Below are 72,089 nucleotides of genomic sequence, written 5' to 3'. Positions count from 1 at the left end.
CTTAGTCTTTTGTTCTTAAGCATCAAACATTTGGAACTAGGTTAAAACAAGGTTAATTAAGCAAGACACTAATATTTGACCATTTCTCTGTGGGATCGACCTCGCACTTGCAATACGCTATATTGCATAACGATTCGTGCACTTGCGAGTATAATTTAAGACACATCAAGTTTTTGGCGCCGTTGCCCGGGAAATCGGTTCAAAAATTGGTTTTTGTTTGATTGATTTTGTTTTTCTACTAGTTAGATAGATTTTTGTTTCATTTTTTTTCTGTTATTTAGTTTCTGTTCTGCATTCTAAGTTTTTCTTTTGTCTTTCCCGAATCTGTTCTGCAGCTTCTGCAACTTTCTGGATACCCTGGAGAATCGATCGATCGAATTTATTTTCGATCGATCGAAACTCGATCGAGCGAGTTTTCATCTGCCTTAAAGTGGATCGATCGAACATATATTCGATCGATCGAAATATACTTCGATCGAGCGAATTTTCCTACACAACAGCAGCTCGGAACAAGGTAGGTATCTTTATTCCGGTATTTTTTTTTTTTTTTTTTAGTCCATTTTGTTCATACTTTGTTTCTGTTTAAAGGTATTTCGTTGTTTGCTTAATTTTCTTTTGGTTCATTATAATTTAGTTCAAATTCTGTGTAGTATGTGTTTCATATTATTTTCAATTTGTTTTATTTTGTTCTAAAAAATAAAAAAAAAATAAAAACAAAAAAATAAAAAAAAAAAAACTTTGCTAGTGTGGTCTACGGCACTATCCAAGTGTCTAGGCAAGTTTTGGCTAGGAAAGTCTTGGGATTTAAGTGTGTCCGGTGTGACCCCCCTCACTTTCCTGGGAACGAACCTGGGCTCTTAGAGAATTCTGTCTGCCCCACTTGCAGCAAAAAAAATTGGTTCATATCTTTGGTGGGATATCTTCTTGCTATAGGGTGTAAGTGAAACATGGATTCTTACTTTGATAATTATTGTGATTCTTCTGCACAACATGTTTCACCTAGTGGTAGGACACTTGCTCCAACCAACTACCCTTACAGTTTCAACCCACATGAACCATGTTCATATTGCTCTGACCCTTATCATAGTGCTAGTAATTGTCCCTCCTGGGGACAATTCTATAATTTTTCACCTGAGCAATTGAACACAAACTCCTCCAGCCCGGGATTCGATTCAAATCCCAATTTTTACAACCCGGACTGGAGCGACCATCCTGATTTCTCGTGGCAAGCTCAAGCCATGGGAAATTGTGCTCCCCAATTTCAGGAACTGCACTATCCTGATTATCCACAGTTTGATAACCAATCTTCCCATCCTTCATCCTACGTTTATCCAGCCTCTTCTTCACAGTCCACTTTAGAAGACACTCTCAAGGCCTTCATGCAGTTTTCAAGCCAAACCATTAAGGAAATGAAGAATGCCACATTGGTTAACACCCAATCTATTAATGAAGTGAAGCAGGCTATTAGTGACATGAAGAATGCTACTACGGAAAACACTCAAGCAATTGCTAGGATAGAAGGACAGATGGAATATCTGGTTGCTGAAATCACTAGAATAGAGGAAGAAGAGCTTCAAAGTCAGTCGATGGTTGCAGGGCACTACATGATTGATGAGGATGATGCTAGTCATTCTTGTCATGAGCATGTCCCCACCATCACCATGTTTGAGACTGAGGAAATTGTGGATAGCAATGAGGAAGAAAAGGAGGAGCACCTGGAGCAAGCAGCGCCCCCGCCAAATCCAAATAGTCCCAATGACAAGGAAATGAGTACTGAAGCTCATTCCTTCATCACCATCCCTCTTGAGACATTTCATGAGCCCCAAGATTTAATTCTTAAATGTCTCAAAGAGCCATCTTATGCCAAATCCGTCAAGGATCTATGCACACAACCGCGCAAATCTAGGAACCATCGTCCTAGGAAGATCCTTCGAAGCAAGCAAGTTGGCTACATAAGATGGCGAAACATTCCTCCCGAGGGACATAAATTCTTAAAGAAGAAAGGGTGGAAGGGATTGGTTGGACATCCGCATGATCGGGGAAGGCGCTGTAAAATTTCTCTTACCTTTTTGTACAGTTGATTTCTTTCATTTTTATTTCTTTTCATTTTATTTTCGTTTCTAACAGCAACTAACCTTTTGATGTTCATTTCTATGAGAAATGTTGCTGTTAGTTTTTTGTTGACAGGTGTTTTGGAGTTTAAGTTTGGGGGACGCCTTGACCTTTCACACCTCGATGTTTCCGTATTTCTGGTAATGTATTTCTACACTACACATTACAGACAATGTGTAATTCAAGTTTGGGGGTATGGAAAAGCACTCTGTCCATTTGTTTGTTTGTTTATTTCATTTGTTTGTTTGTTTAAATTTTCTGTTTGTTTAAGTTTCCATTTGTGTGTTTGTTTGATTTTTCTAATTGTTTTAAGTTATTTTTAGTTGCCTTTTTGTTCTTAAAATGTTTTAATTAAAAAAAAAAAAAAAAAAAAAAAATTATTGTTAGTTGAGCATGGTTACATTTTACTATGGTTTGCACCTCATTGGTTTGATTAACATGTTGAATTTTGCATATCATTAAAATCTGAGATCCTTTGACTCATCTTTGGATTAAAAGAGACTTGACATGTTTAATTTATTTAGCACAAGCACATTAGCATTGTTTCTGTGAGGTATGAGGTTTGAATTGAAATTTATATGTCTTGAGATTTGCAGGATAACTTGTTGATGAAACCTTGGATAGTTGAAAAAAAAAAAAAAAAAAATTATAATAATAATATCACCAATTTGACTTCTCATTGAGTAACCGGGCCCCTTGCCTCATTAAGCATTGGGTGTTCGCGTAAAAATAGGAGAATTTCAGCTTGGATGATTGTTTGGCTAGTCTGACTTCGTAGCCTTTTTGACTTGAGTAATTAAGCCTTTAGGGATGTTTTACATCTAGTGCCCTAAGACCATCTGGTTTGGGAGCCACTGGCCCAACACTCGTTACATGGGTCAATTAGAAAGCTTAAAGGAGTCAAACATTGCACAGCCGACACAAAAAAATAATAGTAAATAGTAATGAATGTAAAATAAAGCCTTGGTTATTTGACGGGAGTCCTGCGAATTTTTGGATATATGTGCTTTAAGGAAAATCGAAACCCCATGACTCTATGCTATTCACACTTTACACTTTTGAACATGTGTTGTCTCAATTTTTCCATCCATGAGTTGATCGATTTTTGATAATATGACAATGCGACATTCATTTTGTTAAACATGCTCATGATGTGTGAACCACGTGTTTGAATGATGATTTTCGCTCAATTGATAATACGGCATTTCAATGTTTGTGGGTATCATTTCTGGCAAACCCTCACGAGACTTCACTCGTCCACTAGGGAATCCTAGGGGTTTAAAAGGCTTGTTGCATATGCTAAATGCAATCGTGTCTCCCACGAAAGAGGATTTATGTTTCATGCTTTGATTTTGTTTTTCATTTTGTTTTGCTAAGGGACTAGCAAAATGTAAGTTTGGGGGTATTTGATGAGTACCAAATATTGTGTATTTGGACCCCTTAATTTACATTAGTTAAACATTTAGCTTTGTTATTTTCTAATGCTTTGGTTAGTTTTAGTGTTTTTATATTTTGTAGGACAATAAGAGAGAAATGATACAATTCAAGCAAAATACAAGGAAATTCGGATGCAGCAGACCACTACATTTAGACTGATCATAACAGGACCAAACGATATCCGTTTTGGAAGTTTCTTAGGTCTAAATTGAAGTTCAAGATGTCAGCTTTCCAACGCAACAAGTTTCAGCCAATTTAGAGATGCGTAGAAAAAGATATGGCTGTTTGAATTTCAGTCGTCGGATCATCCCGAAAATCCGGAACCATCTCTCTTATTTTTTTTTTTTTGCTTCATTCCTTGTCTCCCCAAAGCTAGAGCCAATACACGTTTTTCTCCACATTCTCAGCCACTTAATCACCTTTTTTCCCCCACTCAACATAAAGTAGCATCTTTCCATAAAACACTCACCACTCATTCCATAAAACACTCATCACTCATCTCTCCACTCATACATAAAATAACACCCACTCACCCATTCCACACAAGACCAACCGGCCATCCTCTTGGCTATAAAAGGAGACCAAGGCTGAAAATCAAGAGAGCAAGTAGAGTAGAGTAGCATAGACTAGAGTAGAATAGAGTAGAGTAGAAATTCTGTAATTAGGTTTAATTTCGTGCTTCTTGTAGTTTAAATCAGTAGTTTATTTTCATATATTTTCTTTTTGTAAAACTTCTTCTTTTACTTCCATGGGTGTTCATCATGTTCTTGTGGTGTTCTTAGTCATGGAGGGGTAGTAACCTCAACTAGGGTTGAGGATGAAACCTTTCCATTGATGACACTCACAATCTTGGTGCACCACTTGCTCATTTAATGATATATCTTGTTAGTTGTTCAAGTTCCATTCATTTAAAGCTTTATCTTTTGGAATGAATGTGATTATTGGTGGATAGAGGACATTTTATGTGTTTCAACCAGCTAATACATTGTTTTATCGGTTTGAATGAAGATATCCATTGTGATTGAATGATACATTGGATGTTTGGATTTCAATTGGTACTCTTTGTGATTTGTCAAAGTGTTGGATTCATTTAATGGTTCTTTGGGATGTGGTTAAGAGACTTGAATAACACCCTAAGCTTAATGTTCTTTGGATGTTCAAGTGGAAACCAAGGGTGTGAGTTGTAGGATTTGGTTTGGTTGATTCTTTAGCCTTAGTTTCTTTTATTTCATTGCACCTTTCTTTTCCTTAGTCTTTTGTTCTTAAGCATCAAACATTTGGAACTAGGTTAAAACAAGGTTAATTAAGCAAGACACTAATATTTGACCATTTCTCTGTGGGATCGACCTCGCACTTGCAATACGCTATATTGCATAACGATTCGTGCACTTGCGAGTATAATTTAAGACACATCAGGTCCAAAAAAGGCAAAAAACTGCCTCGATCCGACCTATGCCCACCCCTACTCTTAACAAGACTCTCAATTGCTACAACATGCCTTGGTGCCAGCTTGGTCACGACCAACTCTTCTTCAAATAGAAATTTTAGTCGTTGTTGTTGTCGGTGGCATGTGTTGCATCCACCAAGGCACTAGCGCCATGGATATAGATATATCTCACCATTTCTTTAAATATTGAAGTTTCCCTACTAAAAACCAGTATTGCAAAGTGGGACTAACTTACGAGCTTCAGTTATAATTGGGAAGACAACGTTATTGACAAACATCCCAATGAAGACAACGAAGAGACCATTCATAGAGTTTGTAAAGTTTAAGATAATGATTAGATAGTTGAAGAGATCTCACCTCTCATAAATTCATATGTTAGAATGTGTATAGTTAGATAGGAAATGAATAGTTGTTACCTCTCATTAATTCATATGTTAGAATATGTATAGTTAGATAGAAGATGAATAGTTGTGACCTCTTATTATTGATGTTTAAGTTGTAAGGTTGTATAGTGCTTATAAATACCAACATATGGATCCCTCAATTGATAGGGAGAAATATTTTGAATTCACATTTCTTACACGTAATGACAAAATTAAAAATTAATTTAATTTTCTACAATGTGCTAGCTTGGTTCCCATAAATTCGTCTCTAAATTAAGTAAAAATATTAGCTATTGTCGTCGGTGGCATCTACCTTCTATCGTCTTCAAATTGAACAATTTTTTCATCAAATGCGCCTATCAATCAAGCAGGGCATATTTGTCATCCTCCATACTGTCTCGTTGCTTCCCCAAAAGAGGTAGATATAGTTTCCTCCCGTACAAATTGGGTTGGATCTTTTCTTCCCATTCCCGTTGGATCACACCTATGGCCCAAGGGAATGGGGGTTGCTCGAATAGATCTACTGGAATGGAGGCCCAGCTCAAATCCCTGCATAAGGCCCAAAACACAACTTACTTGGAGTACACATTCAGAACGGTCATATATAGAAAACAATGTATAACATAAATTATAGAAAGACAACCCATTAATGGATGGCAAAATTAATAACATATTGTCTTATGAAGGCACACAACATAAATGATACTTAGCCTATAAAAGGTCAATAGGAGACTAGACCAGGTATGCTCTCATGCACTAATCTCCATATATTTTCTCATTATTATCTTTATTCTCTTACTGACTTAAACATTGAAGGTGGTGCCGCTGCCCTCCTCCCCCCTTAGCAGCGCACCACTCTGACCTTTAACTATATTGCAGGGATCTCAGATCGAGGACTAGATGTGGGTCATCATTGTTAATTTTGGCATTAAGACATAATCTTCAATATGCATCTTCTAATACTCAAAATATATGTCATTGGACTTTTTGATTCCAATCTTTCCTTCTTCTCTTGCCATTGCTCTCACTCGAACCAAAAGCTCTTATACCAATTGTTAGGGAAATATATCCTATTTCCAAGACCCGTTGAATGCGAAGAAAAAGAAAAAGAAAAAAAAATGAAATACAAACAGGCAATCACAAAAGAACACAAGATTTACGTGGTTCACTACTACGAGCTACGTACATAGAGTTGCAGTATATTCCGCTATGATAGAGAAAAGTAATACATGAGACTTTTACAATACTAAGAAGTTGATTGAACAATTTAACTCTCAAACTCATAAAACCTTTGAAGTTGATTGAAAGTCTTGTTGCCGCCAATGCAACACTAGTGCGCAACACTTCGGCTACGCAAGACATTGAGTCACCTAATGTAGTGAGGGCGAGCTCTTCAGTAGCTAATCGACCAGCTTAGCTCCCAACATGATTAACTAATTAACAAAGTGTGATTTTTTTTCATTATACGGCTCAAAATGTTAGGTGTATTGTTACTAGTTTCCAATATATATATTTAGGTGCCACGCCCTTGTCCCAGGATGATGATTCACATGATCCGCATGAGTGACAGTCATGACATACAGTATCTTGAGTCATTTTGAATGTAGGTGGAATATCGAAGTTTGTAAATGATGTAAAAAATTGTTTATATGATTTTATTAGTTGGACTTGATCGGTTTGTGAATGTACGTAACTCATATATTATGTTTCGAATTACTTTGAATGTTTTGGAGTTAGTATTATATATGTTTGGGGTTGAGTGACATTAATTATATTGATACGTGGTTTTATTTTTCGCTGTTTTGTTTTTATGGCTTGGTGTGTTCATCAAGCCATAGTGATCGTTTATGAATGTATAGAGTTCGGATTTTGAGTGTATATGATCGTTTATGAGTGTATGAATGTGTAAATAATACTCTTGCCATATCAAGTATTACAAAAAATAAAATAAAATAATGCAATTATTTGTTTTAATATTTTTTATTTGGAGTCGTTTTTAGACATAAAAATGACTCCAATTAGTTGGAGTCGTTTTAGGTCCAAAACGACTCCAACTAATTGGAATCGTTTTGGACCAAAACGACTCAAAACTGTTTTAGTCATTTTGGTTAAAATGACCCTAATTGCTATCGTTTTATTCATAAAACGACTTTAACGACATATAATTAATACGCTATATGTTGAGTCGTTTTGAAAACAGCTAAAAACAAAACGGCTCAAAACGATTTGAGCAGTTTTTAGGCCAAAAAAGGGCTAAAAAAAAAAAAAGGGCTCAAAGCGTCGGTTTTGGAAGATGGTTCGTCCAACAACCCTGTAACTATAATTATTTGTTTAATCACATTTGATGCTTTCATAAATTTCAAATTGCTCCTAAACAAAATAGTACTTATAGTTCATGTGCTTCTATATCTAAAACACAACCATCCAGGTTCAACCACTTCATTACTTAGTATAGTATTTGATAAATGCAATATTATAGTATTTGTTAGTTCATATATATCCTAAAAGTCAAGATCTCAAGCAACAAGGTGATAGTGTTCATCTAGGGCAACAAATTAGTATATAATATCTTTTTGTTAGTTAATTGCATGCTTAAAAAAGAGGCACACATTTTCATATCAAAGAAAAAAGAGAATAACTTCTATCAGGATGGACTGTAAAATCCTCTTTTTACGGCAACTAATTAAAAGAGGACAACTCATCAAAACTCACAAAATGCAATAAACACGGAATCATCTGATTCTTTTTTAAATAAATTAAAAACTCACTTGATTTAAGTGTTGCCCCATCAGCCTTTGAACAAGCCAACTACAGCTGCCTCCTCTGCCGAATGTCACCACTGCACCACCCTGCCAGCCTAAACAGAGCACTGGCACTTCAAGCTGTTCAAACGGAGGTACGACAAGTTGTGCGGGTTGCAGGAGGAAAACGAGCTCAGGTTTCCAGTGTTCAAGGTGAACTTGCGACGAGCGTGTAGGCACCAGAAGATGGACCCGTTGGTGACCCATTGAGTGACCCAGTTCTTGGACCTTACCCGATCTTGCCGACCGAAGATCTTCCGGCCGATTTTGAATGGAGAGATCATGGAGCTGTTTTCGCCTTCAAAAATCAGGTACCCATTTCTTAAAAAAAGAAAAAAGGATCTATTTTTATTTTTATTTTTGTGAGCTACTTTTGGTGTGTAAATGTTTTGATTTGATTTGTTTTTAAATTTATATTGGAAGTTGGTTTTGGTGTTTAATTTGTGGGGTAATATGTGTGTTGACGTTGATTGTGAATGAATTAATGGTTGTTTTGTTTGTTTATTTATGTGTTTTTGTTATTACTTTGAGTAGGGTTCGTGTAGATGTTGGAGTTTCAGTACAACTGGGGCTTTGGAAGGTGCTAACTTCCTTGCCACCGGGAAGCTTGTATTTATTTTGGAAATTTATTAGGACTAAACCATTTGCTCTACATATTGAGCCATGCTGACAATGTTGCTTGATGGGTACCCTTTAGTTGGACGAGATTTAGAGTTTAAATACTGCACTTGTTTTGAACAAAGAGTTCCCTTTTTTTTTCTTCACCGAAAAGAAAAAAGTATCGCAGCTATCAAATTAATGAGAATATAGTGAATTGCTTTAAGTTAATGTTGTTTTGCATTTACGTTGTTTGCATTGAACTGAGTCATTGTATGTGCTATCTATTGTAGGATCCTGAGTATTATATTCTTAAAGAAGATACCTCCCCATGCATTTTTGGTTCTATTGAGAAACAGAGATGGTCCTATGCATGTGCAAAGCAATTGATTGAGAGGCTGATTTATGGTTAACTATCTTTTCCATTGGCTGGGCTGCTTATGATTAGTACTTGTAATGTATATTCTGACTTCTTGTCTTATTGATTACAGCTGAGGGTGCAGAGAATGGTCTCGAGTTCACAATTGTAAGACCCTTTAACTAGATTGGACCCATAATGGATTTCATACCCGACATTGACGGTCCAACTGAGGGTTTTCCAAGGGTTCAGCATGCTTTAGTAATGTATGATCAATTTTTGTCATATCTTTTGTGAATTTCGAGATTTTAGATTTCTATTTTTCTCTTTTGTTTTGTATTTTTTTTTGTAATCATGTCCTTTCTTCTTCATGTTACAAAATCGCCTACGGCGTGAGCCACTCAAGCTTGTGGATGGGGGTGAATCCCAGAGAACTTTTGTTTATATAAAGGATGCAATTGAAGCTGTTTTGTTGATGATTGTGAGTTCCGATATACTCCCTTTCATTTTAAATTAATGTTGGGCATACAAAAGATGTGGCTGAGTGGTGTAATAATCCTTTTTCTTTCAGGAAAATCCTGCTAGAGCCAATGGTCATATTTTTAATGTGGGCAACCCTAACAATGAAGTTACAGTCAGGGAACTTGGTGAAATGATGACTAAGGTGAAAGGTTATGTTGGGTTTATTTATTTATTTTGGTTTAATAGAAAGCATTAGTGGCTTTTAATGGAATTTTTAGGATATGAGAATTAATATTCTTGTGTTGAATAATAAACTTAATTTTTAGTAACATTTATTTGAGTCTTTTCTTATTCTTGTAAGTTACTAATTAAGTGACTTGAAGAGGTTGTGTTTTTGAGTCTTTTCTTATTCTTGTAAGTTACTAATTAAGTGACTTGAAGAGGTTGTGTCTTTTGAGTGTTCAAGAGTTATAGGAGTTACATGGGAGTTATTTGAGATGTAAATGAATGGAGTTAATGTGAAGAAGTTAGAAGGGTCATTTGTATCCTATAAATACCCATGTAAGCAAGTTATTTTGAATCAAGTTGAATAAAAGTATACAAAGTCCTCTATCAATTTATTGTCTCTCTTCCTTTTCATTCTCTCTCTTAGTGTATGTGTGGTTTTTCAATTTCCAACAAACTGGTATCAGAGCTCAGTTTATTGATCCTAGAGAAATGGCCAATTCAACCTTTCCATTTCAATTCCCTCACCTTTCCAAAGACAATTTTGATAATTGGTGCATTCGTATGAAGGCATTGCTTGGATCGCAAGATACTTGGGAGATTGTAGAAAAAGGCTACGGTGAGCCTAGTGACGAAACTCCTTTGAGTCCTAATCAAAGAGAGGCTTTGCAGAAACTTCGAAAGAAGGATCAACAAGCTCTCACCCTTATTTATCAATGTTTGGATGAGGCTATGTTCGAGAAGGTGGCGAATGCAACCACCTCCAAGCAAGCATGGGAAATTCTCACTAACTCTCATCAAGGAGTTGATAAAGTGAAGAAAGTTCGCCTTCAAACGTTAAGAGGCGAATTTGAAGTTTTGCGAATGAAAGAATCCGAGTCGATTGCGGATTATTTTTCAAGGGTGTTGGCCATAGCAAATCAAATGAAGAGATATGGAGAAAGATTGGAGGATGTTCGTGTCATTGAAAAGATTCTTCGTTCCTTGCAACAAAGATTTGACTATATCGTTGTTGCTATTGAAGAGTCAAAAGATTTAGAAACCATGAGTATTGATCAACTCATGGGATCTCTTCAAGCCCATGAAGAAAGGCTCAACAAGAAGAAAGAAGAGCCATTGGAACAAGTTCTTGCTACAAAGATTTGTTTCAAAGATAAAGAAGAAGAACAAGAAATGAGTCAAAGGGGACAAGGTTCAGGACGTGGACATGGACGTGGACGAGGCCGTGGCCGTGGCCATGGTAGAGGAAGAGGAAGAGGCGGACGTAATAGTTTCAATTACGAAGAGAGAGATCAAGCATCAAGAGGACGAGGACGAGAAAGAGGAAATAATTTGAAGCAATATGGAAGAAGGTATGATAAATCTCAAGTTAAATGTTATATTTGCCAAAAATATGGTCATTATGCTTGGGAGTGTAGAAGCCATACTAACAATGTTGAAGAGAAAGTTAATTATGTTGAAAATGAGGAAGCGGAGCCCACTTTATTGCTAGCTTATAAAGGAGATGAAAGAGGAGAGAAGAACTCATGATATCTTGATAACGCGGCAAGCAACCATATGTGTGGAGACAAAAACAAGTTTGTGGAGCTTGATGAATCAGTGAGCGGAAATGTTACTTTTGGAGACTTGTCTAAAGTTCCAATAAAAGGGAAAGGTACAATCTTAATTCGCTTAAAAAATGGAGAACATCAATTTATTACAAATGTTTATTTTGTTTCAAGTATGAAAAGTAATATTTTGAGCTTGGGACAACTCTTAGAAAAAGACTATGAAATTCATATGAAAAATCGTAGTCTTTTACTAAGAGATGACAAGAAGAATTTGATAGCCAAAGTTCCCATGACAAGCAATAGAATGTTTTTATTAAATATTCAAACGGATGTGGCTAAATGTCTCAAGACTTGTTTGAAAGATTCATCTTGGCTTTGGCATTTGAGGTTTGGACATGAAAATTTTGGCGGATTAAAATTGTTGGCACAAAAGAAGATGGTGAATGGCTTGCCTTCCATTAATCAACCGGATCAACTTTGCGAAGGATGTCTTGTTGGTAAACAATTTCGGAAAAGCTTTTCAAAAGAATCTACTACAAGAGCAAATGAGCCGCTTCAACTTGTTCATGCGGATGTTTGTGGACCAATTAAGCCATCTTCATTCGGTAAAAACCGTTACTTCCTTCTTTTCATTGATGACTTTAGTAGAAAAACTTGGGTCTATTTTTTGAAGGAAAAGTCTCAAGTCTTTGAAGTTTTCAAAAAATTCAAAGTCTTTGTAGAAAAACAAAGTGGTTATTGTATTAAATCCTTGAGATCCGATAGAGGATGCGAATTCACATCTAATGAATTTAAAGAATTTTGTGAAGCAAATGGAATTCGTCGTCTTTTAACGGTTCCAAAATCGCCACAACAAAATGGTGTTGTTGAAAGAAAAAATAGAACAATTCTCAATATGGCTCGAAGCATGTTGAAGACAAAGAGAATGCCTAAAGAATTTTGGGCGGAAGCTGTTGATTGTGCTGTATATTTATCAAACCGTTGTCCTACAAAAAGCCTATGGAACAATACACCACAAGAAGCATGGAGCGGAAGAAAGCCAAGTGTCTCTCATTTGCGAGTTTTTGGAAGCATTGGCTATACACACGTACCGGATCAAGAGCGGTCCAAGCTTGATGATAAAAGCAAGAGGTACATTTTCATTGGCTATGACTCAAGTTCTAAAGGCTACAAGCTTTACAATCCAAATTCTGGCAAAATTGTGATTAGTAGAGATGTGGAGTTTGATGAAGAAGATTTTTGGGATTGGAGCACTCAAGAGGAAGAAAAATATGATTTCTTTCCTTTTCTTGAAGAAGAAGAAGAAGAGTCAAGAAACGAAGAGGTCACTGCACCTTCTCCATCACCAACAAATTCCAGTACGCCGTCGTCATCATCTTCGAGAGGAAGTTCTCGTGAAAGGCCACCACACATGAGAAGTCTCCAAGAACTCTATGAGGTAACAGAGAATTTAAATGATGATCTAACTCTTTATTGTCATTTTGCGGATTGTGAACCAATAGGTTTTGAAGAAGCGGTGAAAGATGAAAAATGGAGAAATGCCATGGATGAGGAAATCAAAGCAATTGAAAAGAACAACACATGGGAGTTGACGACTATTCCAAAAGAACAAAAACCCATTGGAGTGAAGTGGGTGTTCAAGGCAAAGAAGAATGCTAAAGGAGAAGTCGAGAAATACAAAGCAAGGTTGGTTGCCAAGGGTTATAGCCAACGACCCGGCATTGATTATGGTGAAGTTTTTGCTCCTGTTGCACGGTTGGAAACCATAAGGATGGTAATTTCTCTTGCGGCTCAAAATAAATGGAAGATTTATCAAATGGATGTAAAATCCGCTTTCTTGAATGGAATTCTTGAAGAAGAAATTTATATTGAACAACCTATGGGCTATGTCATCAAAGGGGATGAGGAGAAAGTCTTGAAATTGAAAAAGGCCCTATATGGCTTAAAACAAGCACCAAGGGCATGGAATAGTAGAATTGATAACTACTTTCAAAAGAATGGCTTCACCAAATGTCCTCATGAATATGGTCTTTATGCTAAGGTGTGTGAAAATGGAAATATTTTGCTTGTTTGCTTGTATGTGGATGATTTAATTTTTACAGGCAACAATCCAAGTATGTTCGAGGATTTCAAGAAAGCAATGACTCAAGAATTCGAAATGACAGATATTGGCCTCATGTCCTATTATCTTGGAATTGAAGTAAAGCAAATGGAGAAAGGAATTTTTATTTCTCAAGGAAGTTTCGCAAGGGAAATGCTCAAAAGGTTCAAGATGAACAATTGCAATGATGTTAGCATTCCGGTAGAATGTGGGATTAAATTGTCAAAGCACGAAGAAGGAGAAAGGGTGGATCCAACAATCTTCAAGAGTTTAGTTGGAAGTTTGAGATATTTGACATGCACAAGGCCGGATATTCTCTATGGAGTTGGGCTTGTTAGTCGCTATATGGAATCACCTACCACAACTCATTTCAAGGCGGCTAAAAGAATTCTTCGTTATGTCAAAGGTACAATTGATTTTGGTATACTTTATCCATCCTCTAATGAATTTAAACTTGTAGGTTACAGTGATAGTGATTGGGGTGGAGATGTAGATGATAGAAAGAGCACAACTGGATTTGTTTTTTATTTGGGGAGTTCGGCATTTACTTGGAGTTCTAAAAAGCAACCAATTGTGACACTAGCTTTCAACATGTGAAGTTGAATATGTTGCCGCTACATCAAGTGTTTGTCATGCAATTTGGTTGAGGAAATTGTTGAAAGAGCTACACATGCCACAAGAGGATGCTACAGAAATTTTTGTTGACAACAAGTCGGCAATTGCATTGGCGAAAAATCCGGTATTCCATGATCGGAGCAAACACATTGACACGAGGTATCATTTTATTAGAGAGTGTATTGCCAAGAAGGAGGTACAACTCAAGTTTGTGAAGACTCATGATCAAGTTGCGGATATTTTTACAAAGCCCCTAAAGAATGAGATTTTTAGCAAGTTACGAGCATTACTTGGAGTCACTAGAAATTAAGTTTAAAAGGGGATGTTGAATAATAAACTTAATTTTTAGTAACATTTATTTGAGTCTTTTCTTATTCTTGTAAGTTACTAATTAAGTGACTTGAAGAGGTTGTGTTTTTGAGTCTTTTCTTATTCTTGTAAGTTACTAATTAAGTGACTTGAAGAGGTTGTGTCTTTTGAGTGTTCAAGAGTTATAGGAGTTACATGGGAGTTATTTGAGATGTAAATGAATGGAGTTAATGTGAAGAAGTTAGAAGGGTCATTTGTATCCTATAAATACCCATGTAAGCAAGTTATTTTGAATCAAGTTGAATAAAAGTATACAAAGTCCTCTATCAATTTATTGTCTCTCTTCCTTTTCATTCTCTCTCTTAGTGTATGTGTGGTTTTTCAATTTCCAACACTGTGTAGGTTTATTCGAAGGTAAGTGGGGAACCTCCTCTAGAAGTACCTACTATTGATGTGAGCTCCAAAGAATTTTAGAGTGTGGGATATGATGATAGTGATAAGAGAATTCCTAACATGACCATAATCAACTGGCAGCTTGGTATTAATTCTTATCTTCTTCTTTATATATATATATATATATATATATATTCTAAAGCCTTGGGACCCCAAGACTTCACTTTGAGACTTGCTTGAATCGACATTGACCTATCAACATAGGACATACACTGAGGCTGTTAAGCAGGCCATTGCAAAACCGGTTGCCAACTAAAGCCCAAGGGGATTCTTGCTTATGTTGGTGTTGTTTAGCAATTCTTTCTAAAGAAGTCGTATAATATTTGTTACAACTGGTTGTGGTGAAGACAAAAAATGGCAAATGGAATGATTTGATTTCAAAAATGGCTGAAGTCATCACGGCCTTGTAACTTCAAAAATTTATTTCTAACATCTGATTCATGTCTCAATTCAGCTTCTATGCCAATGAATTGTAAAAAGGAAAATATATAATGTGTATAGAAACTAAAGTAAACAAAATTGTCCAATATTCAAACACAAAAAGAAATAATCACAACAACTTCAGAGAGTTCCATAGTTGTTCATCCTATCTACACCAATATTAATTGTATCTGATGAAGATATAGGATCTTGAGAGATGACAAATGTCGTTGTAGAGGGATACACCATAGTTAGCAAGGAGCATTGTAAATTATTTACAAATAAACAAAAGTTAAATAATAGATATCTTCACTATTAATCAAATAATCACATATTACCTGGGTAGAGAATATGTTGTAGTGAAAATTTGCCTTTGCTAAACTTTGTTGGTCTATCGACCCCGAGTTATCCAACCTCAAATTTGTGTTGACAATATCCCTACTGAAAAATAGCATTTTGAAAAAATATTAAGTCAAAATACATTTAATGTAAAGTATTGCAAATAAAAAAAGAAATTATAAGAATACCTTGCTTGCTTATGTGATGGACTATTGCTTCTCATATGCCCTGTTTTTTTGCAAATGCTACAAGTCCTTGTGGAGGCTTCTTTTTTTTTTTTTTTTTTTTTTTTCTTTTGGATTTTTTGTCTCAAAGATTTTGGTCGTCCTTTACAAGGAACATGTATAGGATCTTGCAATGTGAATATAATGTTTGACAATACTTGGCTGTTTAATACAAGACCATTGGCACTTCCTACATCACCATCCTCTATATCTTTATCACAATCATCATCCATTGTCAAAAGTTCATGACTAAGCTTTTGTAAACCAATGACAAGATGTTCATACTTTTTTTTTGAATGGAACCCCAATTCTACAACATCATCGAATTGCAACTTTAAGCTATTTCTCATCAAGGTGGAAGAATTTTGTCTCTAATTGTATTTCATCACTAGATATGCCATGTATAACGCGACTCTTGACATTGATCGTCCATCTCTCAAAAACATAATGTTGAGGAAGAATGTCCACAAAAGATTTCTTCAAAAAAACTTGAAGAATGTGCCTACATAGTATTCCCACAAATTCAAACATATGACAAGTACAAGTAGCTTTCTTTTTAAGAACATCAAGTGCAACTTCATAAAATGGACTTTTTCTCTCATGATGGGTCACTCTATATATCTTCTTCCCTCCTTCTTCCCGATGTTTAGATGAATTGTATTTTTGACTTTTAAATAGCTCTTCTTGAATCATCAAAAATGACTATCTTGTGTAAACCTTTGCTACCTCAACTTCCATCTTGTAACATGTTTTTAAAATTGGTCTAGAAGTTTTTGTCTTGACATCTTTTTCTTTCTCCTTCAGATAACATGCATTCAATTCCTTGTCATACTGATGGACAAAGTCACGCACCATTGTGCTTGAATGAACATAATCTTTGAAAAACTTATTCATACTCTCACTTCGTTGAGTTGTAGACATGTCGGCACAAAATTTGTTTCGTAAGTAAGCTGATACCCACTTTTGACGACGCATATATAGTTTATTCAACAAATCATTCTCTCTCAACTCATACTTGCTTACAAGAAGACTCCATTCCAACTCAAATTCTTCAATTGTGAGTGTGTCATGAATACAATGATGAAAATCTACTTGGAAAGATGGATATTTATTATATACATGAGCAAAGTCTTCTTGAACTTTTTGTAGAATTTGCCATAAACACAAATCTATTTATTATATATATAGATCTCTTCTTCTATAGCCCAAATAATTTTCAACATCTTTAGCAATACACCCAACATTGTAGTCACCACCGGATTCTTTACTCAACACCAACATTATCTTCCTTGGAGGTACAATGGACTTATTGAGCGTATCTACAAGATTTTTTTTGGCACATGTCACCACTCTATGTCCACGAAGAAAACGTGTACTTTTAGGAGTAAGGAGCACATGATTATGTTCAATTACGAACTTACTTACAATCCATCTTAAACCTACTGAAAATAATTTATTGACTTCTAATTAAAACCAAGTGTGTGTTTGTGTGCAAACAAATATTTTAGATGGGAAATTTAAATGAGACAAGATATTTGTTACGAAGTGGAAACACTATGAAGAGAAAAAACCACTCCGGGGCAGCCAAACCCAGGAAATCTACTAACCAAAAATAAAGCTAGTTACAAGACACTCGTACTCACATAACCCTATGTAGTAGTCATACCTTTAACTCTGACGTGTAGCCCAACACGAACGCTTCCCAACCAGATCTTCCACTTGAAGGGGTTTTTTATGGATTCCTTTACCTTAAAGCCGACCTCTAAGATAGACTTCACACGAATACTTGAGCACACATTGGCACCGGCTTGAGAGCTAGTAAATCTTTGAATCTCCCTAAACACCCTCTCAAAGCACTATGAAATTCACCACCGAATTCTGTACAAGACGTAGACCTAGAGCCCCCTATTTATAGGCTTCAAGAGACCTCAAAACTGCTGAAAATCAGACTCTATTTGTCGAGCGTCCGGATGGAAGTTAGCCTCGTCCAAACGATTTTTTGCGATATCCTTTCAAAAACTGCGTGATTCAATCTTTATTAGGTTTGCGTCCAGACGGCTTGACCGAGCGTCTGGACGGTTTTCACTGAATTTGTTTCTGCGCTCGAACGGAAATCTAGAGTTATTTGAATTACTGGATATCGTCTGGACGTGTTGCCTAGTCGTCCGGACGTCTTATAGAGACTGGACATCGTTCGGACATGTTGCCTCGTCGTCCGGACGGATTGCAAAAAACTTTCCAAACAATGTCGACTTCTGAGAACAGACTCCTGGTTGAATACTGATTGACCGAGCGTCCGGACGGTGTTGCTCTGACGTCTGTACGTCTTCAATGTTTATCTGTAGGACACTGCGGGACGTCTGGATGCCTTCAAAGGCCCGTCCGGATGGTTGCACGGGAATCGGCTGATTTGTCTTGGTTTCTATACTGGACACTTCATGGGTATCTTCTAGAAGCTTGTGAACAGTAAACGTCTCAATGTATGAAGATTCCAATTTGAAAATCGACTGTCAAATACATAAAGTTTGAAAAAACTGACTGTCCTGCAACCATTACATAAAGTATTTTTGTTTAAACCAGAATGTAGCCAATAAAAATACTAACACCTACTTTCTTTATACCCATCATTGCTTTACATCCTACCCTTGTTTCTGCAGGTTCCAAATTTATATGAATTTTCTTTTGATAGCTCTTATGACGAAATCCTTCCCTTGAACAAGAATAATCTACCCCAATCAATAACTTGTCGTCTCCCTTCGATAGTCGAGTATGATTTTTTCTAATGCTAAAACCTTTTTTCCTTGCATAAGCATTATAACATATACAAGCATCTTCTACCTCATCGAATTCCAAACCAAAGCATGGTTCCAAAGAACCATTATATGAAGAAGAATTGGCAGTTGGCTGCTTCAAATCATTCCCAAGCAAGTTTATATCATTTTGATCTTCTATCATTTCATCATCAGGATGTAAATCTTCAATAAATTCATCACCACATGAGTTTATTTGCTCACAAAGTGGTTGACTTTGCTGCTCCTGAACTTCATCCATTCTTCACCTAAAATGAAGTAGTGTACCATTACTTTTTGGAATTGAGCCTTGCTAAATTGTACAGTGATAATGTTGTAAATTGAGACTGTGTCAATTATGGAGTGCTATTCCAATTCCATGAACTATATTTACCTCCTAGAAGAAGCATTAAAGAAAAAGTAATAAAGATGGAAACGGTAAGAGAGAAAGAAAGTAAAATATATATATATTATTAATAAAAATTATCTTTGTTCACGAGAAGAGGACAAAAATGAAAGAAACAAAAGCAATAGGTTTATTATGTTCATGTCATCTAATCAGCCATTAGAAATCCTTGTTCATCAATAATTAAGATTTGTTATATGTTATAATAAAAGGAATTCTTATCTCATAAGATTACACATGGATCTTTATTTAATTTGTATTAGCAATTATAATAATCTTAAGATTTGAATTATAGCCTATACAAACTTGTTTTCATTATCTTTGATTGAATAAAATTTATGGAAGAAATTAGAATTGCTTTCCTGCCTTCTCTATAAAGCAAAAGGCCAAAAAATTTCAAACTTTTATCCAATCTCTCTCTTCCAATCTCCAAAGCGTTTAGTCCACGTGAAAACAAATGAGAGAGAAAGAGGTTATTTAAAAAGAATACCTATTTAACACAAAGCTCCACCCAGACCTTCAAAAAGCCAAGATTCTTTTTGTCTTCACCCTGAAACCTTCAAAATTCACAGATTTTTTTTTTTTTTTGGCCGTTGGCATATTTGTTGCGTCCACTAAGGCACTGGGGTCGTGGATATAGATATATCTCACCATTTCTTTAAATATTGAAGTTTGTCTACTAATTAAAAACCAGTATTGCAAAGTGGGACTGACTTATGAGCTTCGGTTATAATTGGGAAGACAGTCCGTCATCTAAACCTGTAAGTAACTGCTTCATTTTTGCATCAATGTTTCCCTTTGCATTTTCTATAAAGAGAAATGCTATATATGTTTTCATTAAAGAGTTCTGTAGTTGCCCTGGATTCTGGATACAATAATAGTTGTACGTTGTGAGGTTTTCTCATGAAGGATGTGATTGTCACATTATATGGTTTGTTAAAATGATCATGTTTTAGTCCAGCTGTCTGACTCCTTTAAGAGTGGGAATGTCATGGTTAAACTTCAATTCCATTTAATTAATACTCGACTAACAATTATTGTATCCTATGAAAAGTTTGTAGAAGTATATACTACGAAATATTTAAATTAAAACTATTCAAGTTTATTATTACAAGTATTCCTAAACCGTATATCAATATCAAATGTGTTTAGCGTCATTCTCTTACACATCTTTCTTTCTTTTTTTTCTTTTTTTTTTTTAAAAAAAAAATCAGCCATTAACTTTGTTGAACTCACATGTGGTCCCACAAATTCAATAGTGAATTTGCACATCTCTTTTATGGAGACGAATTAAACAATGAAACTAAACATTTCTCTATCGAGATATGTACGCATGAAACAAGCAATGTGAATTTTATAAGCAATGAATGAACAACTTCATCGCACAATGCTAGAGTTGTTTCACTGTTCAAACTTCGAATATGTACACGTTCGCATCCACTTCCTTTGTTTTTTTTTTTTTCTTTCTTTTTTGAAAAAAAAGGTATTTAAAGAATTTTGATAGAATTTAACGAAAAATCCTAATAGATGGGTGAAATTAAAAAAAAAAAATTTAAACAATAAAGGGAGGAAGTTCGAGGTGTGGCTCATCCACCTTTGTCCAAATGGGGGTGACTCGGCCACCCCTTTCATCAGCCTGGGGTGCCCAAACCACCCCTTGCCTTTTGCAGGTGGTTCCCCCCCTTCCGGTTGAGAGTGACGCCTGCATATATAATAGAAACCCACTTTCTAATTCTACAATGTAACCCTGTTTCTATGCGCATCTGAGAAAGACAAAGAGCTAAAGAGAGTCTAACCCGCATCTTCAATCTCATCCCATTTGTCATTATCATCCCCTCACGTTGATAGACTACTCCTTGCTCTCTCTCTCTCTCGCTCACTTATGGATTTTAAAAGATGAATATGATTTTAGTGGGAATAAAAGGATTGCGGCTTTTTGACAATCTGAGATCCATAAGCGTTATCAGTCTCTGATTCATATATTTATTCGCAATAGTTCATCGTTGAAAATCTTATTTATTTCAATTTTTGTTAGAGTAGTTTCCGGTCGAGTGAACCTCTAGTTGATTTGCCCCTGCAAATGAGCAACAAGTTAAGCAAAAAGAGCTAGATGGAGGAGCTGGCATGGAATAGCTCTGATGCTTAAGTCAGTTATTAGTTTGAATATAATGACAAAGATAGCAAGATTTTTCGCAGAGAGTGAAAAAACTCATTGTTACTCGATTTGAGCTTGTTATTTGTAGAGGCTAGATGTAGCCATTGGAAGAGGCTTGATCCTCGGGTTCATCAGATCGTGGGATGGAGGAGTGAAGTATTCGATCCCAGTTATGGTGTGTGGTGGACCCAGGTTGTGGGACCCGAGCGTGGGTTTTGCTTGGTATTGGGCTTCTCGATTTGAAATTGAATGTCCACCCTAGTTTGCTAGACTTCCATGTCGGCCCAATTCGCAATAGTTTCCTCTCAATTCTCATTTTTGGCATGCTATGGAAGATTAAGGAAATTTTTGAATCTTGGGGTTGGTGCGGACCTTTGTGTTTTCTGTCCATTATGCCTTTAATGCATCGATTCCATCTTGATCCTTGGGAGATTTCGACCCGTGTGTCGATTGAAATCCTTCAACTCAATTAGGTGTGCACATTTTTCAAGGTTGCAGCTTTAAGGCTTTTCGATTTGTCAGATTTATCGATCATCCATTCTTCTCCAACCTTTTACCTTTGCATTTTTCTACCACTGGCTTCGCTTCTTTCCCTGGCTCGTCCTCACCTTAACGATTTCTCTCATTAAGTTGAAACCGGATTTTGAACTAGCAAAACCGTAAGTTGAAACCTCTGATTTCTATGTGACGCAACTACAGCAAAAAGACAATCTCGCAGCGAAATTTTTTTTTTCCCTAATTTTTAACACTACGGATGAACTACATAACACTTGTGTGTTGATTGAATTACTTCATAATTATATAGACAAAATCATTTATTTATTTTTTTTATTTTTGAACGGTAACACTGCTTATTATTGAAATCTTAAGAGTCAAAACAACATGATCCCAAAGAATTGGAATCTAGGGAGTAAACACGTTCCCTAAGAATAACAGTATCCAAAAAATACGAAGTGTCCTCAATCCAGCACGTTTCCTCTTCATGAACAACAGCCTCCTTCGCCAATAAATGAGCTGCCCCATTGCATTCTCTATGGACATGAACGAAGGTAGCAGACCTTAATCCCTGAATTTCTTGAACTATACTTTCAATCAGATGGCCAGTAGCAGATAAAAATGGAGGTTTTGAGTGAATTTTGTTAACCACCTGAGAAGCATCTCCCTCAAAGATTACATCAAGAAAACCAAACTCTTTGCAAAATAGAATAGCCCAAAGAGCAGCCATAGCTTCTGCTGTCTTTGGGTCAACTGAAATGTTTTTCCTCACACATTTGGCTGCCAGGACATCGCCCTTACAATCCCGTGCAACCATACCCAACCCAATACAGGACTCCTTTCCATTTATAGAAGCATCTTAGTTTACCTTAATAATACCATCCGGAGGAGGTTGCTATTTGAAAATTCTGGTAATGTGGGGAGCCTCCTGATCAGCCACTTGATTTGGGTCACTAGAATTACACCGCCAGAATTCCTTTGCCCCGACTAGGACATCATTAGGGTGCTTGAATTTCCCTTCAAAGACAAGATAATTACGACGAAGCCAAATATAGCGAGCAATAACTACAAAAAGCTCCACTTCATCCCTTCTAAATTGTTGCATGATATTCTCCAGTAGTGCCTCAAAACTTACACTGTCATTTCTGCATTTATGGAAGCATGAGTCCCCCCCCCCCCCCCCCCCCCCCCCCCCCTCCCAAACATCCTGGGACGCTGGGCATGACGAAATCACATGCATGACCGTTTCTGGTTCTCTTTTGCAGCAGGGACACATTATCTTCTACCACCTTACTCTTTGATAAATTGGATCTAGTTGGCAAAATATTGTGGCATGCACGCCATGTGAACATTTTCACCTAATTTGGGACACTCAAAACCCACAAGTCCTTCCAAAAGCCCTGCTCGATGCCACCCCTAGAGCTTTGTGCACTAGAAGAGGCAATCAATTCCTTACCCAAGTGGTATGCACTTCGTACGGTAAAAATACCATTCTTCAGTGCCTTCCAGAATTGCATATCCTTAGGGAGACAGGGACTCAGCGGTATGTTCTCTATTACTCGGGCCTCTTCACTACTAAAAATTTCCACCAGAAGTTACTGTTTCCAACAACCTCGATCCTGGTCTATAAGCACGTTTACCATAGACTCTGGTCCAATGATCTTTGGAGGTGACTGGACATAGTGGGTGATGGGCGTTGGCAACCATCTATCTCCCCATATTTTTATAGACTTCCCATCCCCGACTCTCCACAACAAACCATGCAATAATAGAGACCTCACACTACAAATACTTCGCCATACAAAGGATGCCCTTGCTCCAATGGGAACCTCTATAAAGCTTGAATTCTGGTAATACTTAGCCCGCAAAATCCTGGCTGTAAGGGTATTTGGATTTAGAATAATCCTCCATCCTTGTTTAGCAAGGAGAGCTTGGTTGAAAATTACCAAATCCCTGAATCCGAGTCCTCCCGCTGTTTTGGACTTCCCCATTCAATCCCAACTCATCCAATGTATTTTGGAAGTTTTGGACATATGACTCCACCTAAAACTTTGCATCATGGCATTTACCTCGCAAAGCGAAATAGGCAGCTGAAATATACCCATGCAGTACGTGGGAATTCCTTGCACCACGGTCTTCAATAGTACTTCCTTTCCTGCTTGGGACAGAAAATGCACCTTCCAGTTATTAAGCTTCTGCGGCACTTTAGCTTTGATATGTTGGAATGCTTGAGTCCGAGATATGCCCACAAACGTTGGTAAACCTAGGTAAGCATCAATGCGGTGAGTTTCAGTTAACCTAGATAACCAGAGGATTTCCTGCCTCCTTTCCAAACTAGTATTCCGACTGAAAAACACCGACGTCTTTTGGAGGTTTAGCTTTTGCCCCGAAGCCTGTTCATAAGTCCCTATAATTTTCATTAGCCTTCTCCATTCCACCCCATTGGCCTTACAAAACAAGATACTATCATTAGCGAAGAATAAATGGCTTATCTTTGGCCCTCGGGGGGACGTAAGCACCCCCGAGATAACTCCATTGTTCTCCGCTTTGGTAATGAGGGCACTAAAAGCTTCCGCACATATAATGAATAAATAGGGGGATATAGGGTTCCCCTGCCTTATTCCCCTTGTAGGCTTGATTTCCCCCACTAGACTGCCATTTATCAGTACCAAGTACTTGACCGAGACGACACATTGCATTACCAGTCTGATCCAACGTTCATCGAACCCCATCCTGTGCATGACAGCTTCTAAGAATTTCCATTCCACGCGGTCGTAAGCTTTACTCATGTCAAGTTTGATGCCTATATATCCCACTTTACTCCACATACGGGATTGCATGGTGTGCATGGTCTCGAACGCCGCTATAATGTTGTCCGTTAAAAGCCTGCCAGGTATGAAAGCACTCTGCGAACAAGAAATAATATCTAGCAGGACTAGTTTAAGCCTATTAGCCAATACTTTAGATATCAGTTTGTAAATGACATTGCATAGGCTTATCGGCCTAAATTCCATAACACTTTCTGGGCATTGCACTTTAGGAATAAGTGCTATAAAAGTGGTGTTGATCTGACAATCCAAATCACCCGTATTAAGAAAGTGAAGGATAGCAGAACAAACCTCTTGCTTGACAGTGGCCCAATTGGCTTGGTAAAAACACGCAGAGAAACCGTCTGGGCCTAGCGCCTTCATAGGTGACATTTGGTTCAAAGCAGCCAAAATTTCCTAAATCGACCAGAAGCTTTTGGTTCATCTCCCTGGTAATCCTGGTGTCAACCGCATCCAGAGAAGCCTCCATTTCCACCTCTGTTCCGGCCGTGAACAACTTCGAAAATAAGACATAAAGGCTGTTTCAACATCCTTTTTTGTGGAACACCATCTGCCAGCCGAATCTTTAATCCTCAAGATTTGTGATCGTTGCTTCTTCTGCGACGTACAAGCATGAAAATACCTTGTGTTACGATCCCCAAACTAGAGCCAGGATTCCTTTGCCCATTGTCTCCACTTCAAATCCTCCCCTGCAAGAAGATTGTTTATCTCATCATTTAGCCGATGTTCTTCTTCCCAAGTGTCCACTTGAATAGCCGTTTGGATAAAATGAAGTTCCTTCAACTTTTCTATAACCGTTTGCTTAACAGGATTTTTTTGTACGCAAACGCACTACTTTAGACGCCTTCAACATCCCTAGAGATTACTTTGGATGGTCTGCCAAGGACGTTCCCACCTCTTCTTGGGGCGCCACACTTGCTTAATCACTGCACCATGCTCTTTATTTTTTGTCCATTCTGCTTCAAATAGAAAGCCACTAGTTTTTGGCCATCTCGTGTTCTGAGAATTAGAGAAAGATACTTGGATCGGATGATGATCCGAGGTAGTACGAGGTAACACCTCCACCTCCGTAATGTTGTAAAGGGCACACCACTCTCTATTAGCCTCAGCCCTATCCAACCTTTCCATCGTGTGCTCTCTCCCATGCCTTCCATTCCACCATGTAAACTTCGGCCCGGTGAATCCCAGTTCCGCCAGTTTGCAGTCTGAAAGAGCATTTTGGAATGCTTGCATTTGGGAGGTAGGCCGAATCGACTTGCTTGACTTCTCCGATGCTGTGATAATTTCATTAAAGTCACCCAGACACAACCAATGGTCCGGGTGAAGCCTTGCCAAATACCTAAGCAGAGCCCACAACTCCCCCCTCCTTGCAACATCCGGGTGACCGTAGAAACCCGTGAATTTCCATGCAGGGTCCAACAGGCTATCCTGCACCACCGCATTAATGTGACGTCTACTGTAATTTTGAATCACCACCGAGATGGAGTTCTTCCATAACAGCATCAGCCCTCCACTTTTACCTACGCAATCCACCACAAAACAGTGATCGAATCCGAGCAATCCGAGCTTAATACGAATTCCAGAAAGCTAAAAGGGGTCGCTTAGCCCTCACCAAATGGCGAAGGAATAGAACTGTCTTGGGGTTCCCAAGCCCCCGACAGCAGCCTCCGCCTTAGCCCTCGGCACATTAGTGGGGCTTACCTGAATTTTTCGACACTTCTTAGTAGTTTGCACCGTATCCCCTTGCTCCCATGTAACCTGCTGCTTCTCACCTTCTACTTCATCTGTGGGTTCAATAGAGGTCCCCGATCGTTGGGTTGTTCTTGACCGCTTCTTTGAGGATGGACCGAGACCATCTTTACCCCTGAACACGATCTCAGCCTTCTCTTCTTGAAACGTACTCTCTGGAACCTTTAGCTTGTATACACTCTTATTAGTCGGACCAAAGGATAAACCAGAGTGTGAAGAAAAAATCTCTGTATCCTGAACCGTAATTCTCCTAGCACCAGCCTCGACACGTGGAAAATACGTGTCATGGATTGGGTCCTTCTCGAGATTTATAACCTTATCTACCTTAAAGCATCTCCAAACCATTTTATTAAGGCCCGGATCAAACTGGCCCACAAACTTTTGTGGCAAAATGCCACTTTTGGCCTTAGCCAAATCTTCTGGAATAGACTTCGATGACTGGCCCATCTGTAAGATATTATTCCCATAGCTGCACTGAGAATCTTGACTTAAGTCTATGAGGTCCCCCCATCGATCTTTCTTCCCAACGTAATATTTAATACCTTTCTTATAATCCTTTTTCATAGAAGGACTTTCCGCATCGCAATCACCCAAGGGATTCAGATCCCACATATCCCGCCGTAAAGGAATTAAATTAGTAGGGGATTCGACATTCCCTGTTCGGAAACAATCCTCGCCATTAATTTCTCCATTAACTTCCCCATTACCATTACCCGTTGTTTCCATATTGGCTAACTCCGTCCTTGAGATAGGTTTACGGCTCCTATGGGTAGCAGCGCCACTACCTTTCGGTTCCTCCTCCGTGTATCTTCTTTCTGCATAGTATTCAGGTGTAGGAAACGACTTTCTTGACCTACCATCAGCTTTACCCAGACTATCTCGCCCGGGACGAGGTGCTAACCGTCTCAACAGGAAAATAACTCTCAACCATGGACTATAAGGCTGGTTCTCCTCCGTGCCTGGACTGCGCCGACTGCCTTCTTAATGACAACCCTTCTGCCCATGCATGATAACACCGCACTAATAACAATAGTTGGGTAGCTTTTCATACTTGAACGCTATCCATATAAACCGATCCTGGATGTGTAGCATCTACCTCTTGACAAAGGTTTTGATAAATCCAGCCTGATTTTGACCCGAAGATATTCGCCCCACCTCGGGTCATCATTGTGCACATCAACTGCCACTACTACTCCAACCGATGCCCCTATCTTCTGTCCGGCCGCTTTCCCCATGCATGCCAACGGCAAGTTGTACATACGGACCCAAAATGTGGCATGTTCGAAAGATATCCCTGTTGGCGATGTGAGACCATCAAACTCAGCTAGAGATATTAAATGACCATAAAAAATCCACGGTCTGCCCTCCATAACTCGAATTTTATCCCCTTCTTCCTCAAACTCAGCGATAAAAAATATTACCACCAATTACTTGGAACGAAACAGTGCCCACCGGGCACCAAATCTTCATCAACGGACCCCTGAAGTATTCCTTAGGGACAATCTGCTCCGCCATTAACTTCCCTATCAGGCACACCTTCCCACGATGAATCATAGGTTCAATTTCATCTGCCTCCAAAGTCACCCCATCATTTTCTTCTTCGTTGAGAGAAAACTTTCCCCACCTCACCGTTAGATGTTCTTCCATGGCTTGAGAAAACTTTCCCACCACCGCTATCTCCAAGTCCTCAAATAGAACTGGAGGCCACCAGCTTCACCCCTAGGTTTTCAGAGAGAATTCCTTAAAGGGAAGGTAATACACAAGACATGTACAAACAAGATAAACAATTATGTGCCACAGACAACACCAAAAACATATAATTAAACATTGTCAATAACACACATTAAAAGCAAACACATTAAAACAAACGTAAAGATAAGGCTTGCTCTCCCAGCATCAAGCATCAAGTTCCCAATAGATAGTTAAGAAACCATCAAAACTAGTTAAAGAATTTTCTCCTACACCCTCAATTTCTATATCTTGGTCTGTGTAACGATAACGTTATCATATTTACACAGGCAGACAAGTGAGTCCCCAAGTTCCCATAAATCAATAATTATAAGTCACCAAAGGAAATAGAGAGAGAGAGAGAGAGAGAGAGAGAGAGAGAGAATGCATGTAATGATGTATTGTGCAGTGACTGATTCGTTTGTATTTTATGATAGTCTTTCTTCAAAGCTTTCAATAATAAATTGAACACAAACCCATTTACGTATGTTCACCTCGTACTTTGAACACTACCTATTTAATATTGGCGATTATATCCGCCCTAGCTTAAATCTTATATTAGGCATTTGGACCATTAGTCCCGCTAACTAACCTACTGCCTCACTGTTCTATCGGCCACTGTTGCGATCACCACTTTTGTTCTTATTGAGTTTATTCTTGTATTGCACATGAATTTGAAGAGAATATGATATAATCATATAGGCATAAAAAATCAAAACATAAAAGTAATAAACGACTATAACATTACTTAATAAGTATATCCATACTTACAACTCATATTTATAAAAACTTGGTAAAATATCACAGCAAGTAAGTAAATCCATACTAACATTTATTAAAACTAGTATCATGTCTCAATAAGTAAATCCATACTTACAATCCTCAGAAAAGATCCTACATATATTTTCTACAAACAAATAATATTCATGCAATAATACATAAATTAGTAAAATCCTTAAATAATATAACCAAACATCAAAATAGAATATTGTTTAGAGACCCCCATCTCTTTTTAAACATTTACCATTATTTTTTATTTACTTTATTTATTTATTACTAACTCATCCATTTGTCTCTACTCCATTCCTTTCTGTTTCATCAATTGTTTATTGGGTCATTATTATCTTATTAATTTATTTTATCCATTACCTTTAGCCATTGTGAGACATTCCATTAGGATAACCTTAAAATTTGAGTTCCTAATCTAGTGATCAGGCTAAGACTAATACCACCAAATATGAACTTTCAAGATAAGATATACCCTATAGATATAAAAGTACAATCGATATACCCTATCTCAGCAACATGATGAACATCAAAACTACTCTCCAAAACTACAACCATAAAAACCTTTCCTATAGCCGTGAATCACCCAGAAAATTCATCAATAATAACACCCACAACAACCAAACTCCATCCAGCTACTACCCCCACTTGCACATCCTTAGAAAAATCCACCACAAGAACAACCCAAATCAATCTCAACAATCATCTCCAAGCAAGATTGTTATGTGCTTTCTTATATAAAAGGGGAAATTCAGGGAAGAAGAGGTAGAATAATGGATTAAGGCTCTCCGAGAGGCCCGAGCTCTCCAGGAAATACTAGACTCAATATTCTCTCTTTTCATGCCTTCCTTCTCCATTTTATAGGATTTTATAGGAAAGTGCCTTCTACCACTTCATCCCCTTCTAGAGCCTTCTTACTAACTGAATATTGTTAACTCTTAGATACCTCCATCTCAGTACCTTCTAGAATACCCCTTATATCCCTTACATACCCATTATATCCTTTACATTGCCCCTCCCTTCAAAGCACCTCACCCTCGAGGTGCAATTGGAAAAATACAAAGAACAAGATCAAATAACCTAGTCTAAATACAAGCAACCTAAAGCAAATAAAAAACCCAATTTCTGGTGCACCATACAGCAGCCACACGGTAGCCCATGCCATCAAACGGATGGGAAGGATGAGCACCGGGGCCAAGGTATGAGCAAAGTCCAACTCATGCTGGTGAGAGGACGAAAGACCACACCAGCTTTTGTCGCATGGACCGCCATCTATCCAAGACCTATTCGCCATAAAGTAGCCTCGAACCTTGCCAGCAAGCCGCTGCATCCATGGCCACATAGGCATCCAAAGTCTCCCGGCATGGAGTCATGTGAGAACAAGCTCCACACAGTATATGTAAAATAGAGCAAGGTGCTATGAAACACTCTCCCACGTTCGCCGTAAAACAAGGACACTGCAAACTGCCAACCTCAGTTAACCAACTTCACCATATGGAGACCACCTGGCTCCAACTCAATTGGTCTTCTTCCACAAGCCACCATAAGTAAATCCATCCCAAAACTGAAAACAACAAGTTTCTCAATTGCCTTGCCATACTGGAGATATTCAAGTGCAAGAAAGCCCAATGTTCCAGCAGGAAAAATGGAAATAGGGCTCTTGTCATGATCCTTGAGGTTTGCCAAACCAAAAGCAGGCAGCCTTGCATGAAAGCTCCCATCCAGCAACACAGTACCATTCATTATGTCTTTGTGAATGACTTGCTACTCACATTCTTGATGCAAGTATGTTCGAATAGAAGGCAATCTGATTGTCAGGGCTAGTTTCTTGGTACAACGCCTTGTCAAGACTCCCATTAGGCATGAAGTCAGAAACAAGCAATAACTCACCCATAGCAACACACCAACTGTGAAGCTGAATCCAATTCTTGTGCTGCGAACCAACTATAATTGACAATTCGGCAAGGAATTCGGTCTTACCTTTGTGGGAGTGTTACGATTTGTTCACTACAGCAATCATTCCTAGTTTTGAAGAGGCAAGAAAGACGTTGTAGATAGTCCCAAACACCCCATGGCCTATAAACGTTGTTAGTTTGTAATTGGCCACATTCTGTTAGACAAAATCACTTATATATAAAGATGCTTTTTAACAGGGTTTCCGCTATTCAGAAGTATTTTCAGAAGATTCTGCTCAGTTTGCAAGACAGAAAATGCGGTTCCCTGTCAGCCGTTCGGACGATGTGTCATCCTGTTCGGACGCCCAGCTGTCCAAAGCTCAAGCTGTCCGGACGACATGTAATACCGTCTGGACTCTCATCAGATTAAAGCATCATCCGTTTGGATGATGTGGATTCCCGTTCGGGCCTTCCTTTATGTCGAGAAGCTTCGAACTGCTCCAGCTTGTATCCATCCGGACGTTTCAGCAGCCCGTCTAGACGACTCTCAGTGTTCGACCAAGCTTCAGATTTTCTTTCCAAAATCCAATATGGGAAGATTGCTGCAACCGTCCGGATGACGTGGCTTCGCATCTGGACGCATTACTCCTTAAGGCAAGTTTGCAATTCAAAACTCAATTGTCCGGACGCCAGTCTACCATGGTCCGGACGCGCGTTCAACAAATATGAAAATTGCGTGTAGCAAATCACCCGTTCGGACGACCATCCGCTTGGTCCGAACTCGCGACGCCTTTATAAGGAAATTACTTGCAGTGGACGTGCGACCGTCTAGATGACAGGGAAACACAGTCCGGACGCGGTTCTCAAACAGGAAAGATTTTCAACGAAAATCTCAAAATTTTGGTCGCACAGTTGTCCGTCCGAACGGCCTATGACCACCGTCCGGACGGCACCCAGCTTTATCAAGCCAGACACTCATTTGAGTCCTTAGCCTATAAATAGAGGCCCCTATGCTTGAGAATTGCAAGAATTCGGTACTGAATTCCACTAGTGCTTAGAGAGTTATTTTGTGAGGTTATTGAGCTAATTTGTTTTCTCTAAAGCCGTTGCTGTGTGTGTTGTTGCTGCGCTTAAACTGAAGTCTATCTTAGGGGTCGGCCTTAAGGTAAATGATTCCATTCAAGACCCTTTCAAGTAGGAGACCTGGTTGGGAGGCGTTCGTGTTGAGTTATACGTTAGAGTGCAAGGTACGACCACTGCATCAGGGGTATGTGAGTGGTACTATCTTGTAACTAGCTTTGTCTTCTGAATAGTGAATATCTTGGGTTTGGTTGCCCCGGAGTGGTTTTTCTCATCTTGAGTTTCCACTTCGTTAACAAAAATCTTGTGTTATTTATTTTCAGCATTATTTTTTGAAAAAATTAAATGGACTTCTAATTTAACAGTGTGTGTGAACAGTGTGCAACAAAATATTAAATGCGGAATTAAAGGCGACAAATATTTTGTTGACGAAGTGGAAACTCAATTAAGAGAAAAACCACTCCGGGGCAGCCAAACCCAAGATATCCACTATTCAGAAGACAAAGCTAGTTACAAAGTAGTAGCACTCACATACCCCTGATGCAGTGATCGTACCTTGAACTCTAACGTATAACCCAACATGAACGCCTCCCAACCAGGTCTCCTACCTGAAGGGGTCTTCAATGAAATCCTTTACCTTAGGGCCAACCCCTAAGATAGACTTCACAGCTGATCAAATCACACACTGACAAAGCTAGAGAGCTAGCAGATCTTCAATATCTCCCTAAACACCATCTCTAAGCTGTAGAGAATTCACCACCGAATTCCGTGTTGAAAGCATGCATCAAGCCTCTTATTTATAGGCTTTGGAAACCCAAAATCGAGTAAAAAATGGATTCAGAGGCCCTCGCGTCCGGACGGGAGCCTTGGGCCATCCGGACGGGCCAAGTTTTTCTTGTTTGAAAAGTAATTCTGGAATTTTCAGTAGGGCCACCCAGACGGGCAAATCGGATGCTATTAACGGCTTTCCGGATGCTCAATTTATATAACTTTTTCTTAGCTTTCCAACGACGCTGATTTTGTCCCAATCCGATATTTAAGTAAAAAGTTATGACCAAAATACCCGAGGGTGTCCGGACGGCTTGACCGAGCGTCTGGACGGTCAACTGCAACCACCTTTCCAAAGTAGCACTGAAAGCTTCCATACAAGGCAGTGTCTGGACAGTGTTGCCCTAGCGTTCGGACGGTTTCACTTTGGCTGCACATAATTACCATAATAAGGCTTGGAGCGTCCGGACCAGGAGGATGGTCGTCCAGACGGTTGAACTGGTGCACGCAATTTCCATATATGAAGCTTGATCGTCCGGACCGTGAAGGCTGACGTCCGGACGGTTGAACTTGGTATGGACATTCTTGTCTTATAAAGGACATCGTCCGGACAGGATCACACATCGTTCGGACTGTAGCAACCGTCTTCCCATAACTGTGTCTTTAGGCAGAAACCCTAATACTTGTCAAACACTGAATGGCGTCCGGACGGTATAACCACATTGTCCGGACGGATGCTCTGGAACATTGGGATCTTCTCGAACTCTGAAGAGCGTTCGGACGATTTTCCATTACGTCTAGATGGAGGCAATCTTGAACTGTTTGAAGCTTCTAGACACTGATGGGCATCCGGAGGGAAAGTTCTCTTCGTCCGGACGAATGATGCTTTGACAGAAGAGAGTTCGGACGGAATACCATGTCGTCCGGATGGATGTTGCTGACTGATGAGCGTCCGGATGGAATACCACGTCGTCCGGACGGCGGATAGGGAACCGAAATAAACTTCCTTGAAAATTTCACAGAATCTTCTTGAAGAACATAGCCGAAGAGTAGAATTTGGATAAAGTAGTATCCTTGTGAAAGCAGCAACATTAAATAGAAGTGATTTTGTCCAACAAAATGCAGCCCAACACAAAAACTAACATTTTTGTTAACACATTGTGCACACACACACTTGTATTTATTTTAGAAGTCAATTTCTATTTTTCAATTGGTATCAGAGCTTGGTACACTCTTTTTAAGATTTAATTCTTGAGTGTTATTTTGACTTCTATCTGTTACAATGTCTCAAACTCGTAATACCATTCCTACCTTTGATGGTACGAACTACGGCTATTGGAAGGCACATATGCAGTTCTTTCTAAAATCCATTGACTGTTGGGGTATTGTTGAAACTGGTTGGACAAAACCAGAGGATGCAGCACTCGAACCAGTCCCTCAGAAAACCGCTTATCTTTCAAATGATAAAGCCCTCCATGCTCTATGCCAAGCACTTTCACCATCAGAATTCGCAAAAATTTCAAATTACGAATTAGCCCGAGAAGCATGGCAAATCCTGGAAACAATATATGAAGGCACCAAGCTTGTAAAATCTGCCAAACTTCAAATGTTGATTTCTAGTTTTGAAGAAATTAAGATGTTGGAAGAAGAGACATTTGGAGAGTTTTACTCCAAGATGAGTGACCTGAGAAACTCCATGGTGAGTCTTGGGAAACCTGTCTCGGATGTAAAACTCATCCTAAAAATTCTAAGATCTTTGCTTGAACGTTTTAGGATTAAGGTGACGACGATCGAAGAAAGCAAAGATCTTGAAGAAATGAAGATTGAAGAGTTAGTCGGATCTCTTCAAACTTACGAATTGTCCCTGCCCCTGGTCAAGAAATTGAAGACCATTGCCCTGAAAGCTTCCAAGAAAAGGGTAGAAGCTTCATCTGAAGAAGACTCTGTGGAGGAGGAAAAAGTTGTGTCTATGTTAGCCAAGAATTTCAGAAGACTAATGAGAGATGACCGATTCAAAAAGAAGTTTTCTAAAAAAGTGAAGAAGCTCCTAGAGAAGTTGAACCTGAGGAAGATGAAAAGAAGGATCCCAGAGGGCCTAGATGTTATGAATGCTCAGGTTTTGGGCATATTCAAGCCGATTGCGGGAATCTTAAGAAGGGCAATTGGAAGGCTTACGATGTGACCCTTAGTGATGAGTCAGATGAAGAAGCTCCTGAGTCTAAAATTTTTTTGGCTTTTGTAGCTCCACTCGTTGAGGAGGAAGACTCTTATTACAAGGAAAGGGTTTAGGATTTTTACCATTTTCGTTCTCCTTCTTCCTGCAACATGACCCACTGCACACACGGGCTCTCTCTCACAATCTCCATCTCTGAATCTCTCTACTCGGGATTGTGTGTGTGTGTGTGATGGGGAGGAAATATGAAAGGGAAATGGGCTGGAATCGAGAGAAGGAAGGAGAGAAAAGAGAGAAAAGAGAAGACAGAAAAGGAATAGGATGAGGGAGAGTGGCCGTGAGGGAGAACAAGAAAGGAAGGAAAAAGAGAAAGAAAAGAAAGGGGGGACCGGTTGGGCTTGTCCCACATCTCCTTTTTGCTTTCTTTTATTAGTACAAAAGGATAAGATATCTCTCAAGCTAACTACAAGATGACACATGGCATTGGATAGGATTCTCTTTTATTTTAAGGCTTCATCTTTTATAAATTACTCTCTAACCCCACCTCATTTTAATTCTATCTTTTGTTAATTAATGTATGACCCCTTATATTTAATTCAATTACAACTTATCCTTACAATTAATTTTTTACTGCACTAAGGTTCATTAATAATATTTACTTCCATCTAATAAATATAACCACTTAAAATCTATTATTAGTCTCATCTATTTTAATAAATACAATGAATCAATGCTAAATTCCCTATTTATTTTCTTGGTCTTTACAGAAACATTCTATTCCTTGTCATTGGTAACTTTGGCTATCAAATTATTCTGGTCATCTCTTAGTAAAAGACTACGATTTTTCATATGAATTCATAGTCTTTCTCCAAGAGTTGTCCCAAGCTCAAAATTTTACTTTTCATACTTGGAACGAAATAAACATTTGTAATAAATTGATGTTCTCCATTTTTCAAGCTAATTAAGATTGTACATTTCCCTTTAATTGGAACTTTAGACAAGTCTCCAAAAGTAACATTCCCGCTCACCGATTCATCAAGCTCCACAAATTTGTTTTTGTCTCAACACATGTGGTTGTTTGCTGCGTTGTCAAGATACCACGAGTTCTTCTCTCCTCTTTCTTCTTCTTTATATGCTAGCAACAAAGTAGGCTCCGCTTCATCTTTTTCAACATAATTGACTTTCTCTTCAACATTGTTAGTGTGGCTTCTACACTCCCAAGCATAATGACCATATTTTTGGCAATTATAACATTTAAACTGAGATTTATCGTAGCTTATTCCATATTGCTTCAAATTATTTCTTCTTCCTCATCCTCTTGATTCTTGACCTTTCTTTTTGTAATTGAAACTATTATGTCCACTTCTTCCTTTTCCTCTACCATGGCCACGACCTCGTCCACGTCCTTGTTCTCTTTGGCTCCTTTCTTCCTCTTCTTCCCGATCTATTGAAACAGATCTTTGTAGCTAGAACTTGCTCCAATGGCTCCTCCTTCTTCTTGTTGGGCCTTTCTTCATGGGCTTGTAAAGATCCCATGAGTTGATCAATACTCATGGTTTCTATATCTTTTGACTCTTTAATAGCGACAACGATATAGTCAAATTTTTGTTGCAAGGAATGAATGATCTTTTCAAAATGACTCAAACATCCTCCAATCTTTTTCCATATCTCTTTGTTTGAGTTACTATGGGAACACCTTTGAAAAATAATCCACGATCGACTCAGATTCTTTCATTCGAAAATATTCAAATTCGCCTTTTAATGTTTGAAGCGAACTTTCTTCACGTTATCAACTTCTTGATAGGAGTTTAGGAGAATCTCCCATACATGCTTGGAGGTGGTTGCATTCGATACCTTCTTGAACATAACTTCATCCAAACATTGATAAATAAGGGTCAGAGCTTGTTGATTCTTCTTTCGAAGTTTTTGTAAAGCCTCTCTTTGATTAGGACTCAAAGCAGCTTTTTCATTAGGCTCATCATAGCCTTTTTCTACAATCTCCGAAGTATCTTGCGATCCAAGCAATGCCTCCATACGAATGCACCAATTATCAAAATTGTCTTTGGAAAGGTGATGGAATTGAAATGGAAAGTTTGAATTGGTCATTTCTATAGGATCAATAAATTGTGCTCTAATACCAATTTGTTGAAAATTGAAAAAAACAACACACACTAAGAGAGAGAATGGAAAAGGAAGAGAAACACTAAATTGATAGAGGACTTTGTATTCTTTTATTCAACTTGATTAAAAGTAAATTGCTTACATGGGTGTTTATAGGGTACAATTGATCCTTCTATCTTTTTTGCATTTTTTTTGGTCTCATTCTACCTTTTCTACATTAACTTTATTCATTTACATCTCATATAACTCCTATATAAAATAACTCTTGAAAACTCAAAAGACACAACCTCCTCAAGTCACTTAATTAATAATATACAAGAATAATAAAATACTCAAATAAATGTTATTAAAATTAAATTTATTATTCAACAGATGAATGAAAAAGAAAAATAAGCATAACGCGTAGCTTAAATTACTTTAGAGGTAAAAGAAAAAAATAAAATAAAATAAAATAAAACAAAAACAAAAAGTGATGCTGAAATTGCCGCTTCAAGTTGGAGGTATAAAAGCATCTTAACATATGCTTTAAACCGTTTTTTCTTGACGAGGTTGTCATGATCTTTAACATATGCATGAAGATAATAATTTAAATGTTTTATCTAATAAGTATTACTTCCTAATTAAATATGCCTTCAAATTTAATAAATTTTGACACATACAATGCACAATTTTAGGAAAATCATTACTAAATTCCTACATCAATAATATTGTTGCCTTCTGCAACACATATATTTCAAAATCATTAATAAAATGAAATAGGAAGACCTAGTGATCTACATGGAAATGCACATGAATCATGCAGCTGTTCGGCAAACATATTTTCATAAAATAATAATTAGAAAAAAACCCTAAATTATATTGTATGAAAATTCTATACACCTTTTTATGAATTTCTTTGTTTGTATAGCACTTCTACATATAAAAGGACTTTTTAATACATGCCAAAAATAGAGGTGGGTCTGCCTATGCTTAGGGAATTTTCAACATGCATGCATGGCACCACAACACCATGCCACCACAGATTATTTATTGCAAGGGGCGTCGCTTGGGAAAAAATAAAAATTAAAAAGGCTGCAAGGTGCTCGGGGTAACTCAAATTTTCGCAAACCTTAGTCCATGTTATAGACTAAGAACGTGTTTAAGAGTACGATTTTAAACCAAATTTTAGAAAGTAACACCCCAAGCAAATTCTATGAACATTTTTCCAAAATAAGGGAAATCAATATTAGAATTTTCAAAATTATAATTCTTATCTATAAGTATTATTGCAATATACTACAATTTTATCCACAACTATCTCACAATGATGATGTAGCAGTCTAAACCAACCTTAAGATTTATTTTTTAAAAAACAATATTAGGACTAATGAGTTGGTTAAAACTGTCACATTAGCAATGTATGATCAAAATATAGTATGTAGCATTATTCTGTACGTATGTATATCCTGAAGTACGTCATTCAAAGATATATAACATAAATTTTTTGCACTAAGGAAGAATGATTAAGTTACATGTAGAAAATAATAAGTGCTTTTGGACCTAATAATATTGTTATAGAATCATAACTCCATTGCATCAAACAATTTGAAAGAAGAAACAGAACAATGCTACTACTACTTACAAGCAGGACTTCTAATTCCAGTTCGCATTCTTGTGAATCTTGTGCTCTTCATTTGATTTAGTTACCGAATAGGAAAGCTCTTTATTTATTTGTAAACCCTTTTATTTTGGTCATTGAGAAGCAGCTGGTGTTTCTTTTTTTCCTCTTTCGCCTATGCATATAGATATCTTGATTAACCGTGTATTTCGGTTGTTGGTTTTTCCCAACAAATATTTTATTAATCAGGAAAAAAATAAGAATTACCAAATGATTAAACGTCAGTTAATGGTCTGCAAGAAGATTCGGAAAGTCCATCAAGGAATTCCTATTATTACTTTTATTGTCTTTAATTTATGCTCCTAACCCTATTTGGATATACTCACAGATTAAACATGGAAATAAAGGGTGGCTTGAGTGCAGCTGTTCTTCAAGTTCTTGACAAAGATAATTACGTGGCTTGGAGTGCTCAAGTAAAAACCTATTTGATGGCTCATGATCTTTGGGATACAGTTGAAGCAACCACTGAACCTCCTAAGCAAGAAGATGATGAAACGGTTTTCAAGGCTTGGAGTGAGAAGAATTCCACGGCTTTACATGTGCTCAAGGTTTCATGTGGACAGTACGCATTGGCTATGATTATGGAGATTAATTCTGCTAAAATTGCATGGAATACTTTGGCAGGTCTCTCTCTCTCTCTCTCTCTCTCTCTCTCCCAATTTGATAAATGCACATACATGGTCAAACAAAGGTTGCTTTTGTGTGTAGTTGTTCTTCAAGTTCTTGAGAAAGATAATTATGTGGCTTGGACTGTTCGGGTTAAAACCTATTTGATGGCCCACGATCTTTGGGACGTAATTGAAGCAACCACGGAACCTCCAAGTCTTGAAGATGATGAGGCTGCTTTTAAGGCTTGGAGTATGAAGAATTCCACAGCCTTACATGTAATCCAAATTTCATGCGGACCGAACACAATTTCTAAGATTATTCACATTAGTTCTGCAAAAACCGCTTGGGATTCATTGGCAAAAAAGTTTCTTCGAGTTCTTGAGGAAGATAATTATGCAGATTGGAGTGTTCAAATAAAAAAATATTTGATGGCCCATGATCTTTGGGAGATAATTGAAGCAACCACCGAACCTCCAAGGCAAGAGGATGATGAAGCTGCTTTCAAGGATTGGAAGAATAAGAATTTCATGGCCTTACATGTAATCCAAATTTCATGTGGATTGGACACAGGTTTTGAAGAGATTATTCAGATTACTTCGGCAAAAACTGCTTGGGATATGTTGGAAGAAATGTATGACATTTATACAGATACTAACTCAGGTCCCCCCCTCGCTCTTTCGACCTTACAAATGCTCAAAATAGTACGCATGTTATGTTAATTTTAAATATGTCCATTCGTTAGCTGATTTTTGAATTAATTGACATTGTGCCATGTCATACTACTAAATTGATGAAACTTAGTTTAGGTTTGACAAGTTATGTGTCAATTGCACATTTCACTAGATAAATCTAGCCTAATTAAAATAATTTTAAAAAAAAAAGAGTGGCAGCTATGAGCTAGTTCACCCCTCACATATATTTTTTAAAAAATATAAATATCTTATTAAAGAAGGTCTTGCCACCTAATGATAGTTCCTTTTATCTTTGAAAGTTTTGGTTCATAATTACTACTACTTATCCTTTTCCATTTCTGTTATTTAATGTAGTATTTTTTTTTTTCTTTTCCAAACGGGGGAAAAGGAAAAGGTGTTCTTATTCTAGTTCAGTTGGTCGATTTTATTATTTTTGGAAAATCATTAGTTCAATCAATTCTTATTGGTTTTATTGCAGAGTATAGTAAATTATGTAACCAAAATTAGTCTGGTTAGAACAATTTCGGGTACGGTGTGAACTGCATGTTCTTTGGTGATCTTCATGCTCCCACCAATCACTGCAAAACAACTAAAATAAAGAGACCATTCTGGGAGTCTCGCTCTGATGCCTAAATTAGCTTTTGAGAGAAAAGTATGTTCAATGCATAAAATAATCAGTCTGTCATTTATACCTAGGGTATGGGCCTATTTATAGGCAAAGAGGTGGAGTCAAACCTAAATTAGGTTTTCTACTCACACTTAACCATAGAATTTGATTTGGCTTGTCCTCTCCTCATTCAACTTGGAGTATGATTGTTGACCAGACTCTTCAAGGAGTCCTAATTATACCCGGATTATGACTCATACCCCCCCAATTCAACTTGGAGTAGGGTTTGGATCCCGATTTTAATTGGGATTTATTCCCCACAGTTACCCCCCCTAATTCTCTTATTCAAGACATTTTCGAATAATGGGAATTCTTTGTCTTGGAAAATCCGAGCCTTGACTTCTTCCAAGGCTAGAACAATCTTTAGCTCCCGACCCTTAAATGTCTCGGTTTCAACTACTGTACTTCCTGGGGATACCGAACGTGTGATCACAACCGAGACATGCCTTTCTATCCTTGTGACTATCGACCTACCCCTCTTTAGTAAATTTTGTTGAAAATATCTTTCGGAAATGTGTGATACCTTTGCAATTTCTAAAATCCTAAAACCCGCAAACCCGAGGGTTAAATCGAACCCCCCATGCCTTCTCATTTTTTCTTAGGGTTTTCTCCCTATAACCTGAAAACCAAGGGTTACCTGAAAACCGAGAGTCTTCTCCCTTCCTTGTTCTCTCTAGAGGGTTGTCTTCTTGTAACCTAATAACCGAGGGTTGTATCCCTCCCTTGTTTTCTCTACAGGGTTTTCTCCCTGGATTTGCCTTAGGGTTTCTCCCATCCTTGTTTTCTCTACAGGGTTGTCTCTTTGGATTTGGCTTAGGGTTTTCACCCCATCTCAGGAGTAGCTCCATGCCTTCTTGTTCTTATCTTAGGGTTTTCTCCCTATCTCCAAGGATGACTCCATTCCTCCTGAGAACCGAGGGTCGTCTCCCTTCATCTGGGGTTGGCTCCATGTCTTCCTTTTTTTGATAGGGATTTCTCCTTGCCTTGTTTTCTCTATAGGGTTGCCTCCCTGGATTTGCCTTAGGCTTTTCTCCCTTTCTTGTTTTCTTTGTAGGGTTGTCACCTTGGATTTGTCGTAGGCTTTTCTCCCATCCTTGTTTTCTCTGCAAGGTTGTCTCCCTGAATTTGCCTTAGGGTTTTCTCTCATTCTTGTTTCTCTACAGGGTTGTTTCCCTGGATTTGCCTTAGGGTTTTCTCTCATTCTTGTTTTCTTTGTTAGGTTGTCTCCCTACGTTTACCTTAGGGTTTTCTCCCTATTTCCAGGCTGATTTCCTTGCCTCATGGTTTTTTCCTTGGGTTTTCTCCCTAGCTCCTTCCTGGAAAAGAAGCAACGTGAACGGGTTCTTAGTCTCCGTACTCCCAAAATCTGGTGAACCTTTCGTCTGATCTTGGCTATAACCTCATGTTGCCTCAGTTCTCTCCGCTGCAAAATCCTGCTTCTTTGGTTCTCTCTTCTCTCTATATGCTCTCTGGGATCATTCTCCTAATCCCTCTCATCTTGTTTAGGAAGGTCTCCTAGATAATAATCCCGAGGCTGGTGGTCTCGATGATTCAAGGGCCTGTTATCCCTGTCGTTCCCTTGCTGATTCCTTTGCTCTCCCAAAACTGAACCAACTTTCCATTCTTGATGAGCTTCTCAATTAGCAACCTTAGGGCTAAGCACCCGTCGGTGTAATGACTTGTCTGTTCATGGAAATCAGAATTTTTACCTTCATTCTTGTAAGGAGGATTACCTGGTATCTTCGGTGGTCAGGGAAACTCCTAATCTCTTTTGATCTTAATGAGGACTTCTGATATCTCGTCATTGAGAGGCATAAAGTCATAGTCCTTCAAATTCTTTGCTGGCCTCTGCTCTTCCCTATCAGCTTTCTTAAACTCATTCCTTTTCTTTTTCGGGGCTATCTCCTTGGGTAGCGTTGATCTGACCATAGCCTTCAAAGTCTTTTCTCGATGGATGAATTCTTCTACCTTATCCATCAGGCCCTATAGAGTACTCAGTTGCTTCTAGGCCAACTTCTTCATCAGAGGCTCCACGGGAGAAATGACCTGATACAGGGCAACGAAGACTATATCCTTGGTTGGATCTTCAACCACCATCTTCTCTCAGTTGAACCGGGCCATAAACTCCTTAAGAGTTTCATTACTACGCTGATGCAATGTTAACAAGTATCCCAATGGCTTCTTCTATGTTCGCAAAGCCATAAACTTCGTCAAGAATATCGTTCATAACTCCTTTAACTTATCAACAGAATTTGGGAGCAACATCTTGAACAAGTCTCGGGCATTCCTAGAGAGACTATGAGGGAAGGCCCGGCACCCCAGTTCATCGGGTGTCCCGTGAAGATCTAGATTAGCTCAAAAATTCTCCAAGTGATCAAGAGGATCTCCGTCTCCAGCATAACTCAGATCTGAGGGACCTTGAACTTCTCGGGTACCTAGTAGCTTTCTACCCGCCTGGTGAAGGGTGAGCCAGTACCCAATACAAGCTTGTCCACCACTATAGATTTGCTTCTGTCTTCCTCTCCATCTCCATGTACGTGGACCTTCTCTCCAACTTAGCGACAATTCTGCTCAAATCTCCTCCATCTTCTTGTCAATCCCCACGACGGTTTGCCTTTCCATTCCATTGTTTCCAGTGATTATCCTCTCAGAAATTGTCTTCTTGGTGATCGTCCACTCGACGATCCTCCTCCAGAGGATCGTGGCCGTTGGCATGTCTGTTGCGCTCTTCTTCTGCATGTTCATCACAGTTCACCTAGAGATGGGATTGTCTTAGAATTTTGAGCAGCAAATCCACGTTCTGTTGTGTTAGGGCTTCAATCTGAGCTTCCAACGTTGTTACGCGTTCCTGATCTACACCTCCTGGGAGAGGGAACGGTGGAGGTTGTCGATTGTTTTGATCTTCTGGGGTCGGATTAGGCTGAATGACTGGCTCCGGCTTCTATCTTCTAGGTCAGTTGACTCAGTTACGAGAACGTGTCCTCTTTGCCATAACAATTTTTTATTTATTTATTTTTTTTTTATGAGAAACGAATAATCATTCACATAGACAACGCCAAATTGTTATAACAGTTTCCGGTACAGTGTGAACGTACTCCACATTCTTTGGTGCTCTTCACGTTCCAACGATCACTGCAAAATAACTAAAACTAAGAGACCCTTACGGGGGTCTCGCTCCGATGCCAAAGTTAATTTTTGAGAGAAAAGTATACTTAATGCATAAAAAATAATCAGTCTAGCATTTATACCTATGGTATGAGCCTATTCATAGGCAAAGAAGTGAAGTCAAACCTGAATTAGGATTTCTACTCCCTTTTAACCTTGGAGTTTGATTTGATCTGGGATTCTATCTCCATTGAATTGGGACTAGGACCGTTGACCAGATTCTTCAAAAAGTTCTAATTGGTCTCAGATTCTGGCTCACACACCCCAATTCGACTTGGAGTAAGGTTTTTATCCCAATTTTGAGTGGGATTTATTCCCAACAAGTCTGTACATGATTTTTCAATTTAACCATCATTTAGTGTGATATGATAACTATGTAAAAAAATCCAGTACATTGTTGATGGTGCATAGATAATATATATTATACATGAACACACACGAGAGGGAGATATGAATTAATTTAATAAAATTTTGCTTTTGAATAAGATTTTTCCTTCCAAGTTTCCTATGTTATTACAAAGAAGTTTTAGGCAGGTGATATGTGCGCTTTTTGTCGATACATACTAATTCTACCGACCTTTACATATTGAGTTAATTCTGAAATTTAAAATCCAAAGAAAAGAACATCCCGTATGTAGTTGCCATGTTGATGTTAGAGTGCCTTCAAAAAACTTTAATTTGCAGGCAGCGGTGAAAATGGGAACGTTGACTATGTTCAGTATGAGGCCTTAAGAGAGGCTCTGAAAACTGGTGATTGGAATGCTGCAGAGGAGTTCCTTAAGGGTCAACCGGGTGCAAAAATCACGTTTTCAGGCGAGACAGCTCTTCACCTTGCTGTTAAAGCGGGGCATGAGCGTATAGTGGAGATGTTAGTGGATATAATGTCGGAGGAAGACTTGGCCATACAAAATAAGTATGGCAACACAGCTCTGGTTTATGCAATTACTGCGGGAAACTGCAATATGACTGCATGCCTGCTTGGAAAGAACAACAAGTTGGTCAGCACTGAAGATTCGAATTCAGATATTCCAGCTAATAAGGCTAGTTTCAATGGGCACACAGAGTTGGCTCGATATCTCTATTCTCTCACTCCACTGGAAGATCTAACGGAAGAAAAAGCCGTCAACGGCGCTACACTTTGTACTTGGGCTATACACAACCGAAGTTTAGGTAATAACCTAAGTCTAACAATCCATCGGTCATTATTTCTGATGATTTGAAATTTTCGCAAGATAATTCTCTTTTTGATCCAACAGATATTGCTTTGGATTTAATTCGAAAGCGTCCACAATTGGCTCTTACTCGAGACATAACGGGTCAGTCCCCTTTGTACGCTTTGGCCAATACGCCAAATGCATTCCCGAGTGCAGATGGGCTCGTGTTTTGGAAACGATGGATCTACAAATACTGTAAGTACCAATCTCTTTTCTCTTCTCTTATTGCTTCTCATTAATATTTTTCGGGTCGTGCAAACAGCTGGCTAGGTTAGATATAATTTCTGTAAAGATTAAATATAATATTATCCAATAATGGCATGGATTTGCCGAATTAGATCTTCTTCTTTTTCCTTTCCAAATGAAGGAGTATGCTACCTAATCCTTTAGCAAGTGATTCCTATCAATTGTAAAATGAACATACATGCGTTAAAAATAAAAAATAAAAAAATAACTCACAACTATAAATTCAAATATTCTAATAATTTCATATTTTCATACCTACAAAAGAAAGTGATACCAAATCTAACACAACACACATAAATACCAAATCTATAACTCAATACACATAGTACTGATCAAGTATTTTAACATAATCTTGAAAGCATAAACAAATGAAGAAATTGTCCTGTTCACATGAGTAATGTATATGTGGCCCAGTCATTTTCAATTTTGTTTAACTACACTTAATAGATAAAAAGCATAACTACTAATTAACTAGACCCACGTTTTATACCATTAAATTATGACATCCCGACGTACTGTATCCATATGATGAACCAAAAAAGATAGTGTGATATTGATGCCCACTCCCTAGAGTCCCTACTATTTTCAATACATATTTGAACAACCTTAATGTTATAACAGTTTTTGATACAGTGTGAACGACATCATTTCTTAATATTCTTCACGTTCCCATGATTACTGAAAAACAACTAAAATTAAGAAAGAACTCGCCGGTATGCCGGCAAGGTCTCACTACGATACCTAAGTAAGTCTTTATGACTACCTCTTTTTATTTTATTTTTCAAAACGGGTCATCACAATGGCATGACAATTTTTCATGAACCAACACAAGTCAAACACATCACCTGTCATGTGCATAACATATCAGAAACTAAACACATTGCAACGGAAACTAATATCATTAACTAATAGTATGAATTACAACATTAGAGCCATTTGACTATCTATGAAATTAAAGCTTAACAATGTATTAATTACATAACAAAAGTATGTCTATACAAAAAGGGTATCACATGCAACACATGGCCATATATGAGAACATATTCACAAAAAAGACTATCAACAGGTTCGAGACAAACGACAAGGTCCTCATCGACTTCTGTGGTACTAGCACCCACAACACCAGCATCTACACGATCATGGTGGTCGCCACATTCGTATAGGTGGAATAATGAGTTCACGGTCTCAGTAGTATAAAACTCACTAAGTTTTCCAATGAGCCAACATTTCGTTCTTCTACCATATGTTTACAATAACAGTTACTCCTAGTAAACCACTTCTCTTCTTATAACGCTTCCTAGCTAATAAGGTAAACACTAACATCTTATATCATGTGGCTCAGCTATAATCATATACAAGCTTCTAAATCTTTGGAAAACGCAAGCATATGAATACATCTAAGCAATAAACAAATGATATCATAACTCAGCTATATTCGAATACAAGCTTTTCAAACCTTCGGCAAATATAAGCATATATATACATCTAAGCAAAACATCACATATAAATCATCATATGCAATCTAGTCATAACGATATACATATGTTATGTTCCATTCAAACTCATGGGCATATAGGTACATCTAGCTTAAAATTTTACATAAATCATTCTATGCATTCTAGTTGTTATGATATATATATAAACACACACACACACATATTGCTACATCTAGTCATGAAAACCATCAGAAAACATGTCACACATCATCATCAGGCAATTCAACCTTTTCATTCATTTTCGTGACATCTTGGTGTCGAGGGGTACGCAGCCCAATGGTCTTTTGCTTCATAGTGCCCAGGGGTACGCAGCCCAAGGCTCTTGTTTCTTGGTGCTGAGTGATACATAGCCCAACGATCTTTCATTTCATAGTGCCCAGGGGTATGCAGCATAAGGGTCTTGTTGCATGGTGCCCAAGGGTATGCAGCCCAAAGGTCTTTAGTTTAGCGTTTTGTTCCATGTACATCCTTGTGCTTTCGTCACATATAATCATTGTGTCCATACTTTCACACACTAATTATGCATCAATTAACATCATGTACTTCTCATGTCATTTTCAAACATATCATAAAAATTCATAAATCTTATCACAATTCTTAATTTACATAACATACTTTAAAACTCATTAACCACAGATTGTCTACCTGCTATTTGCCACATGACAGAAACCAAAAGGTTCTCCTCAAAGGGGGCTAGTATATATATCATTAATCCAAAAAAGAAAAATAAAGAAACAAAGTAAAAAGAGAAGAAAAGATAGCCTCCAACACTCCAAAATGTATTACTTTGTTTATTGTTAGATATATGGAAAATATATTATATTAGATTTATACACTTATCTTGTCATAGAAAAATATAAAGAACATTTATTTAAGTGGGGTCCTGGTTGCATTTGTACCCATATATCCAATGCTACAACACACTATATGATAAAGCCAAATTTCTAAGGTATTAAAGAGTTATTTATTTAATCTTTTGTGTTGCTGAAAAAAAAAATAAAAAAAAATAAAAATCCTCATGTGAGATATGTAGTAATACTATTACCAAACTTCATACTCGAGATTCATTGGCCTTTTGTGATGAAAGGTATACACAATCAACCTGCTCGTGCCACCAAGGAATTTCGTGTAAACATTCAAGACGTAGAAAAAAGTCGAAGCGATCAAATAAAAATCATCGGATCAGGTATGTTGTGGCATAAACTTTTTTTTCCCTAAGATTTGGCTTGTAACAATTTTTTTTTTTTTTTTTTTTTTTTTGGGATGAATTAAAGCTTTATAACCCAAAGACAAAGTTTACAACTCTCCAGTAAACACTGGATTCAACAACCTAGCAAGGGACAAACCCCCAAGTAGGATAACAAACACTGTTGCTATCAAAACAACAACCAACAAACCACAATCACCTAAATAAGCCCCACAAGAAAAAATGAAAACCCCCCCAACATAAAGGAAAAGACTGTAGGAAAGACATATCCCCGCCCAACGAGCAAGAGGAGCTCCAGTACCCAGTGTAGCCATCAATGGGGAGAGAATTTAGCAATAAGTCTCACCTTAACTTTCCATCTGATTCTAGAGAGAATCTCTTCCTCAGTCTTGGGAATAATATTTTCTCTTGTGATAATTACTTAAATGATAAAACCATGACTTGCTTCAGCATAGAAAACATTAATAATAGTCAACTATCAAAAGTCACCGTTGATAAGCACATATTAGCGACGACTTTTGGGTTGCCGCTAATAATGTCACTACTAGTGATGATAGTTCTTGGAATGGGGGATGCCTTGGTAATTTGACATAGATGATACATATAAGGGGTGAGACAATGTTTATATAATTATGAAGTGTGTTTGGAAGATTGTGTTAGCTAGGTACCATGAAGGAGGACAACGTAGCCAAGAACTCTAAAGTAGAGAGAGTTTTTACAAGGATCCTCTTCATTGAATGTGAAATAAAGATGAGCTATTTTATGGTCAAAATTTTATTTTATTCCTTCTAACTGTCCACACGATGCTACATCATTTAAAAAATTTCAATGATGTGAAACATATTCACTGTATGGCATTTATACACAATTAGATTTATGAAATAAGATCTTGACCCAGAAACCAGTCCTCTCCATGTCAAGTCTCTCCATTTCATTTGAAATAGAGATGATCCTATCCCGAAAGGAATGACATAGCTTCTTTAAAAAGATATGTTCTTAATTTTCTCTCGCTTCAGTTATGTACACCATTGACTAACTATTCAATCATTAAAAAATTGATAACATAAATTTTCTATGAACTGTGTTGTAAGAGTTCTTTTTGAATAATAATAGACTTCTAATTTATCGTGTGTGCGTGTGCAATAAAAAAATATTAAATGCAAAGTTTAAAGGCGACATATTTTGTTGACGAAGTGGAAACTCAATTAAGAGAAAAACCACTCCGGGGCAGCCAAATCCAGGATTTCCACTATTCAGAAGACAAAGCTAGTTACAAAGCCGTAGCACTCACAAACCTCTGATGCAGTGGTTGTACCTTGAACTCTAACGTGTACATATACACAAACGTTTCCCAACCAGGTCTCCTACTTGAAGGGGTCTTCAATGGATTCATTTATCTTAGGGCTCCTCCCTAATATAGACTTCACACGAACAAATAACCACACATTGGCAACAACTAGAGAGCTAGCAAATCTTCACAATATCTCCATAAACACCCTCTCTAAGTTATAGAGAATTCCATACCGAATTCTATAAATATTTATAGGCTCAACAAGTCCTTATTCAAGTTTGATTTGAAGTCTCTGGGCACGCACTTCCAGTCGTTGCAAAGGTGCGTCTGGACGGTTACTTCAACCACGTTTCCAAAATAGCACTTCAAGCTTCCTGATTAAGGCTGCGTTTGGATGTGTTGCCCTAGCGTCTAGATGGTTATAGGTTGTCTCCCAATCCGTGTCTAAAACGGAAATCCAATTCATTATCGAACTTTGAATGGCGTCCGGACAGTGTTGCCTTGTCGTCCAAACGGATGCATGCTGGTTCAGAAGCTTCTCGACACATAGGGAGCATCCAGACAATGTTGCCTTGTCCTCTGGACGGATGTTTGCTAGACTGTGTGTCCGGACACTTCATGGGACCACCCAGACGGTTGCAAGGGATCCAACTTTTGCTGAGTTGGAAATCGTGCAGAATCTTCTTGGGACTTCTGAAATTGCCTTCATGAAGCTTGTGACACTGAAACTTGTCATAATGAGGCACTTTCCATATTATAAAAATAAACTCTAAATATATGAAGATTCTGAGATATACGGCATCCTTATAAAAATAGCAACCTTACAGGATAGTGTTTTTGTCAATAGAATGCAGTCAATGAAACTAACAAACTCCCTATTTGGCCATTCTGGGTCAAAAATACTTGACCGATTTAAAAATACAATACCTGTCTAAAAATAAAAAATACTCCCATTTTTTGTCTCAAAAGGACAAAGGGTGAATAGAGTATAGAAAAACCATAGTAAAAATAATTAAAATTCAAAATAACATAAAAATTGTTCCCAAGTAATAGCCGATAAAGGCAAATCAACAACAACCAGAAAAAAATGGGTGATAACAACAATCAATCATCATCATCATGATGTGGATGATGATACTTTAGACACTCCTTAATGTTGATTTGGCACTGCTCGACTCGTTCACCTATTGTGCTGACCTCTCGCTAAAGAGAACTCAAAGAAGCCATTATCTGAGCAAAAGCAACATTAAAAGGTGAAGAAGGAGGAATAGACTGTGATGAGGAGGCCGCTGCCAGTAGATCAAATTAAATTGGAGGAGGCTGGGAAGCAACGCCTTGACCTTCATGGCTCAACTGAGCATTCGACTTCATAAGAGTTTGCTTCCCAAGATGATCCTAAATACACATCCGGGGCTGAAGATCAGTAATATCCCTCACAAATCAGAGACAGATCTGTGTGATCAAGCATGCGAAAGATAGGCTAGTATTACGCTCATCCCTGATCTCAAGCAAAGTGTGCATGATGTGTTTGCACAAACAGAAGGGCATCCTCATCACTATAGCATACAATAATCTGGTGTTCTTTAAAACTAGCTCACTCCGACAAGCTTGAGACCATAGATTGTGTAAAACAATCTTTGCAAGAAGACGGTGCGGGGGAGAGAATGCACCAATCTTGATGTGAGCATGTGATCGCTCCTCGCCCTGAGAATGAGCATCAAAGAAATCCATTAGATCGTCCATGCTATGAGGCTCCAAAATATTTGTGAATGGAAACCCTGGAATATTAAGCACTGGGACCCCAATAACGGAGCCGATGAGCTGAGGGTCAATCTGAAAAGTGTGCCCTCGAACTAGAGTCTGCATGATGAGACCTCTCTCATCCTCTTGAGTCACTACCATGTACCCATAAAAATCTCTCACCAGACAGGGATAAACCAAGCAGGCACAGTTATAAAGATATCCCCAGTGATTGTCCTGAATCAGCTGAGCAATAAAGTTCAGAGGAGCATCCACGAGGTCGGCTATGAGAATGTTCCTTTCTGGAAGGACTTGTCTGCTATCCATGCAAGCCCTTCTTTCCTCAATACTTTCTTTTGTCCTTTATCTAACTCTCGGTGGAGAACTGTCAGAAGACATTTTTCTGAAAATAAATAAATAAATAAATCACAGAAAATATTCCAAAAAAAAAAAATACCATAACAATGTTAAATCCTGTTAGTTCAAACGAAAAACGGGCATTATAACGGCAGTAAATTGGACTTCCCCGAAAAAATTACATGCACAATAACATCCCAAAATAAAGCAAATATTAGACAGAAACAAATATCCCAATCTCAGCAACATAAAATAGACGAACTCATGCATTTTTATCTTAAAAATATCATAAACAATTCCTAATATTCTAATAGTGAAAAAGAACTGAAAAGAATATAAAAGTCATAGCAAAATACCTGGAATGGAAACAAAAATCAGAAAAGGACAATAGATGACGAAAGCATGTGAGAAAATACAAGAGAAACAACGCACGAAGCCGTACAAAACAAAAACAAGAAAAGGCACTGTGTGGCAGCCAGGGAGAAAAGAACTAGACATTTACCCTGTAGGGTTTCCCGTCCAGACGTAGAAACATACCTGTCCGAACACCTACTGCCACATCAGCGTTCGACAAAACCGTGCATGTCCGAACTTGTCACTTAGATGTCCGGAGGTCCAAGCCACACGCGTTCGGATAAAGGAGAAGGTCCATCTGGATGTTTCATACTGAACAGCTGAAACTAGAGGAAAATTTGCAGATAAAATAAAATCTATATATATATATATATGGTACATGATAAAATAAAAGCTACTGTTGAAGAAAATTTTCTGACACCTAGGCTAGTGATAAGCCACCTTCAACATAGAGAAAATGGTTACTAGAGTCCGTTGGTCTCGAGTCAGCTTGGTACTTGGAGAATATTTTTGAAATATTACATATTTTTTAGGAGGAAACCAAATGCCCCCTTTTACATGGTTGCTATTGCTACGCTACCTTTTATACTTTTTTCTACAACTATTTGTGTAGATGTGACGACGCTTTTTTTTTTTTTTTTTTTTTTTTTTTTTTTTTTTTTTTATAAACATAAATGGATCATCACAATGACACGACTACTTATCACAAAGCCAACATATAGTACATACCCCATAATATGTACCTAATATACAGAGTCAACATCTACGCAACAGATAACATAATCATAATTGAATAACGGAAAGCGCATCTATAAACATCAACTGTTAATTACACAAAAGAGCCATACAATAGTCCAATAGTCTTTCTGTTTAAGGCTTATCAAAATATTAATTACATACCCAAAAGAATGGCTAACAAAATATGTGTCACAAGCGATACTAGTCATATTCAAAACATCTACAAAAAGGGACCATCCAAGTCCGATACAGCTACGACCCCATGGAAGTGCCTCAGTCGTGGTATCCAAAGTAGTTTGCCACAGGGTTGTCGACGACGTTTGTAGTACCTGCAGCCAAAGCATCAACATCTATACAATTGTGGTATTAGCCGCATCCGTACAGGTGAAAGTATGAGTTGACTGACCACCTCAGTAGTACAAAACTAAGGTCTCAACAGTATAATACTCACTAACTTTTCGTAATGAGCCAATCATTTTAATTAATACCATTCGTTTACAATAACAGCTACTATCAACATAATGCCTTTATTTTAAAACATAGTGCAGTTGATTTCACTCATAAACTAGAAAGTCTACAACGACATGCACACATACATATGTAGCATTTGACTCAGCTATACTCGTATACAAGCATTCCGCAACTTCGGAGGTCATAGGCATACGTGCATCTCTAAGTACAATTCAAAGACCTCAAAGCTCGGTTATGCAAGCATACATATATCACACTTTGTCGAAGGACATAAGTATATAGGCACATTCAAATTTGACATTCCTTTAAAACCATTGATATCATAACCTGGTCATACAATCATACATATATCCCACTATGTCGGAGGAAATAAGTATACAGGCACATCCAAATTAGACATCACATAAATCATATGCAATCTAGTCAGTAAAAATATACAAATGCTCCTTCACATTAGGACACATATGCATATTAATACGTCTAGCTCAAAACTCAAAAAACATCTTTAACCCATGTCGTACAATGCTGTCATAATAGGGGACTAACTTTGGCCCATATTATTTCTTTCGGAGACAACTTTGGCTCCATTTAATTTATTATGGAGACAACTTTGGCTCCCTTAATTTTACTTTTACATTGAGACAACTTTGGCTTCTCATTGAAGACAACTTTGGCTCCACATTCATTATTTATACGTATACTCACATGCTCATGTTTCATGCTCAAATCATCAAGTATTTATTTCTATGTACAAATAGCATCACGTCGTCATATATCTTTCCAACACAATGTACAAACTCAACTTCAAAAACTCATGAAAGCATATCTCAAACCAACACTTCAATTTATATCATCAAAACTCATGAAATCATTCTCAAATAATCAATTCCAATATCATACTTCAAAACACAAAATCATTCTCAAATTTCATCTCAAAACATGCAATCATCATCAAAACATATCTTAACACATTTGAACATATTGAAAACATCACAAGCATAAACAATCATAAAATAAATAAATAAAAATATAGATAACCCCATAAATCATCAACATTAGGACCTAACCCCATAAATACCCATTTTCTATGGACCCATAGATAACCTATGATTAATTAACACTCTAAATGCAATCAATCCACTAATTAATAATCTAGGGTTTAAACACCAAAAAGCCCCAAATTTAACTCAACCCATCAAATTTAGGGTTTATGGCACTTATGCCCATACTTCAACAATTAATAAAATTGAAGTTTTAATCCTTTAATCCAACAACCCATGGCTTAAATAGTGTATAGGAATTCACTATACACAAAAGCCTCAAGCTAATTTTAACAATTTAGTCTAACATCCAAAATTGACCTAAGTTGGACAAAAATTAGGGATTACGAAATTACCTCAAAATAATGGGTAGATTGAAAGTCCTAAAACCCAAAAATCGTTACCCAAAGCTAAAAAACAATTGAGGACTTGATTTGAAGCAAAGCCCAAGCCAAACCTATGATTTACACATGAAAGAGTGTAAGAGAGAGGGCTGGAAATTACAAAAATTACAGCCCTTCATGGGTAACATTTTGAGCTCAAAAACTCTTCCCAAGCAACCACAAGTACATGTGAAGAGGAGAAGATAACAGAGAAAAATGAAAGGGAGGAAGGACTTATGGTTTTAGCTCTTGAAGGACCCCTTTGTGCAATGCTTCCAACAAGAAATCAAAGCCCCACTCTTGCCATGGCTCCCAAGATTCAAGGGTTGATGAGAGAAGGGAAAAAAGCAAAAGAGAAGGGAGAAAATGGTGGAAATGGGCGTGATTGAGAGAGAGAGCCGAGAGAGTGTTTTGTGTGTGTGTGTTTGGTGAGCAAAACAAAAGGAAAATCTGAATAATGAGAGGGAGTTATCGTGAGCCAAGGGGAGAAGTATGGGATTTATGCAGAATTTTTGAAAAAGCCCTCCAACTTAAGTGAGAAAGTGGGCTTCAGTGAAAGTCTAATAAACTCTTTAAATATTTTCTTGGACATTACAATAGATGGTCAATGTTGAAACCTTATTTTTTAGGATTTTTCTTTCATTCTTGAATAATGGGCAGTTATCTTCCGCATAGTGGAAGTGAAATTATTTTCCATGTAGTGTGTAGTTATTCCTCATACAGTGGGCTTGTGCCAGTGAGTAGTGTTATAAGGCACACTTTCATCACACTATTGGCAGACTTTTTGTGCCTACGTGGGACATGGCACATGTTGTGGTGAGATGAATTATAAAAACTTCTCAAACACTTTTATCTCACCACAACACGTGCCACATAGGCATAAAAGTCTGCTAATAGTGTAATGAAAGTGTGCCTTATAGCACTACTCTACTTTGAGCGGACTGATGATAAATTATATCCCCAACAGAGAATAATTATTGTTAGGGTCGGTTTGAATTTGCATTTTTTTTAAAAAATGAGATTAAAAGATAGCGATTTTAAAACATTTGATTTGAAAAGATAATTTTTAAAAACAAATTAAGTGCTTGGTAAAATCGTAGAAAATCACAATTTAACTATCAAAATAGTGTGTTTTTAAAAATATAACCCTAACTTGCAATTTGAAAACACAATTTTTTCTACATTTTTAAACCGTGATATTTTGAAAACACTTCATTTTATTTATTAATTTTATTTTAGTAATTATTTTCTAATGTGTATTAGTGACCGAATTTCATTCTTATTTTGCAGTGCTAGCTCTATTGCGCCAGCTAGTTTCGAATCTCCTTAACTTCTTGGGTATAGTACATCAATTCAATTAATATCGTACCTTGCTTAATTAATAATTTGTGGAGCCATTGTACTCTATTTTTTTATTTTTTATTTTTAAAAAGGATAGTTTCAACAAGCTAAGTTGGCATTGTTTCGATTGTTGATAAAGGAATCAAGGATTTATATGGATCAAAATTAGTCCATTTCATGTCCCATGAACTTCTGGTTCACATGTGCAAACAAGTATCTATTTCGAAAGAGGAGGAAAGGAGGAAAGGTCAAGTTTATGGTGCCATCTTCCGTTCTATTGAGAAAGGAAATTTTGATTTTATTTTTGGTATGGTCAAAGCAAATCCAGAGCTTATGTGGACCCGTCGTGGTGTAGACAACAGATCCATATTTTTATTTGCTGTCCTACATCGTCAAGCAAAAATCTTTAGCCTTATATACCAGGTTGCTGCCAAGAAAGCTATGACAACTTGGGTTGATAACAATGGCGATACCATGTTACATATGGCAGGAATGACAGGAGCATCGACTCAAATTAATCGAATCCCAGGGGCGGCTTTGCAGATGCAAAGAGAACTACAATGGTTTAAGGTCATCTCTCTCATTTAAAACTTTTCTCATATACTTTCACTGATTAGTACCCTAAAAGTCAAACTGAATTTGATTTTTTAAATATTATTTCATTTTCAATATTCATTTTTTTTGGGTAATTGTGATTCGAATTCCGGTTATATTTTCAATTAATATTCATATTGTTTGGGTATTTTTGGTGCTTTAAGTGGAATTAATGCACAAAATATCTAAATTACAAGGTCCTTATAACTTGTAACAAGTAGTAAAATTGGGCATTTTATTTGCAATATAATTACAATATCATATTAACTCTTTATCATATAATGATTTGTCTTGATCATTGAAGTGTAGACTTGTACTTAATTAACATGTTGATGCATTTAGAATGCATTGAGTTACACTACCATGAAAATGCATTCTACATATAGCTATCCCTTGAATGCATTTCTTACATCTACTAATTGCAAAGACTCTTAATTTTGAGAAAATAAGTTCTACAAAGAGTTGTCACTTGACGAAGGATTTGGGAGACTCTTAGGTTGATGGGAAGTGTTATTTTGGTTCATTAGTAGTCTATAAGCAAGAGGAATTTCTAGAGCTTTTGGGATCATCAAAGACACTAGAAATAGAGCTGGATTTGCCGAAGGAAAGATGACGAAATTCAAAATTTTGAGAAGACTATGATTTGATGTTTAGGTGAGACTCATAGACATAGTTTATGAGAGTATCTACAAAGACTAGATAGCTTTAGAGGAATGCTTAAATGCTGAAGAGCAGCGGTTTAGGATTAAGATCCATTTTGATGGCAAGCTTATTAATAAAGCTCTAAACATTTTCAGGAGTTGCTCAGACATGTTGTACATGTCTGGTGAGTGGCTTGAGAGATGTTATTTTCCCAACAAATGAAAGGTTGAAGATAGAGGCTAGTTCAATTGGGGCTAATTAGGGATTATATATATCATTTAAGGAGATATGTAAAGTACCCAAACTGCAAAAAAATCTTTCTGCACGAATGTTAAGAGTATAGATAGCGAATAGGATTCTAGATGCTTTAGTGCTTAATATTCAAACAAACAAATCAAATAATAAATAATGTAAATAAAGTTCAAGTTCTTGGGATAATGTTACTTAAACTTTTATAAGTTTACAACTTTGGATAACTGATGATTTTCATACTATCTTGATAATTCACTTCTTTTTTTTTTTTTTTTTAATTTGTTATGTTACGTATTGAGCTTTAATGTTAATATTTACTTTTCCTACCTATAACGTTAAATTATATGTCTTTATACTATTGTCGTTGACAAATAGGGTATTATGTTTATATATTAATAGCATTTTTTTTTCCTTTCAAGACATTCTTATATCCCTCTCAAGCGTTATACCAAAATTACAATGTTCTCCCAAATTCTAAAAAGTTACAACTGGTACACGAAATGGGTATTCAATTAGGAAAATAAATAGTTTTTGCTAGGAGTGAATAAGTGTGCAATGGAATAGTTATTCATATTCCTTAGTTTGGGGACAAAAAATATGCCCTAATTGGAATTGAATCAAAATTACTAAAATCCCAACATGATTGTTTTATTTTTTCTAAAACTAAAATAACAATAAATAAATAAAAATTATGTTTAATTGTTGTGGGTAGACAACCACCCACAGAAGAACTCGGGGGTGGCCGCAACACCCCCGATGCCATTAGGGATGGTCATGGCCACCCCAACACGAATCGGAGGTGCCTAGGCCACCCGCACGTTCACCGAGGATGCTCACACCACACCCGGAGTACATTGGGGGTTGTGTGGCCAAACATATACAGTAGTTCAACATTTTTTATTTTTATTTTTTTAAAGGGTTGCAGGGTTAAAATAATATAATTATTATTTTTTTTTTTTTTTCCAGAAAACGTTGTCTATTTCTTAAAGAATAGCGATTCCTCTCATTTATAAGAGGAATGGGTATTCCTCTCATAAACTTTTTAAATTTCCTCTAAAAAAAAAAAAAAATCCTAATGGAGGCGACTATGTAAATGGCTCGGTAGTTTGAGGGATCAATTGAAACTCTTCAAAGCTTGGGGGACATTTTAATTTAGGTGTAATTTTGAGGAAGTATAATTTTTTTTTTTATTTGTTTTCAAATAATGTGGGACTTATAAGCGTTAAATCACAATGCAGGAGGTAGAAAGTATTGTCGTTCCCAGGTCTAGGGAATATTTGAACGATGATGGTTTGACTCCTAGGGAATTGTTTACGAAGAACCACATAGACTTGAAGAAAGAAGGAGAAAAATGGATGAAGGGCACATCAACTTCTTGTACAGTTGTAGGGGCTCTCATTGTTACTATTACGTTTGCTGCAGCCTTTACTGTTCCAGGTGGTAACAATCAAGATACTGGCTTCCCTATATTTTTAGATGAAAGATTGTTCATGCTCTTTATAATATCCGATGCCTTATCGCTCTTTTCCTCCACAACTTCAGTCTTAATGTTTTTGGGAATCCTAACATCACGCTATGCAGAAGACGATTTCCTTGAATCCTTGCCAAGAAAGATGATCAAAGGACTTTCCACTCTTTTCTTTTCCATTGCAGCCATGATGGTAGCCTTTTCTACTGCTCTTTCAATTATGCTACAGGAACAATATTCATGGATAATCATTCCTCTCATTTGTTTGGCTAGTGTACCTGTCACCATATTCGTATTGATGCAATTTTCCCTTCTTGTTGACATGTTCATGTCAACTTACAGACCAGGCATCTTTGATAAGAACATGGAGAAGTGGGTATAACTTTATTTTGTTTTTTTTGTATAATATAAATGTAAATGTTTTCCACTAAGAATTGGCATACTAGCCAAAACTAATGGTTTTTTTTTCTTGGGCGGATGACAGATAAATCTTCAGTTGGTTTATTTTGCCTATTTTGTGATTCATCCGGCTAGTTTTAGACCAATTATCATTATATCTTTGTATTATTTATTTTTCTATTTTATAATGTTCCAAATATGATATCCTTGACGCACGCATAGCAGCAAAAGATCTCATTCAGGTACCGCCGATTCATGGCATGTCCCCCATGCAGCTTGACTTGGAGGTAGTCTTGTAGAGCCCAAAAATGGCTCCCCACTACTGTTCCTTATCATCATTCTTTTGAAGAGAAGCAAAAATAACATCAAATTACGAAAATTTAGGTTGACTCCTTTTAGTGGTGGAGCTAGCAGTTCTTTGTTTTTTCTTTTTCTTTTCTTTTGGGGGAGGGGGGCATTGACATTTTTTTTTTGTCCTTATATACTATGTTTTTACCATATAAACTAAAAGGAAAAGCATAATACAAAAGGAGATGAAGTATTTTATAAAAAATATTTGCATCACAAAAAGTATAGATACCAAAACTTCATAAATATGCGTCAATATATCATTAAGGTACGATTTGCACAAGTCCAAGATTTACCCAACAAGGGTTGGTACACGAAGTGCCCTGCCTTGGAGGGATTCCTTGTCTCATATGTATATATATAAACAAACAAATCAAAGGGTGTAAACCACCCTAAAAGATTGATAAGACATAATTTATTCATTGTGACTTTCATCTCTCCCTTTTGTAAATAATCCCATCAAAATACAACTAACGAATTTTGGGTTTTTCAATAAATTTTCAAATAAGAAAAGAAAAGAAAATAGCTATAGTATACATCTTACATAGAACAAAGTAAAGAACATTCATGTGTGTTATTGATGAAGGTGGTGAAAAGAGGAAGAAGTGGAGGTCTGGAAATACAGGTGTATGTTGTTTATAAGAGGGGAGGGACAAAGTATAATACCCCAAATTTTAGGGCTTGTTTGACAAGTGACATTACAAAACAGAACAGAACAGAGTAGTGAGTTGTTAATTTTTGAAATTAGTAAAAAGTGATGATGTGATATAAAATAAAAAGAATTTGTATAAAAAAGTGAAAAAATTTTGTATTGTAGTGAATTTTTTTATTTGAATAGTAATAAAAAATTATTGATGTGATATAAAAAAGTGAAAAAAGTGGGAATGTTTTGATGTTGATTAGTAGTGAAAAATATAAAAAAATGAAAAAAAAAAAGTACATGAACAGTACTGTAATGTATTGTTCCTTGACAAACAAGCCCTTAATTATGGTTAAGAGTACCTTAATTATAAACATTCGTCTAGATTTAAGAGTGCCTTAACTATAAATGATCGAGAGGGAATGTTTGAAGTTTCCTTTGAACGATCGACTACAAATGATCGAAGTTGGATTCGAACTTTTGAAGTTGCCAGAAGATCTGTTTTAAAAAATCTAGACACCTCAGCCTTTCTTATCCCTTTACCTCGCCTATAAGTAGAACTTTATACCCCTTGGTCCTCATTTTCTGCCCCTTGCAATCCAGAAACCCTACGCGAGAGAGAGAGAGAGAGAGAGAGAGAGAGAGAGAGAGAGAGAGAGAGAGAGAAGAGATAGAAAGGAAGGAGAATCTTGAAGTTGTTTTCAAGAGAGGTAATACATTGCTCTAATCTCGTCTCTACTATCATTTCAAGCACATTTCTCCTAAGTTTACCTTCTTTTATTAGCCTTATAGTATTCATTTCTATTTATGTTAGTAGTTTAGGCTTTTGTGATAGGTATTATGAGTTGGGTGCTGTGTTTGGTTGAGCTAAGACTTTGTTAGCACGTGATAGTTATGATTCCGTTGTGATTAGCCTATTGAAACATAGGTTTGTTATAAATCTAAATGGGTTATTTTTGTTTTATGATGAGATTAGTGATAGATTAGCGATTTAATAATCTTGGACATACGTTTTGGTGCATGAGCATATTATTTGTGGTTAGGACAGTCTAAAGCTTGAGAATAAGGCCTTATATCGTGTTAGGTGGGGTAAAGTTTGGACCTTTTGTAAATATGGGTGGTTTTGCCAAACCTTCGAACGTTTGGCACAATACTCGAACAATCAATGGTTGGACAGAATGACCATTTTCCCCAAGAATAGGTTTAAGGGTTTTTAGATACTCCATTAAGGTTTTATTAAGGTTTTAGTGTGTGAAAATTGAAATTTGACTTCTAAATGAAATACAAGTGTGTGCGCAAAGTGTCAACAAAAATTAAGCACAATGGAAAGTAAAAGACACAGAGATTTTTGTTGATGAAGTGGAAACTCAATAAGAGAAAAACCACTCCAAGGCAGCTAAACCCAGGAATTCCACTATTCAGAAGACAAAGCTAGATACAAGATAGTAACACTCACATATACCCGATGCAGTGGTCGTACCTTGCTCTCTGACGTGTAACCCAATACGAACGCTTGCCAACCAGGTCACCTACCTGAAGGGGTCTTCAATGGAATCATTTACCTTAGGGCCAACCCCTAAGATAGACTTCAGATGTAGCACAGCAACAGCACACTTGAAATGGCTTCAGAGGAAATATCACATCTCTGAGCAGTTGTGGAATTCAATACCGAATTCTTGCAGTTCTCAATGCCCAGGGGCCTCTATTTATTGGCTGGGGGATCAAATGAGCATCAGGGAAAATATACCTGGGCGTCGTCCGGACGGTGGACATGGGCCGTCCGGACGGACAACTGTGTGACAAGATTTTCCGAAAATTTCGCGGGGAAATCTTTCCTGTTTAAGAGCCTCATCCGGACAGGATTGCACATCGTCCGGACGGTCGCACGTCCGCAGCAAGTAATTTCCTTATAAGGCTTCGCATGTCCAGACCATGGGGGATAAGCGTCCGGACGGCTGAACTTCAACACGCAATTTCCATATCTAATGTGCGCGCGTCCGGACCATGAAAGGTAGTCATAAATTTTCCTAATCATATTTCCTGCATGAGGTTGCAAATGAAAACTGAAGATATTCTTACAGCATAAAATGATATAATTTACTGACATGATGTGAGCCCTAAATCCTAATCATATTTCCTTTGCATGACAATATTTTAAATGTAAAATTATGTTTTACGTTCCAATCATGTTTTAACTATGATGGATAGGTAATGAGATATGGAACAAGTTACGATTACCCTCAAAGGGAATCGGTACACCGTACAAATTACTCTGTAATGGATTTCGATCTAAGAACGGCTACTTTGTAATGGGGTGTCGTTATGCGTTATAGTTACTCGATGACAGGTGTAACGCCTAGGATTCCTTTAAAAGAGGTAGAGCGATTTGAGTGGTTGCAGCGGAAAGTTTTCTTTTTCTTTATAAATACTTAATGTTTACCACAAAATATTGAAGTACCAAAGTACTATGAATACCCAAAACTCATGACACCAGAAACTCACCTTATTAAAAATACCACGGTACTATATCATCATGAATCATATCACTATTACATTATTCCTGCAATATCATTTTTCTTTACTTTACAATAAATAAACTAATACATGTCTTATGCCAAAGAATCATTACACACAATAATTCTGAAAACTTAATGGTTCGTTTGGGTGTTGGATTTTTGAAATCAGAATTGAATTCTTATTTCGTTTGTGAATTTCGATGCAAAGAAAATGTGTTTGGGTGATGAACAGAATTTAAATTCTTTTTGAAATTGTGTTTGGGTATTGGATTCTGAGATTGAAAAGTAGTGTTTTTTAATGGTAGAAAATGATTGGAGGTATGAAAAGTTGTATATAATGATTGGTGTTATGAAAAGTAGTGTGGAATAATGATTGAAATAATAATTATTTATTATAAAAAAAATATTAAAACTATTATTTAATTCAAATAATTATTATTTGTGTTTAATGGGTGTAATGTGCTGAAGGACATGTGGAACCCACAAGAAATCACGGCAAGTTTTAAAAAATGGCTAAATTTCGGGTTTTTTTTCCAGGTTAGATTCAAACACCCGGTTTGAAGGAAAAAACCCGAAGAGAATAATGATTATCTTTTGTTCCCAAACGAACCATTCTTCGGGTTCTTTATTTTTCTTCTTCTTTCCCAAATCTCTACTTTAAATCATTACTTTAAAAAATTAAATTTAAAATAAAGCATCCAAGAATGGTTAACTTTAGACCATACCTAATCTCTTTTATAACCATTCCTTGTAACTTTAACATTTAAATTGTACTTTTACTGCATTATTGTATAACTATACTATTAACTTCAAATCATCCCTTTAAAACTTTGTTGTATAAATTTATCTTTTTATTCCGTAAAAAGTTTGCCATAGACTATTTTATAAATGATATCTTTTAAACTTGGGTTAATGACATATTTGGTACCATATTTTAAAAACTTTATTTTTTAGTACCTCAGTTTCAATTTGCATTATAGATGATACTTGGGTTTTGGGAAAAGATGGACTTGGTACCTCCTTCTATTTTTCCGTCCAATATTTAACGGTCTGTCACGTGTCAACTCCTAAGAGTTGACACGTGAAACAATATAAAAAAAAAAAAATTAAAAAATAAAAAGTAAAAATCTTTAAAAATTAATTAAAAAAATAAAATTAATAAAACTTAAAAAATTTAAAAATATTAAAAGTATTAAAAACTTTTAAAAAATTTTTAGTAAAAAGAGTGGCTGAGCCACCTTTGGCCGGGGTGGTTCAGCTCTCAACATTTTGCAGCGTGATTCCCGAGGCTGATTCCTCACGCTCTTCCTCTCCCTCTTCTCCAAGGTTCGGAATTCCAAAGCTTCTTTCTCAGTTGTTGCTTGTTTCTGTGGAAACATTTTTTTTTCCAAATGAGAATTGTTTTCCGGGGAATCGTATTCCGTGGAAACGAACGGAATTGCTTTTTCGTTGTGTTGATCTGCGGTAGAATTTGCCGGTTTTTGTGCTTAGAATTACGAAAATTGTATAATTCTGTGTTGTTGTGTAAGAGTGACGGATCTGTTTCAATTTTTTTGCCAATGTGAAATATTGAGCAGAGTGAGCATGGGTGACTTTAGAAGAAAAGGAAATGGCTGTGTTTGAAAATGACCCAGACCTGCTTGCTTTCACTTTGCCGAATCCAAGTTTTTCTCGCCGATAATTCCTCTTTCGGAAGTCAATAATCTTCACCGAAATCATCAGTAGTAATATGTTATTTTTTTTTTATATATATATATATATATATATATATATATATATATATATATATATATATATTTATTTATTTATTTTAAGTTTTTAATATATATATATATATATATATTAGTTTTATTAATTTTTAAAGATTTTTTTTTATTTTTTTTATTTTTTATTTTTTATATTGTGTCACGTGTCAACCCCTTAAATATTGGACAAATACCAATTCTATCATTTTCTAAAACCCAGATACCATCATAATGAATTAAAATTGAGGTACCCAAAGCTAAAAATTTTAAACCATAAATACCAAATATTCTTTAACCCTTTAAACTTTTACTTTAAACTTATCTTTTGATCCTATATGAATGGTTAAACCATAATATCTCTTTTAAATTTTTGCTGGAAAGCTATTTTCCTTTTTGTCCTCTTTCGTACTATTTTCCTTACACAAAAGAGGGGAATGTCACATCTTGTTGCCAAAGGAATGAGAACTATTTAGGAAATCTTTCTTGACCATTGGTTATACATCCAATGGTGGCTTACTCAACTAAAGGCTCATATTGACAGCACATTCAATGATGGTTAACTTTAAACCACCCCTGAGCACCTGCTGCTATCCTTTATCTCTCTTCACACAGTACCAACAGAAATTTTTGCCCTAGGATCCAGCTCTTAATTTTTACATCACTTTAACTCAACCTTTCACAATAATAATGATTATATTGCAGAAAATAATTGTAAGGTTTTTCTTTGCAATTTGCATGATACAATAACTTTACTTTTCTGTAATATGATCATGTATAAAGAAACTCTGATTATAAATATTTCGGATACATACACTGCTTTCATAAAAGCAACATTTATTCTTTACAAAATTTACTTTATCAAAAATTACTTTCATTTATATTTAACTTTAGAACTCATTGCACACATGTTCCTTTATTTAAGATTTTTTTTTTTTTACAAAATAAGGTAATAGTAAATTTGTCTTAGTTACATGGCGCTACATTCCTTTTTGGTTGACTCTGCATCTAAATACAAAATTCCTACAACGGAATCGAAATAGAGAATTGTTAAATATTAGAATCCTGATTTCTAGAAAATAAACTCAAGTTCATAACTCAAATCCTTTCATTATTAAGCTCAATTTCTCATTTTTCTCATAATTATCATGTTGAAAAAGTCCTCTGTCCCATTTCTCAAGTTCTTTGTCTAAATTCATGAGTTTTGGTCAAATCACTCAGCAATTTCCATTCCTCAATCAAAACCAGAACTCTATTTTATCAATGCAGAATAAGAACAAACCCCAAATAAATTTTAAACAGGTTAATACCAATCGGAAAAACCGTAAAAATAACCCATTAATGAATCATCCCATCTGAACATGGTAATTTCATATTAGCTCATAATCAAGATAAGCCCCAAAATATAGAACTGTATTTCAACTACCTAATGTATAAAATCAAACGGTTATCTCAAAATCATCAAGAGAAGTTGAAGATTTACCTTTGCTTGAGGTTTCACCTCCTCATCGAAAATCACCAAAATCTTTCTTCTCTCCCTTTCTCTTTCTCTCTCTCTGTGTGGACGAAACGAGAGTTTAACCCTATTGTCTGTTGCTTGAACATGGGGAGCCGAAGCTCCCTTTAAATAGTGCATAGGGACCACTTGGTCCCCAAGTATCTTACGAAAGAAGCTTTCTTTAAAGAGAACTGCTACTTTATACACCACAATCTCACTCTTATCCCACCCGATCTTACGTAGACAAAAGAAAAGGAAAAAAAAAAATCAGTCCTCCCTCTCTGCTACAGTCCTCTCTACCTCTAACACTATCTGCTACCTCTAAGAAAAGTTAAAGTTTAAAAAAAAAAAAAAAAAAAAAAAAAAAAAAAAAAAAAAGACACACACACAATTGAAGGCCTAACTCAACTTGCTGTAGAAGAAGAAAAAAATTTGAAATCTCTCTCTCCCTGGGCTCTCTCTCTCTCTCTCACCAAAAAAGCTTTCAATTTTCGCCTGAAAAGCTCTCCCTTTTCGCCGAAAAATCTCTCCCTCTCCGGAAACACTCCTCTCTCACCGGAAAAGCTGAACAACATGTTTATAATTTTTTTTTGGTGAAAATTTATGGTTTTTTTTTTTTTTGTGAAAGAATAATAGCAACTCTTTCTTTGACATTTGAAATGTTTATTTAAGATACGCATGTGACTGGTGCAACGAAAGCTTTCTTTTCAAGTTGATCTACAATGGATATTGTTGATAGTTCCTCTCTTTGAGCCAAGGAGTACTGCTCCACCTTCTGTCGCAATTAGTTTGTAATATCAGTAACAACCCAATTCAAAAACTTGCTTGGAAGACAGTCGTGGGCAATGCAATAATTCCAATCGACCCAGCGATTGTAGTTCTTGCACAACCCAACTTCTTTCGAGTCTATAACATTCTCAACCATCAAAGTATCTTGCCCACACAAGGTGGTGTTAAGCTTTCAAATATTCATTTTCTGATCAATGTCATCAATTCCATGACCACGACCTCTAAATAGTTCTAAAGTTATTATATTTGTACTTTTATCATGGTCAGGTTATGTAATTTTGTGATTGTGAAATATTCTTACTATCATGGTCATGTATTTTTTTTTTTTTTTATTATTGTAACATAGTTTGTATTTTTATCATTTTATCAATATGAAACAGTCAATGAGTGATTTTTTATCCATTTTGCTTCGATTCCTCGATAGAATCATAGTTTGAGAATAGTTTTGATTCTATTGTTGTTTGCTATTTCAAACCCACTATGCCACCCAGCATTAGTTGGTATCAAAGCCCAGCAACTTTTCTGCCATGGCACGAAGAAAACATGACGAAGGAAATATATATGCAAGTTTTGGTGTTGTGAATGAGCACAAAGAAACAACACGTGATGAACAATTGGCAGTTCGTTCGCAGCGCGTGGAGGAGCAATTTGTTGGGTGATCTAGGCAACTGATGGAGCAAATCAAAACCTTATCTAACCAACTTGATGCCATGGATGTTACTAACAGTCGTCGCCGTCAACCAACTCCACATTTCAAGGATGAGGATGACGTGGTTACCCTTAGTAAGTGATAAGTCTTGAATTGTTTGATTCAAGACCCCTTTATTTGCATTTGTTAGACCTAGTTCGTATTGTATATATAACGTTTTGTCGTAGTTTTTGTGTTTTATCTTATTTTCAGGTCTTAGTTGAAATCTAATTCAAAACACTTGAATTAGACCTAAAAATACATCAAGAGTACTTTAGTCATTTTCCTGCAAGTTGAAGAATCGTCCAAGGCAATTCAATCGATCGACTTCGCATCTTCCAGAAAATCAGATATTTCCAGATCTTTGCATTCTTTATGCAATTCAAATCATAAGTTGGATTTTGTGGATAGAAATGGACGCCGACCAGCTCTGTTTGTGCGGCTAGGATTAACTCTTGATGCTCTTTTGTGAATCCAATTCTCTATATATATGAGATTAGGGTTTTAGGTTAGAACATGCATCTTTTGTGGTTTATTCGGATTTGCTCAGGTGTATCACTTCAATTTCTTGTATTTTCATTTACTTAGATGCTACTCTCTGGACCGAAATCCAGAGAGTTTGTTTCCTTGTTGTTTTTCCTTTTTTCTTCATATTCTAGTTAGTTTTCTTCTTCCTCTTTTGTAATCCGAATTTCTTTAAGTTTAATATAGTTGATTTCAATTCATTTCTCCTTTGTTCCTTTACTGTTTTCATTCATTTCCATGCCTAGATTAGTTTAAATTCATGTCTAGCTAATTTAGTTCTTAGGGTTTAATCTTAATCCTATCCAAAACCATGTAGTGTTCTTGATGTTCTTAGGATTTTCTTTAGATGTTTGATGATTGCTAAGGGCTAGAGAATATCAAAACTCATGCTAAAAGGTTTTGATATCAATATTCCAATCCAATTATTCATGAAAAATAGATTAACTTGTCTATGAGTTTTTCTTGAAGTCTTGAGTAAAACCAACATTCTTGGAAACAAGAATGATGTCTTTTGCAATGAAGCTATTTGACATGATGTATGATTTCTCATTAGAGTCACCTTATAGGGTATGCTAAGGAACACCAATCATTTCACCCCTTTTATAGCCTAATTGTTTTTCAATTGTAGTTTAACTTTATGTGGAATGATTTGGTGTGAAACTAGATATTTTATCATTGTTGCCTAATTAGGGTTTTCATGTATTGTGTATACTCATTAGGATGTATTGTAGAGTAGTAAGCTAGGGAACATTAGTCACTCCACACCTTTCATAGAGTAAATGTTTTTCAATTATAGTTTAGTCTTTACATGGAGTAGATTAATGTAAATCTAGGTGCTTTATGATTACGTCTTAACTAGAGTGTTTTCACGTCGAGGTCGTCGTAATGGTTGACGTCCATTACGCGCTCATATCAAGCATGTTAGGAAAGTCCATATAGACTTTAAGCATTGCATTGGTGGAGGATTTGATAAGATCAACACCCTAAGTTTTCTTTTAAGTTAATTTCATTTCCGCTTTCAATTCTTTACTCACTTGTTGTAGCTTCAATTCTACAATCCTTGCTTTTATTTTTATCTTTAAGTTAAGTTAAATACGCTCTTTAATATTCCATTACGCAAAACAACCAATAATCTCTGTGGTTCGATCACCCTTACTATAGTACAATCGATACGTACTATTGCGAGTGGTAACTTATAAATTTAAAATCCGCGTGTAGCCGGCGAGTCCCGAGCTATACCAGTAAGGCCAGATCTCAACGGTGGAAGGCAAGGTTTGACATGCGGAGTCCGCGGTGGGCCACCTTGACTGTTATTCGCGAGCCTTAAATTCATCTACCAAATCCATCTTATGTGAAGGAGAAAGATGAATTTTTTGATGAAGAGTTCCTAGAAGATGAGTTCGTTGATGAGGAGTTCAAACACGGAGATGCTCATGATGATGTTGAACATGAAGATGTTGGAGAGCCTTCACAAGGATTCATGGATTGGGATACTCTACCAACGTATGATACTGATATCAATGATGAAGATCTTGTGGGAGGTTCTTTGTCGTATAATCAATAGAAAGAATCTATAGTAGATTGGGTCTCTTTTCTAATCTAGGACATTTATCCTGAGAAAAATGAAACGTTGGAAAAGGTAAATCTCTTAGATAATATTGAAAATTTTGTTGATGAAAGTTCTATAAATCATGTGCTTGATGAAAGCCCTAAAAATAAAGTCTTTGATTTGGATATTAACGAAGTTGATTTCCTTCGGGTAGAAAATATTTTATCAAATTCTCTTGATATTAATGCTTTTGATATTATTTTTGCGGAGAATAATTTTATGTTTAAAAGTGAAGAGATTGTTGATTCCTTTTGGGAGATATTAATGGTGCATGAATGGGAGAAGATGTGCGACAATCGTGTGAAGCTAGAGTTCTTTGAATATAGTGCAAAAAGTTTTCAAGTTGATCATCGTATTCTTGTGGTGATTAGTGAAGAATTATTTATTGTGGGATGTTACATTGTTTCGCTTTTGAAGAGAAAGAGATGGAATGAATTGATTTGGCATCTGAAGGATCGCGGCAAAAATTATCTGAATTCGAGGACGAATTCTCTCAAACCCGGTGAGAATGATATGGGCCAATTTCATCAGTTTTTGGTTAGACCTATTTTACGTAAAAAATCATATTTTTTGATTCTAACATCGGATTGAAACAAACTTAGTGGCATTGTAAAGTTTATTTAGAGGGATACAATTTTGTATTTCATGAACATTTTGTAATTCCAACATTTACTAGGTAAAAGTTGTCGTTTTGTATTATTTGTCCTGCAAAATGTTTTTATTTCACTTTTTTTATTATTCTTTTTTATGGTTTCGAATTTAGGCTCTATATAAACCTATTAAGATGGCTTTAGCCTCAGGTTTATGTAATTTTATCAGTTTATCGATATGAAATACTCGATGAGTGATTTTCTATCCCTTTTGCCTCGATTATTTGATAGAATCTTGTTTTGAGAAAAGTTGTAATTCTATTTTTTTTTTACTATTGCGAATTCACTACGCCATCCTGCATGAAGGATCCATTTGAAGTACGAGAAGAATCCGAAGATTAAGGAAGCGATTACTCAGAAATTTTTGGAATATTTGAGGAGGGTAGAGGAGACAAGGGCCATTCTTCATTGTGGAGGAAATGGGCCTAATGGTGATGCAGCCCCTGCTACGAGACCAAGGACAAAGTCCAAGGGTGGAGAAGGGAACGATCTGGAGCAAGCAAAGGTCAGGGATGGCGCTGATTCTGTGATCATTATGGAGAAAACCGAATTTGAAGTGGAGTGATGTGGCTTGTCTAGAGAGTGCCAAACAGGCATTGCAAGAGGCTGTCATACTGCCTGTTAAGTTTCCCCAGTTTTTTACAGGTTAGTTCCTTATAATTGTGTCTTAAGTTTTGGCTTGTCTGCTTTCGTTTTATGGTTGAACCTGGGTATGCTTTCAATGTTAATAAGAATGGATTGGTTTATAGTAAAACTTGATCCTTATGAAAAAATGCCACTTGTACCATAAATGCAAGACAATCAATTAGCAAAGAATGTGTCCTGAAATTTCTGGCTTTCAGTTTCTTGTAATTCTCGTTTCTTTAGAGCTACGATGGAAACTATACGCATAGATTATACAAACTCACTAGAAACAAATGAAAAGATTTGTGGAGAGGTCATATTGTACAATCAACAATTGCTCTCTCCCTTTCTCTCTCTCAGGTATAACAGTGAAAGAAAACTCTGATATGCTATATTCTTTCTGTTGAATTCATTAAAAAATTGGTATCCTTGTTCGTTCTGGATTCTCTTTTCCTAAAAAAACATACAAAAAAAAAAAAAAAAAAGACCCAAACCAGCGAAAGGAAGGTTTGTGTATAGTAATAATAGTAGGGCATTAGAATTCTTTGTGCTGTGAAAGAGTGTTTAAATACCTGTCATTGCTCGGAGTACGTAGAAAGGACCATTTTTAGAGTTATATTTGCCATTGCTTCATTGATTGTTTGATTATCCGATTAGTCTATCTTCCAATTGTACAGATACATATTAAAAATAACAAGAATTATTATGGGGTTTAAGACCCATTAGAAAAACCATTTGCATATACAAAGTTTCATTCTGAGAGTTATCCCCACCACCGAATTCGCACAGGGAAGAGGATTTAGCATGCACTGCTTTTTTCTACCTGTCTGCTTGACAGTGAAATTTATGTCAATGGAAGATTAAAAATTGGTAGAGAACTTGATTTGGAATTTCTAGTAGAAGGTGGGATGTGAACTCTCAAAGAGTGATGAAAGAACTAGCAATCTCTACTTGCATGCTATTTTCTGTGTCATTTCCTTCTGTAAATCTGTAACAGGGAAGTCCTATTTAGCGAAGGCCGTTGCAACAGAAGCATATTCAACTTTCTTTGGGTACTATTTTCACCAATACATAGCAAGTCTCTGGGCTAAAGTAGTAGATAGAAGAACTAGTCTTTTAGAGGAAAGTATATTTTAAAGAGCTTGACTTCCTTGCGTATCTCATATTACAGTCATCTTCCCACTGAGCCCCTTTCTTCTCAGTCCACAGATATGTTTCCAATTGCCCTTAATTGAAGTCTATATGATCATCTAGCTTAGTTCTATTCATTTTATGAGTATGCTGCGCGCATAATTTCCAATCTTCTATATCTAAAGATCACTTGATCTTTCGTGCTTGGTTTTTGATATATAATATTTCACAATTTCATTTTTGTTTGTTTAAATTAAGCAATGCATTGAGATGCAAGTGACTAATATTTGGAAGAATATTTATTTGACAAGTAATATTTGGAAGAAAAGTACTTGTAAAGTTACTTGGTTTTACGGTGCTACCAAGCTTTACCAAGTAGTTTTAGAAGTCCCTTTTGTATCGTAATAATAATATGATTTCTAAAATTACTATTAGGCTTTTGATTGATTACTATTTAATTTTGATCAATTAATAATTTTAAAATCACATCATTATTACAA

At 36.8% G+C, this 72,089-nt stretch overlaps 4 protein-coding genes and 1 pseudogene across 4 annotated transcripts; 2 read left to right on the top strand and 3 right to left on the bottom strand.

The window, feature by feature from the left end:
- Positions 1-5,630: 5,630 nt before the first annotated feature.
- LOC133879439 (uncharacterized) lies at positions 5,631-8,561 on the bottom strand. Its single transcript, XM_062318011.1, has 2 exons — positions 8,148-8,561; positions 5,631-5,928 (listed from the first exon to the last, which is right to left on the bottom strand). Exons 1-2 carry the CDS (start codon positions 8,385-8,387, stop codon positions 5,761-5,763), a joined length of 408 nt encoding a protein of 135 aa, XP_062173995.1. The 5' UTR covers positions 8,388-8,561; the 3' UTR covers positions 5,631-5,760.
- Positions 8,562-18,343: 9,782 nt separating this feature from the next.
- Positions 18,344-18,884, bottom strand: LOC133879006 (protein FAR1-RELATED SEQUENCE 12-like). The gene is made up of 2 exons (XM_062317560.1): positions 18,477-18,884; positions 18,344-18,376 (listed from the first exon to the last, which is right to left on the bottom strand). Exons 1-2 carry the CDS (start codon positions 18,882-18,884, stop codon positions 18,344-18,346), a joined length of 441 nt encoding a protein of 146 aa, XP_062173544.1.
- A 3,164-nt stretch (positions 18,885-22,048) lies between these two features.
- LOC133879005 (uncharacterized) lies at positions 22,049-22,495 on the bottom strand. Its single transcript, XM_062317559.1, has one exon. It carries the CDS (start codon positions 22,493-22,495, stop codon positions 22,049-22,051), a length of 447 nt encoding a protein of 148 aa, XP_062173543.1.
- A 491-nt stretch (positions 22,496-22,986) lies between these two features.
- Positions 22,987-59,028, top strand: LOC133880584 (uncharacterized). Its single transcript, XM_062319570.1, has 9 exons — positions 22,987-23,221; positions 38,792-39,087; positions 39,172-39,732; positions 44,281-44,766; positions 44,853-45,005; positions 47,640-47,738; positions 55,424-55,471; positions 55,614-56,044; positions 58,201-59,028. The coding sequence occupies exons 2-9, from the start codon at positions 38,799-38,801 to the stop codon at positions 58,810-58,812; spliced, it is 2,679 nt and encodes an 892-aa protein (XP_062175554.1). The 5' UTR covers positions 22,987-23,221; positions 38,792-38,798; the 3' UTR covers positions 58,813-59,028.
- An 8,044-nt stretch (positions 59,029-67,072) lies between these two features.
- Positions 67,073-71,693, top strand: LOC133879004 (protein SUPPRESSOR OF K(+) TRANSPORT GROWTH DEFECT 1-like; annotated as a pseudogene).
- The last annotated feature ends 396 nt before the right edge of the window (positions 71,694-72,089 follow it).

Source organism: Alnus glutinosa, chromosome 10 (assembly GCF_958979055.1).
Source record: "Alnus glutinosa chromosome 10, dhAlnGlut1.1, whole genome shotgun sequence".
Taxonomy (NCBI): Eukaryota; Viridiplantae; Streptophyta; class Magnoliopsida; order Fagales; family Betulaceae; genus Alnus; species Alnus glutinosa.
The sequence above is the reverse complement of the archived record's forward strand: the minus strand, read 5'-3'. Positions and strand labels throughout refer to the sequence as shown.

Coding starts and splice junctions, on each gene's coding strand:
- LOC133879005 (XM_062317559.1), bottom strand. CDS start 22,495: ATGGTTGCACGGGATTGTAAGGGCGATGTCCTGGCAGCCAAATGTGTG.
- LOC133880584 (XM_062319570.1), top strand. CDS start 38,799: ATGGAAATAAAGGGTGGCTTGAGTGCAGCTGTTCTTCAAGTTCTTGAC. Junction 39,088..39,171: donor TGCATGGAATACTTTGGCAG/GTCTCTCTCTCT, acceptor TTTTGTGTGTAG/TTGTTCTTCAAGTTCTTGAG. Junction 55,472..55,613: donor GAATCTCCTTAACTTCTTGG/GTATAGTACATC, acceptor TTGTTGATAAAG/GAATCAAGGATTTATATGGA.
- LOC133879006 (XM_062317560.1), bottom strand. CDS start 18,884: ATGGATGAAGTTCAGGAGCAGCAAAGTCAACCACTTTGTGAGCAAATA. Junction 18,377..18,476: donor TGGAACCTGCAGAAACAAGG/GTAGGATGTAAA, acceptor TAATGGTTGCAG/GACAGTCAGTTTTTTCAAAC.
- LOC133879439 (XM_062318011.1), bottom strand. CDS start 8,387: ATGGGTCACCAACGGGTCCATCTTCTGGTGCCTACACGCTCGTCGCAA. Junction 5,929..8,147: donor TGGGGCAACACTTAAATCAA/GTGAGTTTTTAA, acceptor GGCCTTATGCAG/GGATTTGAGCTGGGCCTCCA.